Source organism: Pan troglodytes, chromosome X (genome assembly GCF_028858775.2).
Source record: "Pan troglodytes isolate AG18354 chromosome X, NHGRI_mPanTro3-v2.0_pri, whole genome shotgun sequence".
Taxonomy (NCBI): domain Eukaryota; kingdom Metazoa; phylum Chordata; class Mammalia; order Primates; family Hominidae; genus Pan; species Pan troglodytes.
Window position 1 is genome coordinate 66925079 of NC_072421.2, and position 71747 is coordinate 66996825.

Below are 71747 nucleotides of genomic sequence, written 5' to 3' on the forward strand. Positions count from 1 at the left end.
GGCTTCTGTGCGGGGGCGCGTGCTCGCGAGACACGGGGGGTGGGGGGTAGGGGGGACGCAATGTCATAAAAAGAGGTGGGAAAAGGCCATCAGCTCAAACGGGAGACCCCAACCGATGTGGCAGGGGAGAGGGAAAATGAAAGAAAAGGGCGTGCGTGGGTCTAGTCTTCCCTGAGAATAATTATTTTTTCCTTACAATTTTTTCCCTGGGAACAGTATTTTTACCTAAAAATCTTAACCATTTACCATTTGGCAAAACAACAGCAAAATATGGGAAGAAAGGCCACGGAGTGCTCCGCAAAGGGGCCGAGGAGGGAAGAAGGAAGGAGAGGGGAGGAGAGGCAGGGAGAAGTGGGAGAGGGCCGCGACCACCACTGCCCTCCCAATAGCGATGAAAGCCACTCGAGTGGGGACCGCGCCACACCAAAGGGGTTCCGGCAGCGGAGGATGTGGCCCCAGAACAGGCCGATGGAGGACATGGGCCTCACTCTGCAGTCAGGTCCCGCGTCCGCCCCACCCCTTCCCGAGGGGCGAACCTGAAAAGCAGTTCCCAGGAATCCCCCAAAATCCTCGCCCCCGTGCCCGGCCACTCGCCCCGCGCCCGGCCACTCGCGCCACCGCCAGCGCCCGGATGAATCGAGGAAACAATCAGCCTTTCACTCACCAAGTCCAGAAAGCCACACGCTTTTCAGAGAAGCAGAGCTCTCGGATCTCCGACCGCCACGACCGCCAGAGCCACTGCTCCCGGTCCCGAGCTCCTCCCCCGCCAGACAGCAGCGGGGCGGGCGGCGACTGCTGTGGCGGAAGTGATTGTGAAGTCAGCTGGAGCCCGCCCCCTTGATGTGGCGGGGGCGGCAGCTGCTCTCCACAAATCAGGGTGGGCCCGAAAGCATTATTTCATCTTAAACGATGAAATCGTCAAGGATACAGAAAAGGACAGCGAAAAATGTCACAAACACCCAGCTTTAACTAATGTTAAACATTTAGCTATATTCCCTTCTGGTTTTTTAATAAATAAAATAAAATCTGCAAATTCTTTCTGATTAAGTCCAATGTGAGAGTAATTACGTTACTACATCACATCCTATGTTACGTGTTATGGTTGTACCGAAAGTATTAAAACTGTGAAACCATATTTAGGGTTGCAGTAAGCTTAAATTTTTTTTAACCTGATGGTTAAAGCAAATTGAAGCTGTTTATGTTGAATTTGTTGCTGCTAATCACAAAACCAAGCTTCTCTGTCCAAGAGATCATAGGACACAACATAGGTTCATATTCTGTTATTGCATTGCAGTTAAAAATATTGTAGTTATGCCTTTTGGATTTATACCATTTTACTGAATTCTGAAGTCTTTAAATTGCGCTTTATAATGGAACTCTAGTATTTACAGCCAATGTAAACATTTCCCATGTTCACAACAGTAGCAAAATTTTGTTCTTACTGGAAACAAAATGCATAATAGAACAAAAATCTTAGGGGTAGCAACATAATAGAAATAAAATGTATAACTTTCAAACCATTAAAGTAATAATATGTGGAACAAAGAGAAAAACTCATTCTTAACAAAGGTCAAGAAATGTTGCTGGGGGGGGGTACAAAAAAAAAGGATGCAGAAAGAAAACAAAAATGCAGGAATCCAAATATATCAGCATGCATTATGGGTTAACATCTCCTAATAAAAACCAAACTCTTATTTTGAGCATTTTGTTTTTAAAAGCCAAGTTATATTCTATTTATGTGAGTTTCACCTAAAGCAGAAATAGGAATAAAAAATATATGAGAGTAAAATACTAGCAGAAAAAAAGGAGAGAGGGAATGAGGGAAGGAAAGAAGCAAAAAAAAAAAAGGAAGGAAAGGAAGGAGGAAACAAACTCGTAACAATATCAATATCCTAAACATCGAGAACTCAAAGTAAAAAGAACTAAAGAGAACAAAACAGGTTGCTTTATTCACTGAGAAAGATATGACAAGCTGGTGGTGTGTGCCTGTAGTCCCAACTACTTAGGAGGCTGAGGCAGGAGGATTGTGTGAGCCCAGGAGGTTGAGGCTGAAGTGAGTGAAGATCACGCCACTGCACTCCAGCCTGGACAACCAAGCAAGATGCCATCTCAAAATGATGATGATAATAATAACAATAATAGAACTTCATTGGTGAGAAATCTGAAACTATCAAATTTTTTAATGGAGATACATTTTCATCTAGCAATTCTACTTCTAGTCAATTGCTCTATTGTGTGTTCTATTGAGACACACAAGTGGAGAAAGATATGTGAATAGGAGTGTAGCAAGATAATGCAAACAACTTTAATTCTCCTCAACAAATAAATTGTTTAAATTTATTTAAACATGTTGCATGGTGGCTCATGTACAGACATGGTGGTTGACACCTGTAATCGCAGCACTTTGGGAGACCAAGGCAGGAGGATTGCTTGAGCCCAGGAGTTGAGACCAGCCTGGACAATATGGTGAAACCCCATCTCTACAAAAAAAACGTAAAAATTTCCCTGGCGCAATGGTACGTGCCTGTAGTCCCAGCTACTTGGGAGGCTGAGGTGGGAGAATCACTTGAGCCCAGGAGGTTGAGGCTGCAGTGAGCCAAGATTGCGCCACTGCGATCCAGCCTGGGCAATAGTCAGACCCTGTCTCAAAAAAAAAAAAAAAAAAGAAAGAAAGAAAGAAATGAGGCAAGTATATATGTACTGGTCTAATATAAATATATTAAGTGAAAAAAGCATGTTGCAGAACAGTGCATTTTAAAAAAAAACATATGATAGTCACAAAAATTTATGTGCCAAACAATGTAGTTTCAAAATATATAAAGCAAATACTGTTAGAAATATAAAGAGAGATCAGGAAGTCTGCAATTATAGTGGGAAACTTCACCTCATTTCTTATGGTATAGATAAATCAAATAGACTGCAAAATAAATAACGATATGAGGAAATGGGACAGTACAATATACTGAATGTATATGTATTTTTGTTTTTTTGAGACAGAGTCTTGCTCTGTCATCCAGGCTGGAGTACAGTGGTAAAATCTTGGCTCACTGCAACCTCCACCTCCCGAGTTCAAGCAATTCTCCTGCCTCAGCCTCCTGAGTTGCTGGGACTGCAGGTGTGCACCACCACACCCAGCTAGTTTTTGTATTTTTTAGTAGAAATGGGGTTTCACCATGTTGACCAGGCTGGTCTCGAATTCCTGATCTCAAGCAATCCACCTGCATCAGTATCCCAAAGTGCTGGAGTTACAAGCGTGAGCCACTGTGCCCAGCTTGTATATGTATTTTTGGACTCAAGAGAGGATACATTTTCTTTATAAAAATATTTTTAAATATGTCAACTATACAGAAAAGTAGAGTATAAAATACACATTTTAATGCACCTGTCACATGGATTGAGCAAATTTTATTTTCTCCAGATCCTCAGATCCTTCTGTTTTTGAAACAAAATAGTACAGATGAAGCCCTCACTTCATCCTATTCACTTGACCTCTCTCTTGAAAATAAGCCTTATTTGGAAGTTGATGTGCTGTCGTCTTGTTCATGTTTGTGTGTGTGTGTATGTATATATATATATATATGTGTGTGTATATATATACGTATGTATATATGTGTATATATGTATATGTGTATATAAGTGTATGTATACATATATATACAGATATATAATATATATTTACATATATATATCTGTGACCAATACACAATTTTGTTTCATGTATTTAAATTATACAGATGGTATCATTATAAATATATACTTTTGCAACTTAGATTTTCACTCTATTGTTTTTTGAAACTCAGCAATTTTGATACCTGTAGATCTGAGTCATGCATTTTAACTGCTGAATATTACTGTATCAATTATCCAATACATTACTATAACATATTATTGTACGGACTTCTTTTGCATAAGTTATCCAATTTATCTCTTTTCCTACTGTTTCTGTTTTGTGCAATTATAAGTGAGGATTCAATGAACATCCTAGTGCATGGCTCCTTGTGCCTACATAGAAGAGTTTCTTCAGGGCAGAGCTTCCCAACTGAGTTATAAGTGTTCTGATATATTGATCCCCTTAGCTCTCCAGGAAGGTAGCTTTGGCTTCAGCAGCTGCCCCTAGAGACTGTTGCCTCTAGCCAAGAGCACACTGTCTGTTTATTCCAGTGAGCTGATAGCATTTTAAATATATGTTCTGATGTGAAAAGGATTGAAATAAATTGCTCTAGTATGGAAACATTGAAGTAGAATTTCTTGGTCAAAGAGTATGTAGTAGGTATCTACTGCTGTGTAACAAATTTCCCTAAAACATAGCAGCTAAAAACAACAAACATTTATCATATCAGTTTCTATGGGTCTGGAATCCAGGCATGGCTTAGTTAGGTGCCTCTGACTCAAACTTTCTTACGAGGTTGCACCCAAGCTCTCATCTAGGGTTGCAGTCTCATTTGAAGGCTCAAGTAGGGTAAGAGGTTCACTTCCAAGCTCTTTTACATGGTTGTTGACAGGCCAAAGAAGACCCATTTCTAAGCTAACTCATGTGGCTGTTGTCAGACTTTGATTCCTTGTCATGTGGACCTATCCGTAGGCTTCCTAAGTCTCCTCACAGCATGGTAGCTGGAGAGAGAGAGAGAGAGAGAGAGAGATCCCAAGAGGAAAGATGCAGTCTTTTTATAACTTAATCTCAGAAGTGAGATCTCATCACTTTTGCCATATCCTATTCATTAAAAACAAGCCATGGAATTTGTTCATTTTATCTAAGTAATCAAATTTGTGGCCATAGAGTTGTTCATAATACTTTTTATTATCCTTTTAATGTCCATGAGGTCAGTAGCAATGGCTCCTCTCTAATTTCTGATATAAGTAATTTTGTTTACTCTCTGTTTTTCTTGGTCAGTCTGGCTACAAGCTTCTCAATCCTGTTGACCTTTTCAAAGAACCAGCTTTTGATTGTATTGCTTTTTCTCTACTATTGTTCTGTTTTCAATTTCATTGATTCCTGTTTTAATTTTTATTGCATTTTTTTTCTGCTTACTTTGGGCTGAATTTGCTGTTTTATTTTCTAGTTTCCTAAATGGAAGCTTAGATGATTTATTTAAGGTATTTCTTATTTTCTAATGTATGCATTCAATGCTACAAATTTCCCTCTAAGCACCACTTTTGCTGCATCCCACAAATTTTGGTAATTTATCTCAAAATATTTTAAAATTTATCTTGACACTTCTTCTCTAACCCATGTTTTCTTTAGAAGTATATTGTTTAATCTCCAAATATTATGTGATTTTCCAGCTACCATTCTTTTATTGATTCCTAATTCAATTTCATTGTGGTCTGAAAGCATACTTTGTATAATGTCTATTCTTTTAAATTTGTTGAGGCATGTTTCATGGCCCAGGATGTAGTCAATCTTGGTGAATGTTCAATGTGAGCTTGAAAAGAATGTGTATTCTGCTTTTGTTGGATGAAGTTGTCTATAAATGTCAATTAGATCCAGTTGATTGATGGTGCTATTCAGTTCAACTATATCTTTACTGATTTTCTGCCTGCTGGATCTGTCAATTACTGATAGAGTGGTGTTGAAGTCTCCAACTATAATTGTGGATTCATCTATTTTTTCTTGAAGTCCTATCAGTTTTTGACTCATGTATTTTGATGCTCTGTTGTTAGGCACACACACATTAAAGATTGTTGTGTCTTCTTGGAGAACTGACTCCTCTTTCATTACATAACACCCCTATTTATCCCTAATAATTTTCTTTGTTCTGAAATCTGCTGTGTCTGCAATTAACATAGCTACTCTGGCTTTCTTTTGATTACTGTTAGTATGGTATATATTTCTGAATCCCTTTACTTTTAGTTTATCTCTGTCTTTAGAAAGTTGGTTTCATGTAGATAACATATAGTTAAATCTTATTTTTAAAATCCATTCTGATAGTCTCTTTTAATTGGTGCATTTAGATCATTCACATTTAAAGTGATTATTGATATAGTTGGATTAATATTTACCATATTTGTAACTATTCCCTATTTGATGCCCTTGCTGTTTTTCTTTTTTCTTGTTTTTTTTTTTGAGATGGAATCTTGCTCTGTCACCCAGGCTGGAGTGCAGTGGTGCGATCTCAGCTCACTGCAAACTCCACCTCCCAGGTTCAAGTGGTTCTCCTGCCTTAGCCTCCTGAGTAGCTGGGATTATAGGCGCCCACCACACCTGGGTAATTTTTGTATTTTTTTAGTAGAGACAGGGTTTCACCATGTTGCCCAGGCTGGTGTTGAACTCCTGACCTCAGGTGATCCACCCACCTTGGCCTCCCAAAGTGCTGGGATTACAGGTGTGAGTCACGATGTTCAGCCCTTTTTTTTTTTTTTTTTTTTTTTGAGATAGGGTCTCACTCTGTCACTCAGACTGGGTTGCAGTGGTGCGATGTCAGCTCACTGCAGCCTTGTCTCCCAGGCTCAAGTAATCCTCCCACCTCAGCCTCCTGAGTAGCTGGGACTACAGGCACACACCACCATGCTCTGCTAACTTTTTAACTTTTTTGTAGAGATGAGGCCTCCCTATATTTCCCAGGCTGGTCTGGAACTCCTGGGCTCAAGCGATCCTCCCACCTCACCTCCCAAAGTGCTGGGATTACAGGCATGAACCACTGCACCCAGTTTCTCTGATTTTAATTAAGCATTTTATATGTTCAATTTTCTCTCCTCTCTTAGCATATTAATTTTACTTTTTATTTTTACTTTTTTAGTGATTACTCTAAAGCTTGCAATATACATTTACAACTAGTCCAAGTTCACTTTTAAATAACACTATAACTCCTCATGAATAGGGCAGGCACCTTATAACATAATATTTCCAATTCCTTCCTTCAATCTCTTATAACAGAAATGTAATAAGCATTTCTGTCATTCATTTCATTAGTATATATACTATAATCATCCAACATATTGTTACTATTATTTTTGAACAAGCTGTTATTAGATCAGTTAGTAACAAGAAAAACAAAATATTTTATTTTATTTATGCTGTCATTTATTTCTGTTTTAATGTTCTTCCTTTCTTTACGTAGATTCATATTTCTAACCAGTATTATTTTTCTTCTCTCTGAAGAACCTCTTTTAACATTTCTTGCAAGGCAGTTCCTAGAAGTGACATCATAACATGTTTGCCACATTCTATTTATTAAAGGTGAGTTACTAAGCCTAACCCACACTCAATGGGAGGAGATTACCCAAGAGCATGCATGGGGGCAGGAGGAGGACATCATGAGGCATCATGGGGGCAGGAGGAGGTTGGAGCATTTCAACCTGAATAAATATTCCCAATCTGTTTTCCAAAATGGTTGTAACAATTCACATTTTCACCTGAAGTTTATTCACATCTCTGCTTTTGGTGAGTATTTCACCAGATCCTCAGCACTCTTGATATAGGCTTTAAAATTGTTGCCAATTAAAATTGTTGCCAATCTGATGAGTATGGAACACTGGCTTTGCTTTTCCCTGAATTACTAGAGAAGTTAAGCATCCTTTTACAGTTTTTGACCATATAGATCTCTTCTTTGAAATGCTTGTTCATATCTTTTGTCCATGTTTCTACTGGGGTTGTTTTTATGGTTATTGATTTCTAGGAGTTCTTTATATATTCTGAATACCAGATGTCAGCTGTATTTGTACCGTTGCAAATATCTTCTCATAGTCAGAATTTTCTTTAAATGTAAATATGAAATTTTAAAAGCACTTAAAATAAACCATGGGAGAATGTTTTTTCATAATCCTGGAATGGAGAAGACCTTTGTAAGTTCAATGAACTATAGAAGAGAAAAAAAAAGAGAAAGAGAAAAGTTTCAACTACATCAAAAAAAATCTTCTGGCCAGCAAAAAATAAACAATTCTAAGTAAAGTAAAAGACAAATGCAGAGCCAGGCACAGTGGCTCGCCTTGACAACTTGAAGCCAGGAGTTCAAGACCAGCTTAGGCAACATAGCAAGACCCCATTTCAATTAAATATTTGCTGCTAATTGCATAAAGGACTAATTTCCCAAATACATGAAGAGCTCCTATAAATCAATAAAAGGCCAACAAACCAATTTTAACATGAGCAAAGGATACCAATATACATTTTATTAGAAAGGAAATACAAATGGCATTTCAACATTTAAGAAGACGTTCAAGCTCAATGATAAAAATAAAATGGGATCTGATTTCACCCATCAGACTGAGCAATGAGAGACAGTTTGATAAACACTGTTGTTGAAGGTGTGGAGCCACAGGCAGGCACCCTTCAACATTGCCGGTGGTAGGGTGAGGTTACTTGGTAGTTAGAGCCTCTGTAGTCAGCAAGTTGGCAATAGCTATCAAATTACTAATGCACATACTTTTTGGCCCAGAAATTCTACTTCTAGGAATTTGCTTACAGATATACTTGCACATGATTGAAATGAAATATGTGCTGTTATATTCCTTACATCACAGTATTGTTTTTAATTGCAAAAAACTAGAACGAACCTAAACGTTTATCAAGAGGGAAATGAATAGTTGTGATGGTGGAAGACCTACTGTAACACAGCTAAGATGCAGAATCTAATGCTAGTTGTATCAGAAGGGATAAATCTAGAAATGAATATTGAATGCAAAAAGTGGTTGTAAGAGGGTATGTATATTACCATAGCATTTATATATGTTTTAAAAGCACATAGAGGGCATTGTAGGTTCAAGATTGTTCTATCTTCTCAGAGAATTATTTGATCACTAATAAATGACGTAATGACGTATCTCTAATAAGACTTTTGGTATAAAGGTCAATCCTGTCAGCAATTCTACTTTCCAGTTTGTTTGTTTGTTTGTTTGTTTGTTTTGAGATGGAGTCTCGCTCTGTCGCCCAGGCAGGAGTGCAGCAGCATGATCTCGACTCACTGCAACCTCCGCCTCCTGGGTTCAGGCGATTCTCCTGCCTCAGCCTCTCAAGTAGCTGGGAATACAGGCTCATGCCACCATGCCAGGCTAATTTTTGTATTTTTAGTAGAGACACGGTTTTGCCATGTTGGCCAGGCTGGTCTTGAACTCCTGACCTCAAGTGATCTGCCTGCCTGGGCCTCCCAAAGTGCTGGAATTACAGGAGTGAGCCACCACGCCCGGCCTCCAGTTTTCTTTTGATAAGATTTTTTTCTGGTATATTTTTACTCATCTTTTAAAAATATTTTTAAGGTAATATCTTTATAATTACACACAAATATTTATGTAATTTTAGACACAGTCATAAAAGAAATCCTATGTGCATGCTTTATTAAAACTATAGTCTTTTCTGAGCTTGGGTGGCCGGAGGAGTGGTAGCAGCCAGCCAGCCCAACTTCGCGAAGGCTCTCCGCGCGCCGCGGCCCACAGGCACCCGGCACACGCCCTCCCCGCCGCCAGGATTCCCAAGAGGAAGGTCTGCTCCGCTGAAGGGGCCGCCAAGGAAGAGCCCAAGAGGAGATCTGCGCGATTGTCAGCTAAACCTCCTGCAAAAGTGGAAGTAAAGCCGAAAAAGGCTTTGCAAAGGACAAATCTTCAGACAAAAAAGTGCAAACAAAACGGAAAAGGGGAGCAAAGGGAAGACAGGCCAAAGTGGCTAACCAACAAACTAAAGAAGATTTACCTGCAGAAAACAGGGAAAGGAAAACTGAGGAGAGTCCAGCCTCTGATGAAGCAGGAGCCAAGACTGATTAGCACCATATACAATGTCTTATCAGTGGTCCCTGTCTCCCTTCTTGTACAATCCAGAGGAATATTTTTATCAACTATTTTGTAAATGCAAGTTTTTTAGTAGCTCTAGAAACATTTTTAAGAAGGAGGGAATCACACCTTATCCCATTTTTAAGTGTAAATGCTTTTTTTTTAAGAGTTGAAATCGTTTGTTGGTTGTTTATTTTTTGGTACAACCAGAAAATAGTGTGGGATATTGAATTATGGGAGTCTTTGACCGTCTCGGGTGCCAGCTTAACATTCCATAGATGGTGGGTTAGTTTTTATATCCTATAATACAAAGCATATTAAATGGCAATATGGAGTCAGTCCTGCATTTAATGTCTTGAACATTTTAAATTACTTCTAGTCCCATGTTTTTTTTTTTTAGTAGAATTGTTTCCTAAAGAAAACCATTCCTTGATCATGGCTCTCCCTGTCAGAATTGTGTGCACTCTATAACATCTTTGGTTCTGGTAGTCCTGTTTTCCTGATAACTTTGTTACTGTGCTGTGAAAGATTTAAAATTTGAATATGTGGTGTACATGCTATTCAGTTGTGAATTGGTGGGACGTATATAACAGCTTATCAACATGTGAAGGTACTGGTACTTGATAGCCTCTTAAGGAAAATTTGCTTCCAAATTTTAAGCAGGAAAGTCAGTGGAATAACTTTAAAAAAGAATTACAATACATGGCTTTTTAGATTTTTGTTACATATGTTAAGAATTGTGTACAAATCAAAATGTCTGTACTCAACCAATAAACTCTCAACCAATAAACTCTCAATTATGAAAGAAAAAAATTATAGCCCTTTCTATTTTTACTTGCCTCCCACCTTGGCCTATATCAGTACCCCCTCCACAACCTACGTCAATAAACTAGTATTTATTATTCCCTATTTTTCTTCATACCTGTGTAATCACATACAGACATATGCGTACACATATATGTATACTTCTGTGTGTATATACATACACACATATGCAATACATGCACAAGTTTTTATTTGTCCTTTTTTATTAAAATGAGATTATATACACACTTTTCCAGTTCATGTTCTTCTCACTCAATAACACTCCCTGGAAATCAATCAGTATGGCTCTAATTACTAATCTTCAATGGTTGCCTAGTGTTTCAGAGTGTGGATGTGTCACAATCTACTCAGCTATTACTATGATTTTTAGGGTTTAAAAAAGCTGTAAGTAATTATGCAATACACATCTGTTATGGTTTGAATGTCTCCTCCAAAACTCATGTTGAACTTTAATTGCCAATGTAATGGAATTGGGAGATGGGGCCTTTAAGAGGTGATTAGGTCATGAGGGCTCCACCCTCTTGAATGAATTAATGTCATTATTGTGGCAGTGAGTTAGTTACAGAGGGAATGGGTTCCTAATAAAAGGATAAGTTTGGCCTCTTCTTACTCTGTGTTCTGCATGCTCACTTCCACCTTTTGCCTTCCACCATGGGATTACCCTCACCAGATGCCAGTGCCATGCTCTTGGACTTCCCAACCTCCAGAACCATGAGCCAAATAAACTTCTGTTCTTTACAAATTACCCAGTCTGTGGTATTCTGATACAGCAGCAGAAAATGAACTAAGACATCTTTGTCCATATAGGTCCTTAAGTACCAGGGCTTCCATTCTTATGGGATGATGTCTCAGAAGTAGGATTGCTGGGTCAAATGATGTGCATCTTTTTTATTTTAATAAATGGTGCCAGACTGCTTTCCCCAAAGGCTGGAGCCTTCTCACTTCCTCGACAATGTGTGGCCCAGCAGCCTGGCTAACTTGACTTATTCTTGGCAGAGATTCCTCTCCAAGGAATTTGAAATTCAAAAGGAGACACACAGAGATTGAGAAGATTGGAGCTGAGTCATATTCATATCAATCAATTCTGAAAACAAGCCCAATATCTTGCAAATACAGTCTTAGTTTTTGCCCAAGTTAGCCAGAGTTGAATTCTGTTGCTTGCAACCAAAAGACACTAATAAACCGTAGTTATGGACTGAGACCTCAACCTGGTCACAAATCCAGCCATGATCCCAACTACGAATTCAACTCTAATCCACACCGTAGACTTAATCCTCACCCAGGTTGGAAACTGAGGGCCATTCCTGGCCCCAGACTTCACTGAACTCCTGCCAAGAACCCCTCTTCAAGGGGTGTTCCTGGCTGTCAGTGGATACATTTCAGTGGAAACATTTCAGCCAAACGTATCCATAACCTGGGACCAAAAGTTAAGGCTTCTTTGTGACAACCAATGCCCATGACTTCTGGAGACAGGGGGGAATTTCTTCTGAAGAAAAATTTGTAAAATCTAAGAGATGTTTTGGGGACATCTGGGTTGCAGGAAATAAAAGGCCAAAAGAGAACATGGTTCTGGGGTGAAGGTTTAGTTTGTGGAGGCAGATAATAGGGGTATGAGGGAGCCAAGTGTCTGGAGCTGAATGGGGCTGGGATGAATCGCCTGCTGGAGCCTACATGGGTCTCTATGAGAGAGAGATCCCATGCTCCCAAGGCAAGCTCAGAGGAGTTGTCATCAAGAGATCCAGGCAGCCTGTAGCCCAGAGTCCTCCTCCTTTGTCTCTCTCAACATTCTGGCACTGCCTCAACTAGCCCAATGGGCCCCCATGAGGCTCAGGCCCCTTTTCCCACTGTCCTGACTTCCCACAGGCCCCAAAGTCACCTGCCACCTCCTCCTTCCCTTCAATTTATTTCCCATCATCTTTTCCCCAGGTGTGTCTTCTCACTGCATGCCTCCTGCTGAATTTCAGGGATTAGGACTGTCTACCATGGGACACAGCTCCCTTCCTTCTCTTCTCCCCAGAGCCAGGAGGCTGTTGCCAAATCTGGTCCCAGCCTCGCTCCAAGGATCTCTGAAGGGAATTAGGCAGAACTTGCTGGATGTGTGGCTGGAGAGACAAGCCAAGAGTGTGGGGAGGCGACTACCATTTGTCAAACACCTATTGTTATATACCAGGTAGGGAGTTAGCACTTAGCTCCCCTATTTAATCTCCACAGCAAGCCAATGAGATAGCAATTTTTATGGTCAGATAGGGAAGCTGAGGCCCAGGGATGTTCAAAGATTTGTCCAAGGCTACTCAGCCAGAGGTGGCAGAGCTGGGATTTGGACTCAGGACTGTTGATTCCAAAGCCAGCTCCTTCTAGGACTAAAGCAAGAGGAATGTAGTGGCCTCAGTTCCTCCCTGAAAGGGAGGCCCTACCAGGTAGAGAGTTCCCTGGTGGAGGCCTAGAGCACCTTCCTGGACCCTGGGCCCACTCTGTAGGGAGGGCTAGCTGGGTAAGAGCTGTGCTAGAGGGGCAGAGAAGCAGGTTCCTCTCACCCCAACCCCTGCAGGTTCCGCTCAGGCAGTGCTGGCCTCCCTCCTCCCATAGGGTCTCCCCGCTCCCTTTATTCCTCCACAGAGAGAGAAGGGAGCCAGCAGACAGTGCTGAGAGTAGAGTAGGCAGTCAGAAGACCAGACACAGATCATTCACAGGCAAGAACTCTGGGCTGCCCCTGCTTCACTGTTTCCATCAGGGCAATGGGGCATGGGAGGGTGTATAAGACGATGGCTGAGACCGTGTCAACTCCACCAGTGTGTGTGTGGTGAGGCCTGCCTGGGCAGGCAAGTGCTGTGACCATGTCAGTGGAGATGTCTTTGCCCACAGAACATGATTCAGGGGATAGCAAGGGCAGGAGCTAGGGTAAGCCAGGAAGACACATCAATAGCTGGTACGAGAGCTCTGTTAGGCCCTGCCTGGGGTCCAAGCCCTGCCTCTGGCTGCTCCATCATGACAGAAAGGTGGAGGATAAGCAAATGAGAATCTGTGGTTAATAGAAATGGGGCCTTTTGGAAAAGAGGAACACTAGGGGAAGTGCAAGAAGGTAACAAAGGGCTGGAAACACTCTCCTGGTTGTCCTGAGAGGGAGAGGAAATTGCACCTGTAAGAAAAAGCTTGCCTTTAGATCTCCACAGAGGCAAGGGGCACTGTGTGGCTGATTAAATGGAGCTCTAGTTACAGGCCTGATACCCCTGCTTGCTGTGCAACCCTGAGCAGGTCTTTTTTTTCCTCTCTGGGTCTCAGTGTTTCCATCTGCACAGTGAGAATTTGGACCTAAATGTTCTCCAAGAGCTCTGTCAGCTCTCAAATTCCAGAATCTTCTCTAAACCTTCTCTGAGTCAAGCCCCTTGAGCATGGCTGTACCTCAGGCGCTGACAGTTGTTTTAATGTGCTGATCAGTAGTGGAAGTCACAGTAACATTGTGAGGTGGAGGTGGTGTGCATTGGGGTCATCCTAGGATCCAACGTGAACTCCTCACCACGGCCTAGAGGCTTGAGTGGATTAATGCCCTGCCCATCTTTCCAGCCTCCCCTCTCCCTCTCCAGTTTCCCCTGGCTTCCTTTCCTTGTCTGGGATGTATCAGACTCCCTCTTGCTTTGGCACCTTCACATACACTGTTCACTATACTTGGAACGCAGGATCCCCACCTCTTTGGTAATTCTCTTCCTTTTGATCTTAGCTGAAATGGCCCCTCTTCCAGGAAGTCTTCCTGGGCCCCTAGCCTAGGCCAGCTCCCAGTCTGAAACACCCTCATAGCATCATGATAATGATCATAGTAGTAGTTGCTTGTACCATATAACTATGTTTGTATCTGTCTCTCCTCCTCAATTACTATCAGCTCCCTGATAGCAGGACCCTTGTTTATCTCATTCACAGCTTTACCCCTGGTGTCCAATAACCCAGGAAACTTTTAACCAACAAATATTTCTTGAAAACAAAACCCCTAGAAGCTGCCATGTGCTGTAGACCTACTGGGGGCCAGGCACAGACATACAGCATCTCATTGGGTCCTTGGATCACGCTCTCCCTACTTATTTCTTAGGTGCAGAGATGGTGTGGCAGAGAGCTGATGGGTTTTTTCCTTCCAGAAGATCTTTGTCCTGGACCAGTTGGCTGGGGTGTGCAGAGCTGGGCCTGGCAAGCAGGTCTGCCTGTTTTGTGCCTCCTTTTTTGCTTGCCACCACTCTTCAGAGAGGAGCAGCAGCTGTGGCCGCTCCTCGTGTTCCCATAGCAACCAATGCTTACCTCCCGCTCACACTGGTTCCTAATTGCCTGATTACGCATCTTCTCCCCCGCCAGCTCGCCAGCTCGGGAGCTTCTTGAGAGCAGGGTCCATGGCAGGCTTTGCTCACCATTGCGTGGCTCCAGGCTCAGTGAGTATTAGTTAAATGAACAAAAATGAATGCATGACCATCCATGCACTTGGGTTTTTAAAAGCTTTCATCAAAAACAAGGCACCTGGCAGCCCGTAGTGGCTTGGGGGAGGGCGAATTTGAGGACTCATTGCTCCTGGCTCACCTCTGCTGAGTGGCGTGGGTGGCCAGCCCCCCTTCTCCTCTCTCCCCTGCTGCCTGGGGAAGCTCTTTAGAAAACAGGCAAGACAGCCTGCACGGTCATGGCTGCTGGCAGGAGGGGGATGCTGGAGACGGTGTGACACCCTCCCCTACCAATCCCCCCACCCCTGCTCCACCATGCACAGGCACACTCGAACTCCCTCACCACCTCCTTCTGATGGAAGCCATCTCAAATGGCCAGTTTTTGCTTTCAGAATTACCAGAAACAATTGAGCAGCCTATTCAATTCTAATGCTCTGTTCACAATCTCACCAGTCAGCCCCTTTACTCTGTTCCCATTGCCACCATGTTAATCCCACTCACCACCATCTTCCACCTGAGCTGCTCCAACAGCTACCTCCCTGCCCCCTTTCTGTCCTTTTCTCTTCCCCCTCCTGCCCTCCCTCACGCCATCTTCCATGAAACAGACAGAAGGAGTGTCCCAAACAGAAATCATCCCACGTTATTCCTAGCCAGACTCACGACAGAGGCAGGTGCATTTTTACTATTTTTGTGGCATGACAGAGTCTGTGTAAGTCACTGAAGCGCCTAGAGGGGAAGCAGGTAGAGCTACTAGTCCATTAATTTAGTCTTTAAATGTTTGTTCCCTTAAATGTTTGGCTTTGGACCACGCATGAGCTAGTGAGCCCAGAGCTCACAAGGATGGGACCAATATGAGTTTTTACCCTAATGGAAGGAACAGAAAAAAAAAAAAAAACAATATGTGATCTGCACTTTGTAGAGGGTGCTACAGGAATGTACAGGGAAGTATGTTTGTGCAGAACCAGATGAAGGAACATTTGAGCTGGGTTTCCTATCAGAAATTGTTGGTTGCAAGCAACAGAAAGCATCTCTGATTAACTTAGGAGAGAAGGGAATTTATGGGGTTGGAGGGGTAAGCTATAGGGAGCTTACAGAATCAAGGGAAAAGCTAGAGAACCAGGTATGGAAATCGACATAAGCAAAGGCACTTCTTGGGAAGGGGTTGGGAAGGTATAGGAAGCAGGAATGGTTTGATCAGGATGTTGCCAATAACATGAATGAAGTCTGTTTCCTCTATTCTTATATTGCTTATTCCAGATTCAAAGTCCAATGAGACTGTCCAGTCACCAAGCTTAGTCCCATGCTCGCCTCCTGGCTATACTGGGCTGGGGAGGGGAAGGCAACTTCCCTTTGGCTTCTATGGAAGGAGGCATGCATGAATTTATTGTTTCACCAACATTACCCACAATCAGGCAGAGACAATTCACTAAACTGGAGCCTAAGGAAAGGGGAGGAATGAAGGCTGGGAAGCCACAAACCAACAAATGTCCACTCTCTGCTTGATGGCAGCAAAAAAAAAAGAGGAAGAGGGCATTCTAGCCAGAGAGAACCGAATGGACAAAGAAAGAGCTGAAGCCTGCTGTGCTCATGGCAGGCAGGCAGCAATGTGTGACTGGGGCGTAAGAGGAGGAAGGCAAAGAGCCACAGATGAGATGGGAACAGGGAGAAGACAGATCACAGTGTGCCCTGTGGAGTGGGCCCTAGGGAGCCAGTCTCTGGGGGTGGGGGGTGACCACATTGGCATTTTAGAACCTTCACTCTGGGGGTGTCAAGAATGGATCAGAGATGGCAAAGTTGGAGATGGGGAGACCAGCAAGGAACTCTTGTAGGCAAGAGATGATGAGGCCTGAATTCCAACATTGGTGATGAAACGGAAAGAAGACAATGGATTCAAGAGCAATGCAGGACCTAGAATCCTGAAGTTTGAGGGGGTGGAGGATGGAGAGGAGTAAGAGATGACTGTGTGTCAAGAGGGAGGAGTGAGTTTGGGAGAATTTGTGCTTTCTTCATGGGCTTCAAGAAGCCCACAAAGAATGGGTGTTCTCTCAGCACTCATTCAATCAGTAGTTAATGTCAGCCTGGCCCCACTAGCATATACTCTATTGAAAAAGGTGGGGAGAGAGTGAGAACTTTGTTTTTTTGAGATAGAGTCTCATTCTGTCACCCAGGCTAGAGTGCAGTGGTGCAATCTCGGCTCACTGCAACCTCCACCTCTCGGGTTCAAGTGACTCTCGTGCCTCAGCCTTCTGAGTAGCTAGGATTACAGGCGTGCGCTGCCATGCCGAGCTATTTTTTTTTTTTTTTTTTAGTAGAGATGGGGTTTCACCATGTTGGCCAAGCTGGCCAACTTGTGACCTCAAATTACCCACCCACCTCAGCCTCCCAAAGTCCTGGGATTACAGGCATGAGCCACCCACACCCAGCCAAGAGTGAGAACTCTTAATGGGCCCTCTCATACTCTGCTGGTGGGAACATACACTGATGCAGTTACTCTGGAGAACAATCTGGAAGTATGTTTTACTGTTTTAAATATGCATACCTCAGCACGTTGATTTCTAGAAATTTGTCCTAAAGAAATAACAAGTGTGTACAGATAAACATAGGTACAAGGATGGCTCAACATTGTTTATAAAAGTAAAAAACTGGAAACTACCTCAATATGCATCAACAGGGAAACTGGCTAAATAATAAGCCAGTAGGGACAGAAAAGAGAGAAGACACTGACCACATCCCTGGCCTCTGCAGCCTGACAGGCCTCAGTGGAGGAGAAGGGTAAAGCTTTCATTTTTAGTGAAGTTTGGGTTTTGTCTGTTCCACTAGGCTGGACATGTTAATTCCTGGAGGTAATCGGAGGATTTTTTTAATTATCTGAAAGCGTCTCAAAAAGTTCTGGCTCTTCAGGAGATTTCATCCAAGAAGTAGGGGAGAAATAGGTCACAGAGAGTGTTTAGGAAGAAATAGGAGGGAGAAAATAAGTTTTCTGCTTGTGGATTTCAACCCATTTACTAAAGTTACAATAACAACCATTACCTCTGGGGAATTCTGATTGAGGGAGGCAAGACTTTTACTTAATACTTTAAAAACTTTTGCATTGTTTGAATGTTTTACAATGTGCCCAAATCACAGAAATAAAAAGATAGTAAAAACAACAAAGATACTCGCATTTGTGGAGAGAGTGGAGATGCTGACAAGCTCCCTGAACCCCTGGAGCTTCTAGAGCAGGGTTTCTCAACCTGGGCACTATTGACTTGTTGCAAGGGCTGTCCTGTGCATTGCTGGGGGTGGGAGGCAGTGAGGCAGACTGTTAGCAGTATCCCTGGCCTCTGCCCACGAGGTGCCAATAGCACACCCCCACCCTGAGTTCTGACAACCAAACTGTCTCCAGACATTGTCAAATGTCTCCTGGGGGACAAAATCACCCCCAGTTGAGACAACTGCTCTAGAGGGATTATTCAGAATACGTGGGTGTCTTCTGAGCCTCTGGGCCTGGTGACCTCATTAATCCTATCTCCTAATGGCTCCCTGCCAGCACCTTTCCATGGCTCCATTGGTCTGGGAGTCAGAAGATGTAGCTTCCAGTTTCGGTTCTGCCACTTACTAGCGATGTGATCTTGGGCCTTCCAGAGCCTCATTTCCTCATCCCTAAAATGGGATAATTAACAATGACATGGCTCAAGGACAACCAGGTTCTCCCTTTCAACTGGATCTTTCCCTACTGCTTTTCAGGTGCCCAGGTGTCTCCCACTGAAACCAAGAAACCAACCCACCTTCCAGGACCTTACTTCCTTCTGCAGCTACTTCCCTGCCTCTCTCTTCTTCTTCACAGCCAAACTTCTTCAAAGGGTCATCTCACTCTTTTGAAGGCATTTCACACTCAGTGTGTCCTAAACTGATCTCATGATCTTCCTCCCCAAACCTACTGTCTTCTCCTGTCCCTTATCATAGCAAAGGGACCCCCTTACATCTAGTTACACAAGCCTAGGAGTCATTTTCAACATCTTCCACATTACCAACCTCATAGCCAATCCTGCTCGTTTTACTTCCTAAGTTGCTTTGGCTTTCAAGATTATTTATTTCTAAACAGGAAATACATTGAAAAATCAAAATAAATATAAAACGAGATTTAGTAAGGAGTCTCACCCAACTCCATTAACTTCAGCACTCCCCCTAAAACACACACATAAACCACCTTTATTTGGGGGGTGGGTTTCCTTCCAGTGCATCTTTATGGAAAGACAAACAATAGATATTGCTTCCTTTCTTCCACAAAATACAATACTCTACATGCTGTTCTGTACCTTGCATTTTTCACCTAAAAGTATATTTTGTCAATCTTTCTGTTCAGTATTAGAAATCTTTTGCTCTGTTTTTACAAATAGTATTCTACTGGGTGGACCTAACAACATTTCTTTTACCATTCCCTTATTTACAAGTGCCAGTTATAGGAAATCTGCTATTCTAAGCAATCTCTAAACATCTTTTCAACCCATCCACTTGTTTCAGTCTCCTTTGTCTCCACTCTAGCACAAGCTACCACCATCCTCTCCTGGACTCAGCGGAATAGCTTCCTAAATACTCTACCCAAATCATCTCTTGCTCTATCTTCACATAGTGGCTGGACTGGTATTTTCAAAACATGACTTTGATCATATCCTTGCCTTGCTTAACGACCTGCTGCAGCTTTCTTGTGGTTTCAGGGTAAAGACAAAACTCCTCCTTATGGCCTGTGAAGCCTCATTGAGTCTGGCCCTGCCTCACCCACCTCTCCCTGCTCCCCTGACCCCCTCTGCCCCCTCCTTCTCCACTCCACTCCCAGTGGCCACCTTTTAGTTCTTTGCATATGTTGTTCCTTCTTTTTTTTTTTTAGACAGAGTCTTGCTCTGTTGCCCAGGCTGGAGTGCAGTGGCGCAATCTCGGCTCGCTGCAAACTCTGCCTCCCGGGTTCAGGCCATTCTCCTGCCTCAGACTCCCGAGTAGCTGGGACTACAGGTGCCCGCCACCACGCCCGGCTAATTTTTTGTATTTTTAGTAGAGACGGGGTTTCACCGTGTTAGCCAGGATGGTCTCGATCTCCTGACCTCGTGATCCACCCGCCTCAGCCTCCCAAAGTGCTGGGATTACAGGCTTGAGCCACCAAGCCCGGCCCATATGTTGTTCCTTCTGCATAAAACACTCCACTCTGCTCCACTCACCAGGTTCCTTTCTATGTGTCCTTAAGATCTCAGCTTCTTTGTCCACTCCTCAGGAAGCCTTCCCTGAGCTCCCTGCTAGGTCAAAGCCCCAAATTAAAGGATCTCATTAGCACCGCATGCTTCTCCTGCATAACCCTAGTCCCAGTTGTAAGTTCACATTCATTTGGGGGACACTTTGATAAATGTCTGGCTCCTGTTCCCATGTGGACTATGAGGTCCATGAGGGCAGAGGCCTTACCTATCTTTGCTTTCCATAAAGGCCCTGCATCTAGAAAATTGTTGACCAAATGAAAGAAAGGATGAGGCATATAAGGGCCCCAGCAGAGAACCTGACACATAGTAGGTGCTCAAGAAATGTTGCTTTCCTCTTTCTTGCATTCACTGTCTTTGCTCTGGAGCCTGTAATGGGTTGCCTTCTATGTGCGCTACTCAACAACGCTGCTCTCTAAACACTCAGCCTGTGGCCTTTGCTTGGGCTTCTCCTTTCTTGATATGACTCATTTAATGGCTGATCATTTCTTCCTCCTGAAAATCCTCTCTTGTCTTGGCTTGATGCCCTGGGATCCCTTTACCCATGGTGGCTTCCTCTCTACTTTCTCTTCCTCTGCCTACCCTGAGATGTTGGGATTCCTCAGGTTTTATCCCAAACCCCTTCCCCTCTCATTCTATACACTCTCTTTTGAGCCATCTCATCTATGCTCATAGCTTCCATCACCATGTATGTCAAACTTTGAGTCTCCCGCTCAGGTTTTTGTAATATGCCTCAGGTCCCCGTATTAAATGCCAGCCTCTGCCTCTAGAATGTAAGTAGAGCGAGACAGCAGAGATTGTGTCTATGTTTGCTTATTACAGTGTCCCCAGCCCCTGAAGCAGTACTTGGCACATAGTAGTCACCCAATAAATACATATTGTCAAATACATAAATGGCAGGGCCCATGTTATGATGGAGACAGCTGCCTTCTCCAGAGGCAGCCTTTTTCTTGGCAAGGCAGTGGGGCAGAGAAAGAGGCTAGGTGCTAAATGTCATGTCCTGGCTTTTCTCATGCTGGGCCTTAGCAGATATCTCACACCCACAATCAGGATGAAAGATGAAATTCCAAGCAGGATTTGCACCCAGGAGCCAGCAGTCTCTGAATCAGCAAACTGTCCTATGGGGTTGTTTCACCCCATTTGCAAACCATAAGGCAGCCTTTGAGAGAGAAGGCAGCTCAACACAACATGTGCTAGCATCATGTCCAGCCGAGTAGCCTTTAAGGGGAGCAAATAGCTGGCCACATCGTGTGGCAATGTTGTCAGAGGGGAGGAGGGCACTAGGCTGAGGCTGCACCTGCCAGGATATGGAGATGAGGTTCAATCCTCCTGCCCCACTGAAGAGGGGAGCCAGACCACCCTGCTCCCAAACCCAGGGCCTTTCCAACAAAGGTCAAGGGTGGAGGAAAGCCAGGTTGAGTGGGCAGAGGAATTCTGCTTATAGCCCTGACACACTGCCTGTGGCACAGCCTCCTACAACAGACTGGCCTGTAAGGCCAGGTCCTGCCCGGTCTGCATGAGAACTGACACAAAAGTACAGACCGTTCTAAGTCAGAGCTGAGGCGGCCCTTTGAACCCCAGTTCCACCCACCTCATGATTCCGTTGGAAAAGCTGAGGTTTAGGTTCAGGCAGAGACTGTCCTGTAGTTGGTAACTAGCAAGCCAGGGCGTCTGGCTTATCTCTTAGCCTTTAGCCTGCTTGGCCCTACAGACTTGATAGTTTCTTCCTGCTTACATTTTAGAGGGAAGAGACAGACCATAATTTTAAAAAGAATATGCAAGTAAAATATGTAGCATGAAAGATGGTGGCAAGGGTTATGGAAAAGAAGAAAGTAGTGGAGGGGGAATGAGGGTGCTAGGGTTTGTGATTTTAGATGGCATCATCAGGGGAGGCCTCCTTAACAAGGGAGCACTGGAGCAAAGTCTGAGGGAGGTGAGTGAGTGCACTTGCTCTCTCTACAGTGTACTGTGAGGACACCCAAGACAGAGCCCGAACCTCCAGACTGCCCCCAACAGGGCCATGGTCAGAGGGCCTCCTGGGAGGTTTGCCTATGGATTTTGGCCTGGCCACAGGGACAGGAATAAGCATATCTTCTGAAACTGAGGCTGGACACAGAACCAAAGGCCTATGACACCCTAGGTCAGGTAATATTAATAACAACAGTAATAATAATAATAATAATAATAGCACCATTTTATCTGCATTGAGCACATACCATATGCCGGGCACTGTTTCTAGCACGTTACGTGTGTTATCTATCTTATTCCATTCACACAATGACCCTATGAAAACAGTGCTGTTCTAATGCCCATTTCATAGATGAGAAAACAAAGTCTCAGAGTGGTTACAGAACTTGCCCAAGGTCACAAAGCTAATGAGCAGCAGAGTTGTGCTTTGATCCTAGGTCTTTGGACTCCAGAGCCCATGTTTCATAGACAGAAGCAGGTTTTAGCCATCTGGGCTGGAACGTTTGTCTAGAAACAGAGGGTAGATGAGATGATCTCTTGGGTTCTCTGCTGTGGTCATAAGGGCCAGGCAGCTCAGAGGCAGTTGAAAGTGATGTCTAATATGGAAGCCAACCTGGGATAGGATTGTGTCTGAGGCCTCTACAGAAGAGGTAGGCTTCATCTTCTCTGGAATGTGAGCTCCGTGAACGCAAAGCCTTTTCTGTCTGGTCTGCTGCTCTATCACCACTGCCTGACACTAGTCAGTGATCAATAAATATTGGAGTAAATGAGTGAATACAAGAATGAACCAATAATTCACTCTCACTTATCGAAGGTGGGCCCAGCCAGACACTGCCATCTTTCCAAACAACCAGGGCATCTGGACTTGTGTCTCCCTGAGAATGTGAGGCAAAGAAAGAAGGCATGGCAGAACTAGGAGCAAAGGAGATGCTGCTGGGGTCAGGAGCCAGGACAGAGCCCAGAGCTGAGGACTGGGACAGTGATGGGTGCAGAGAGGCCACCCTTTGTGAACACAGTTCTGGGTGCTTTACATATGCCTCCTCATATCATCCTTCCCACAGCTTTGGGAGATAGAGATTACTACCTCATAGAAAGATGAGGAGACTGAGGCATAGAGAGGCTAAATGACTTGCCATGGATCATACAAGCATTATGGGGTGGAGCTGGGTTTAAACTGAGATTGGCAAGGCAAGCCAATTGCTTTGTGTGGTCCCTAACTGGGGTGCAGTTAGAAACTCTCTCCCCTCTGCTGTCTACCTTCCCCCATCTCAACCTCCCAAGCTCCTTTGCTCTGCAGCTGTCCCCAGACCTCAGCCTGGGAGCTGGACCCTGCCTCTTCAGTCTCCCTAAAGAGTGGAGACTCCAATGCAACAGGTTTTCCCTCCCTCCCTCCCTCCTTCCCTCCCTCCATGTACCCTGGAGGTCTGAGGTCAGGGCAAAGCCAGGACCAGCAGTAAAGAACAGACATGGAGTGAGACAGATCCGGATTTAAGTCCTGGTTCTTCCACTTAATACCTCAGAGAGGAAGAACTACCTTGCTGAGCCTCAGTGTCCTCCTCTATACATATGGGATAATATCACCCATGTCATGGCGTTGTGGGGACTAACTGAAATCACTTAGGGGAAGGAACTGGATTCCAGGTGAGCTGGAGACAGGAAGAAGCAGTCATAATAGTCCACCACATTACAACTTACACAGCACGTTTCCATTAATTTCTAGGCTCCCCTTTTTTTCTGTATAACCATTCTATTGGGTAAAGTTATTGTCCCTCTTCTGTAAATGAGAACACTGGGGCTTGGAAGTGACGTGCTAACCAAAGGCATGCAGTCTGGAAGTCACAAAGCAGACATTCTAAGCTAGATGCATGTGACACCCGAGTGTGTGGGGAGCCCCCTTCACCTTCCAAGGCAAGCACTCCTTTACCCTCCGATATCAAGTTTGGTGGTGACAGTACTCATCTTGAAAAGTGCTGGTTCTCCTGATCCTCTCCTCCAAAGCAAGACTCAGTGGTGCACTGAGAGGATCTCCTCCAGGCCACAGCCCCACCTCACTCTGCAGTAGCAGCAATGAGGAAAGAAAAATGGTTGTCCCAGCACAGGATGGGAGAGTGAAGCATGGTCACAATGAGGGCCAGAGAACGAGCAGGAGGTAAGCAGGAACCCTGAAGTAGTGCACCTCAAACCTAGGAAAAACCATGTCTTTGGCCATCTTTAGAGGCGGCTTACCAGAGAACAAGACACTTCCCCGTCATCAGGTCATAGCAGTCATCCTCTGTGCGTGGCTCTGTCTCATATTGTGAACTTGTTCTTTGTATAGAATGGGTCTCTTTTCTGCTGTAGCCCATGAGGTTTTTCCCTTATCTTTGATGGTCTGTGAATTTCCCACAAAGTGTCTAGGTATAGACTTATTTTATGTATTTGGCTTAGTCCTTGGCCTGCCCTTTCTCCCTGAAACTCATACGTCTTTTCCTTTCTGAAAAATTCTCAGCTATTATCTCTCAATGATTGCCTCCTCACCATTATCTGTTTGGAGCTTCTGTTAGACTTAGGCCGGAGCCCCTCAATGCCAACCTTCATGCCTACTAACTGCTCTTTCAAAGTTTGTTTCTATGCTGGTGTGAATCCCTCAGCACTAGCCTACAATTCTCTAATTCTTTCCATGACTGTGCCCAGGCTAGAGCTATCCCATTCATTGAAGTTTGCTTTCTTTTTACTTCGATAACTATATTTTTGACTTCCAAAGTTTCTACTTGATTTTCTCTTTTTATCTCTCTTCCTGTTTTTGTGCAATCCTATTTTGTCCTTTTAAGGAATATCATTCCTTCATTTCTCTCTGTGTGCATCCTGGGCATGCTTATTTTCAAAATCTGTCAGCCTATTCTCTAAAACTCATCTGGAGTAAATTTATGTGCTGATTGTAGATTTTGCTGGCTCTCCCTGAGCATTAGATTTCTTTATGTGTTTTGGAATTTTGGTTTGGAGAGGGAGTGTTGGTGTTGTTTTGTTTGTGTTTGTGTCTTATTGTCTTTCTCTCTCAGTGCTTGCCCCTCCCTATCTGGTGGTTTCATGGTGGCCTCCACTGGCCCCTCCACACCCCTCAGCCCAGAATCCGATTTTATGACACTCAGGTCTCTTGCCCTATAGGACATGTTGGGGTCATTCTCCTGCTTCAGTGTAGAACCTTGGGGCTCGGTTCACTTCCTTGTCATGAGGCTGAGTCTGCCTCCACCCAGCTCCTCATGGCCCAGGCTGCCTTGTAGTCAGAACTCCCAGAAGCAGCTGGAAGCTGTCTTTTCCAGCTCGTAAGGGGAGAGCCCTGCCCCTCCTCCCCCTGGTTTCTGCCTCCCATCCCACAATGGAGCACTTGTAGTACTCACAGGAGCTGAGTCCCGGCCACTCCTGCCCACCCCCCACCACGGCGCCCGTGTTCTGACCCAGGGGCCGGCAGGCTACAGCTGTGCTGGTTGCTTTGCATTTCTGTGTGTGCTCTATATCTCATTTTTTCAGCCTGATTCTGTCTTTGGGGTTTTCTCTTTTTACAGTGTATTGATCTTCCATCACTCTGTGCTTGGTACAGAGGGGCTCTGTTGCCATCTTAACTGGAAATGTACTCTAATTGTGTACCATAACCAGAAATTATTTAACCAATCCCCCATTGTTACACTTTTATGTTGTTTGCCATTTGGGGCTAGTACAAACAAGAAGGCAATAAACATCCTTAATGCACTTGTCTAATTCCTAATGCGAAGTTGTGAGATCAAAGGGTAGCCATGTTTCCATTTGATACATATTTCATTTTGTATGTACTACCCCAACCATCACCACCACCACCAATACACCATCGCTGGCATCTGGTTTGTTGAACAGAACAAGGGAAACCCTGGAAATAAATGAGACCGTGCTGTCGTAAAGTCTAACTTAGTGTACACAGGTGAGGCATTCTTAGACAACTTCTTCCCTGTTTCCATCTCTTTTGGAGCCCCAGCTCCTTCTCATGGGTTATTTCATTTAATCTTCATGACATCCCTACAGGATAGGGAAATCTCATTTTGCAGAAGAGGAAGCCAAGGCTCAGAGAGGTAAGACGACCTCCTAAGATTTTACTGATAGGAAGAGGAGTCCACATGAAGTTGAGGAGAAAGGTGGGGTGCTCCCCAGTCCACTGAGCTGCAGAAGGGAGGCCTTCCGGTCTTCACTGATCCATATGTTTAGGAATTTGGCTGCCTCCATGAGACCATGGTACAGCGATTGTGGGCAACTCCTAATTGTCTGGGTTTAGGCACACTGGGGCAGCCTCCACTGCGTGTGGGACAAGTGCTGGCTTTGCAACTCAGGCTCAGCCCCTCTGTAGTTAAGTAATGATGAGCTCCTCCTTATCCTCTCATTTTTCAACGGGAGATAGCCGGGTATAGTGAGAGCACACAGGCTCTGGATTCAGTTAAAAACCAGCTCTGCCACTTTCCTGCTGTTTGACCTTGGCAAGCCACCTCACCTCTGTGGGTCTCAGTTTCCACATCTGTAATGTGGGGTAATAAGGCTTCTCTTGGAGAGGCATTGTTAAGATGAAAGAAAGACCGGTGTGCCTGGCACATAGTAGAGATTCAAATAAAGCCTGTTTCTGACAAGGGTGAAAGGTCACATAGCTAAGCCTGCTCAGCCAATCAGCTGGGGCCACACCCTGTCCTGACTCCACACTCAGTGTTCTTCCCAATGCAACTGTCTGGGCCTCCTTCAGCTATTTGTTTCATTGTCCTGTCCTACTATGTTCCCTCCTGCCAAAAAGAAAGAACCATCCCAAGGAGCTGAAGCTCTGGCCTCTGTGCATGCTCCCACAGCTTCTGCTGGGCTGCCTGACAGGAGCATGGGCCCTGAAAGCTTCACACGTGTCCCCGGACCCCACCACAGGTGTGAGCCTGGATGCATGACTCTGCAAGATGCTACACACCAAGAGGACTGGAAGTTTGAGATTACTGTGGAGTGGTGGCTGCTGATGGGGCCTCCGGCCTGCCCACTGCCTAGGCCTGTAGCCCTCAAACAAGTCTCCCCTGCTCTCTTGGAGGCACTGCCCGCAGCCTGTTGGAAGATCACAAAAAGCAAGAATTGGCCCTTCCTCCTCTGGCAGAGCCTGCATAGCCTCTGGGAGGCAATTAGGGCTTGGGCCTGCCTTGGGAATTCTCAAGGGTACCCAAAAACACTTCAAAGTCACAAGCCCATCTGCCTGCTTCACCCTGGGGAAAAGGGGCAAGGGGGGCATATTGCAATCACTCCCCAGATGGGAAGCTGAGGAGACCAGTCTCAGGCCCACGGTGGCCTGGGATGGAAACTCTGGCCATGTGGGGTTCTTCCTTTGCACAGTGCTGTGGCACATGAAGATATCTGGTTGTGGGCTCAGTGTGAGGGAATGGGGTACTGGTGAGCAGAGGTGAGGCAGGGATACTTGGAGTCCCAAGTGCCTGCAGCTCTCACAGCTTACAACCTGGGTCTCAAGATAGGCAGAAAGACTCTGTCACAGGGAGGTGGCACTGGAACCTCATGAGATTAGAACTCAAGACCAAGGCCCTTCCAGCCTGGTCACTGGCACACTCCTAAGGTGCTCTCTGCCCATCACTGGCGGTTAGTGCTCCTAGAGCTCTGTGCCAGGCCCACCTCTCTTCCATCCTTCACATGCCTCTGGTGTGACCTCATCCACCCCTCAGATTGCAGCTACCACCTCTGTGCTAATAAGAGTTCAGATGAAGTGAGTGCTAACTCTGTGCCAGGCACTGTTCTAAACATTGTGCTTGTGTCAGTTCATTTAATCTTCACAGCAACCTAATGAGGTTGACCCTAATACTACGCCATCATACAGATGAAGAAGACAATGAGGTCTGGGAGGCTATGGAACTTGCTAGGAAGAGGCTGATGACTCCCAAACTGCTCTCTTTCGAGCTGGTTTCTCTTCTCATCTCCTTTCTTCCTGTTACTCATGACACACCTAGGCTGGAATGTCCCACAAGCTCCTCAGACCCACCACAGCCAAAACTGCACTGACATTTCTCCTGTACCCACACCCCATCTCAAAATCCTCCTTCTCCCAGAAGCCTCATCCCCCACAGTTACTCTCCCATCTACTACATCCCTGGGTGGTATATCTTGCATTCCTTTCTCTTCCCCCTGCAACACCTCGAGGGTCTTCAGTCCTACCCACTCACATTTCTTCAATCTCCCTCCTCTTTTTCTCCTTCCTCAGTGATCCTTCCCCCTGGGGTCTTCTTCTTCTCCTTCTTCTTTAGTTTTATTTTAATTAATACATAATAATTTTGCATATTTATGGGGTGTAGTGATGTTTCCATACATGTATACATTGTGCAGTGATCAAATCAGTGTAATTCACATAACCATCATTGAAGCATTTATCATTTCTCTGTGGTGGGCACATTCAAAATCCTCTCTTCTAGATATTTTGCAAGATACACTACATGATTGTTAACTGCATGGCCTTGCTGCACAGTAGCACACCAGAACTTACTCCTCCTGTCTAATTGTAACATAGTTACAGTTGGAACAACTTCTCCACATCTCCCCTCCCCAGCCTGTGGGAGCCATTGTTCTACTCTCTACTTCTATAAGATCAACTTTTTTAGATTCGTCATCTCCCCTCCCCAGCCTGTGGGAGCCATTGTTCTATTCTCTACTTCTATAAGATCAACTTTTTTAGATTCTTCATCTCATATCTCTACTTTTGTCTTCTCCCCTCACATTTATCTTCCACACTGCCATGGGAAGGGCCCATGGCCCATCCCCTGCTCAAAATCCTTCTATGGTTTCCCATGGCCTACGGTATCAAGGCCAAATTCCTTATCCTAACATGCAGGGGCCCCCACAGTGGGAACAACTATCTGTTGAACTTCACCCTTTACTTTCCCAGCCACTCCCTCTAGCCAATCTGGCCTCCTTGCTGTCCTTCTAAGGTACCTTTCAATGCCTTGAACTCCTGTCTTTGGCGTACTCCATCCCATCCCCACACTCCTCTACACCCTTGGAATACTCTCCTTCTTCCCATCCACCTGTTCTGAATGTCCATCCCAAATGTCACCTTCTCGGTGAAGCCTTCCTGTCCTCTCCTGTTGAAAGTACTCTTGGCTGTTTTGAGACTGCAGCAGTGTAATATGGAGATCGGACAGACCATGAGATTTGGAGACAAAACTGAGCCGTGGGACATCTGAGAAGGCCCTTTAATCACTCTACCTCAGTGTCCTTCCTTATAAAATGCAGCCATGAATACCTCTCCCCTGGGTTGTGTGAGGGTGGAATAAGAGGCAGCAGGCAAACCTTGGCACACAGTGAACAGGCCTTGGGAGAGCCCATCACCTCTTCCCAGGGGCACTCCATGTCCACAACCCTCTGCGCCACAGCACACTGCCAAGGACTGTTCTACCACCCCCGATCCCTGAGATTGTTTCTTTATCTTTGCTTTCTTCCTAGCCCAGCATGCAGTAGTCCTCAGAAATCCCTGAGGGAGGAAAGTCCTGACAGGAAACCTTTCTGGGCAGCCTCAGTTTGGGGCCTGATGGTAGAGATTTTCCCCAATCTTAACGAGTGAGGCCTGCATCATTGTATTGTACAGGTCAAGGTGGGTTGTTCTGGTTCCACTAAGCACTGAGGACTCCAGGAGTAACAAGCCCCCATCCTTCGTTGGCTGGAGAGGCTGTCATGACATGGTCATCTCCCCTAAGAAAGGGAACTTGGCCTGAGAAGCACTGGGCTCTGGGAGCAAGGTATGTGAGCTCTGGTCACAGAAAACCTGTTCTTAGAGGAGACCTGGATACCTTGTTCCTGGATTTATCAACTATCAGTTTTCTTAGCTTTTCTCCCCTGGGCCATGGGTCCAAGAACCAATGGAGCATTTCTGGGTTTGAGCAATCTGTACTTCCCTCTGTTCTTCCCCCCAGCCTGATCAAAGCTCTTGGACCTTACTCTCCTGTTCCTTTAACAGCAAGTTTAGGAGCATAGTCATGGGGGCTAGAGTGCCCAGACAATCCAGCTGAGCCCAACAAGACAGAGAATAAGCATAACCTTATATGTGATTGAGAATAACCTTATATGTGATTGAGTCATCAGTCACAAATCACACTCCCTGATTCAGAGACTCTCAGAGTAGCAGTGCTAGGGCAGTTCCATATACCTTTCTCCTTGCATTGCAGCTGGGCAGACTGAGGTCCAGAGAGGGTGAGGGACTGATTCAGATCACACAGCAAGACAGCAGTGGAACCCAGACCTCCAGACTCCCAGCCCAGGGCCATTTTTCCCACACCTAGGACTCTATCTGAGAAAGTGATGGTAACTGGTAGGAGAAGCTGGGGGTGGGGGCTGCAGGAGGCAGGAACTTGAGGGGAGGAATGTGGGACTGGAAGGTGGAGGGGAAGCAAAGCCCCCAGCGCTGAGTGGCGGCCCACCCTGGAGACATCAGCCCAGCTATCACACGGCTTCCTCTGCTGAGGATTAGCACAAACATCCCCCAGCTGTGGCCCTCCCTGCTGGCCAGCTGTGCAGGCTTTGGGTGGCGCGCCCCAGATGCAGGAGGCCCCAGGCTGGAGGCTGGACTTTCTCTCTTGTGACGTTGTGTGCTCTCCCGGCATCCAGAGGGCATGGGCCAGCCTCTGGCTCATCTCTGCTGTCAGGCCCGGTGAAGGACAGTCAACACTCCTGACTGATCAAAGGCACTCCCACCCTCTGGCCCCAGGAGTGCCGGGGCCGAAGGGGAGTGGGAGAGCTCAGATGCCGTCCTGTCATGCTTTGAAGTCCCAATGCATTCTGGGGTAGAACTTGCTGTGGAGTGAGACCTCTGGAACACAAACTTAACAAAAATTCCTGACATGTGTTATGATGGAGGCAGGAGAGCCGAGTCCTGACACCCTTGGCCAGACCTTTCACCTCTCTGAGCCTTGCCCTTTCCAACTGGGCCAGGAGGGGACTGGATTCTGCAGAGTAAAGGCCAGGCCAGCTTGCCATCCCATGACTCTGTGAGTTTCTCTTTCTTCTCTCAGAGGCCAGGTAGGCAGGGTGGCCCAGAAAAGGCTTATGGGCAGGAATAGAGGTAGTCTGGCACCAAGGACAGGGTGCGTGGGATAGCTGGGTATGGGGGCTATTTATTCGTTCATTTATTCATTCATCCATCCATGGAGCACCTACTGCATTCCTTAGCCCAAGGACTTGGAAATCGGGCACCCTAACATGCTGCTCCACTACTCAAGGGGCCTATTAATAGATTCTGAACTGGCTCCTCCCCTCACCGTGCATTGCCTCTGTTCTAGAGCTAGGATGGGCACACTGGTTTGTGACTTTTAGCCATCAGGGGCCATATCCAGCAGGGGTTTTGGTTGAATCTGAGTCCAGCTAAGTTAAACCAAAAATAGATTTACTGGAAAGCTTTGGGATGGCTCACAGTCTTGTTGGGGAAGGGGGAGAACCAACCTCAGAGAAAGGGAAGGCACCCAACGAGGCAGGGAAGTATGTTACAGAACCAAGGGACAGTCAAGCTCATACACTACTTCCGGGACTGCTTCTCCTCACCTGACCCCTGCCAATGGACCCTGACATTGGGAATCATTTCTGAAATGCTTCTTTCCATGAGGAGTATCTGGCTGTCTGTCAGGGGGCTTCAGGAGGGAGCTCTTTGAGCTTCTGGCCTTCCCCCCTCCCTCCCTGAACTCTCTCCAGCTACTGCAGCCTATGCCCAAGCTGATATTGTTTTCTAACTGACCAAGCTCTTTGGCTTCTCCAAATGCCCCAGCCAGCCCTGGGCTTTCTGAACTCACTATATCTCCAAATAACTTCTTTTTCCCCTCCATGTATGTCCTTTAGGGTCACAACTAAAGGGGCCAACATAGACATCTCCCTCACTGGTCTTGATCATTTTGTGCCTGGCCCCAGCCTAATTTAAAGCCCTGTAAACTAGTACATGTCGTGACCTCAGGGTAAAGGTGAAATCCCCTGCCATCTGCTGAGGGGGTAGGGGGGGCACCTGCTGGAGGAATGGTACAGTCCAGACCCATGATTGCCCCAGGAGAATCAGCCAGAGGCAAGCCAGTCTGCTCAAAGCCCTGGAGGCTGAGAGGTCTGGTGGCAGCCTGTCAAGGAGCCAACCGTGCAGGGAGCTGGCCAGGCTGGATGTGGGAACCACACTGGAGACTTATTGGCGCAGATCCCTCTCATAGCTATGCTACAAGCCCTCTTATCAGATGCAAAGGGGATCTTCTGTTCTCCACAAGGGCAATGTCCTACCAAGGTGGGGGTAAAACTGGCCTTGGGAAATTAGAGACATTACGTGACTTGCTGAAGGTTATGTAGATGATAATGAGCAGAGCTGCAACTCCCCAGTCCTCAGTCAGCAACAAAGCACTCTAGCAAATACCACATTGTACCACCTCCCCCAGATAGCTTTCAGGAGCCCCCAGCTCCCCCGCCAGCCACCTGCCTCAGGCCTTAACTACTTCATTAGAACCACAGTGTGTCCAAGCTTGAAGAGACCTCAGAGGTCAGTAGCCGAGCCCTCCCCTCACACACACATATGCATACACAGACAAGTACACCATTACAGCTGGAAAATTGAGGCTTGGGGAGGGAAAGGAGAATGCCAAAGATTGGCAAGCAGGTTGATGGGTCTAGAAGCCAGATCCCTGGGCTCCTCTGGCAGCCATGGTTCTGTGTACAGGCCTGGCTACATTCCTGTCCTTATCTTACAACCTAGCCGCAACAGCTATTCCTACCTGTCCTCTTTTCTCCCTGTCCTCGAGCTTTGCATTCAGGGCCGAACCTACTGCTAGAGAAGTCCCCGCCTTCCACCCGAGCACCCATGGATCAGCTGGTGCCCCTACAGCTATCCTGGTGGAAGAGCCACCCCACTTCTGGCCCACTTCCTTCTCTTTTAATAGCATGTGTGAAGAAGAAGCTGTTGGTGCCAAAAAGATTCCAAGAAAATAGGTAGGCCCAGGCCAGGCAGCCCAAGCTGCTAATGCAAAGAGGCAGCTCCTACCCTTCCATCAAAGCCCTGGAATCCAGAACTGCAAAGGCCCCAGGGAGGAAGTAAAAGGAAGCTGAGTTGCTAAGTGGCCTGCCCCCATCCTCCACCCCACTGCAGATGCCTGGCTGGCTGGAGAGGAGGGCACTAGCAGAGGAATGATGATAACCATCCCTCCCATCTGGACGGCCCTTTCACACACCACTAACAGGCTTCCCTCCCCTTCTCTTGTCCCAGCCACACAAAAGGCTTGGTAATTATCCCCAGTAGCCAGATGGAGGCTCAGAGAAGACAAGAAACCTGCCTGAGGTTGCACAGCTAGTTGGTGGTGGTATTAAGCACAATTTGCAATCCAGGAATCCATGTCCCGTGCATATTCCCCTTAGCTTTCACCTGGCTTACAAACCCAGGCCTTGGACTCCTGGATCTCTGCCCCAGCCAGAGGGCAAAGGGGATAGGGCACCCAGGCTGGGAGGGACTGTAATAGAAGAGAGTTTAAGATGGGGGAGGGCACTGAGGACCAATATGACAGAAAAAAGCAAGTCTACCCCTGTCCCAAGTTTCCCTCATTGCCCTCTCGACTGAAGAACTTTCTTTAGCTTTTCTTTTAGAGCAGATCTGCTGGAAACACATTCTCCTAGTTTTTCTTCATCTGAGAATTTTACTTCTGCTTCCTTCTTGAATGATATTTTCACTGGATATTGAACTCTCTGGGTTGACAGTTCTTTTCTTCTGGAATTTAAAAAATACTGTGACACTTCCTCTGGTCTCCATGGTTTCAGGCAAGAAATCCACCATCATTCATACTCAGGTCTCTTCTGACTTCAAGGGCCTGCTCCAAAGGAGGCCATGCAGGGTAGCAGAAAGAACTCTGGAGGACTGGGAGTTGAGCCACAGCTCCACCACTTCCTATCCATGTGACATCGCATGAGTCCCTCCACCATTCCCAACCTCAGCTTTTACATTGCTGCTATAAAAGGGTGGGACTGGATTGTCACACTAAAGACCCTGACATTCCCTGGGTCTCTGAGAACTATCCAATTCCCAGGGGTGCCAAGCTCCTGGTGATGAGGAAAGAGACCCCACAGAGACACCCTCTGTCCCTGCTTTCCTTGGGGGATGTGGCTTGAGTCCTGTACTTTTTGTTCCCTCGACTGACGCCTGCCCTGGCCTTACCTGGCCCATTGAGGCAGGGAGGGTTCTTAGGATGTTTCAGGCTTCCCAACCCAGCTCTCAAATCCTGAGCAACCAGGGGAACCCTCTCTTTCCCTCTCGTCAGGGCCATTGCAGAGCACTCCTTCAGTGGGCAGGGGGGCAATCTCCAGGACCACCCAATGTCTCTCCCCATCCTACCCACCCTACAGTACAGTCTGACTGCTGGGCTCTCCCAGACACTGCCATGCTGTTTTCATGCTTCCATTTTGTTCCCTCTGCCTTGGAAATCCTTTCTCCCTTGTCTACTTGGCAAGGTCTTGCAGAAGCAATACTAGCTCTTTACTTCTCTCTGCCTCGGTTTTCTCATCTGTAAATTAGAGATGACAATAATAATAATAATACCTACCCCATAAAGTCATTGGGAAGATCAAACAAGCTACTCCCTATGAAATCCTTTGAACAGTGGTTGGCCCATAGTAAATATTCAACAGACACTAGCTTATTATTACAGTTATCATTAACACTATTATAGTGTGATGGTTAAGTGCACAGACCTTAGAATCAGACTTCCTCTGTACAAATCCCCTGTGTCAACTTAACCAACTACTTGACCTCTATGTGCTTCAGTACTCTCATCTTTAAAAGGCGGTTAATAATAGCCCCACCTCATAAGGTTGTTATGAGGATCAAATGAGACAACACTTTGCACAGAGCCTGACACATAGTAAGCCCTCAAAAAATGTTAGCTGTGATGATAAGGATGCTCATCAACAATTGAGCTTCCTTTCCTCTTGAGAAAGAGAGGCAGCAGGTACTCTTGGGGAACGTGTCCACTGGAACATGAGCTAGGGAGAGACATCCATGCACCCATGCAACTCTTAGACCACATCACGTTCCTGGTTCTGGCTTGTGAGATTCCCCACCTCTGTGACTTCATGTGGCCTGTTCTCTATGCCTAGGTTGCCCTGTCCCCAGGTCAAGTTCCAAGGCCTCACCTTTGGGAGGCCTCCCACAGTTCCTGCATGTTGACTGAATTCCAGGTTCCTGTAGGACACACCCAACAGGCCATCTGAAGCTCTATCCGATGCTCCCCAAAGTCTGCTTGCGGTGGAGTTAGTTCTGCACTACAGCCCTTGATTCTAGTCCTGGCTCTGCCCCCTGACTTTCTGTGTGACTTGGGGTCAGTGTCTTTTCCTTTCTGGGCCTCATTTTTTTCATCTATAACATGAGAAGTTTGGCTCAAATGGTCTTTAAGGTTTCTCCTAGATGGGTAAATCCTAGCATTACTCACCACTGTCATCCCAGGGCTAAGCTAGTCCAGTGCCTGATGTTAAACATTTGATAGGGACTCAGACTGAACTAAAGTGGACTGATTATAGAACCACAGACAAATGCCTCGACCCAGTCCCTCCCATACCTCCTGTACGTCCTGTCACCCAGGCTTTAGCCATCCTTGGCTGCCCAGCTCCCCAACCTCTGCAACTCAGGGCTTGAGGACAGAGCCTAGCTGCTGCCTGAAGGCTGGGCTGCTGGGGCCCCAGCAGGAATGTTCCTGGGCTTATTTTAGTCCCTTAAATTCAAAGGCTGGAGGTTCTAATTTACAACTCCCTGCCTGGAGCGGGAGCCTGGGCTGGGGTGGCCTGCCTCAGCTGCCAAGCATGAACCCCACTCTAGACCACAACCCAACCTCAGAGCTGCCTGTGGCCATTCCTGCATAGCAACAGCACAGACAACAAAGGCCCCTTAACCTTCCTCTTCTAGCGGCAACTATAGCAGTGGCTGCTGCTGCCTTGGGACTCAGCAGGATGAGGTACAGAACAGGGAATGGGCTGGCTAAGTCAAGACACTAGGAAGGCACAGATAGTTCCTGTGCCCACACTGGGCACTCACCCTTTGGGCATCTTGGCAAGGCCACAGGGGCTGCCCCCACAGAGCTAGGCCAGACAGAGAAATGTGGCCAATGGAAACTAAGGCCTGGGACCTAGAGGGCCACTGAGCTTTGAGGGAAGAGCCAGCTGTTTTCCATCTTCACTGAGGACTGAGGGAATAGAAACAGGCAGGAAAAACAGTGAGAAGAACCGCTGGTTTCAAAAGACCAGCTTTCTATCCTAGGCATACTGTGGAGAGGTGACTGGACCTCCAGCCGTCCTCCTTCAATCCACTCTCCAGGTGGTACCTCAGAGGTACCTTGCCAGCAAAGACCTGATCGGATTATTTCTTTAATTAAAACATTTCAATGGCTCCCTATCGCCTACAGGGGGAAATCCAGCCTTTCATTCAAGGAGCTAAGGCCCTTCACAATGTGGCCCCAGCCTACCTTTCTGTGCCACTCCCAAGGCCTCTCCTACCCCACACACCCTACAGTACAGCCACTCTGGCGGCTGGCTTTCCCCCAGACCTCCCATGCTCTTTCATGCCTCCATTTTATTCCCTCTGCCTGGGAAGTCCTTTCTCCCTTGGCTCCTTAGCAAACTCTTTTTTATGGTTGAAGCCTCAGCTCAAATATTCCCTATTCAGGTACAAAGGTAACAGTTTCCTCTCTTGTGTTTCCAGTGTTTCCCTCAGACTTTTATTCATTCAAGCAGCATGTATTGGATACCTACTATACAACAAGCATTGTTCTAGGAACCAGGGATACAGTGGCAAAAATGACAAGCCATAGACCCTGCCCTCATGAAACTTCATGTAGAGGAGACATACAGCAGATCAGTAAGCTGACAAATACATAAGATGATTTGAAATAGTGTTGTGTACAGGGTGTACTGGAAAATGCTGAGTGATCTGCTTAAAGGAGGGCATCTGCAGCACCTGCTGACTTCTGTGGTGCTGACATTCCCATCATGGCTCATCTCAAGCTGGCAGTGTGAAGTCATTGAATACTGAGTTGGGAAGAGCCAGTGAAAGCCAGCTCCAGCACATTGGTACATACTAAAAAGAAAAGAAAACCAGTTAATAGAATAGAGAGCAACTGAGGCACAGAGGTGGGGAGTGTTGCTAAATTCAATTAGGTGCGGGGGGGACCAGGGAAGGCCTCTTTGAAGAGGTGACATTTAGGGGATGGCCTGAATGACAAGAGGCCAGTTATGCAAAGATCTGGGGGAAGCTCTTGGCACTTTTGGTTTTTAAAAATACTTTTTCTATTGAGGCATAATTTCCATACATTAAAGTGCACTAATCTTAAGTGTACAGCTCCATGAATACTTACATTATGTATCATCCTCTGTAACCACCACCTAGGTTGAGATATAGACCATTTTCAGCACTCCAGAAGGCTCTTGTGTGCCTCTTCCCAATCAGTAATCCCTGTCCCAAGGGAAACTACTATTTTGACTTCTCTCCCTGTAGGTTGGTTCCGCATGTTTTTGAAGTTCATATCCATGGAATATAAATATAGCATGCCATAGTATGTTCTTTATGCTGTATTTCCCTCACTTAACATCACATCTGGGAGAGCCGCCCATGTTGTTACATGTTACATGTGGCCATGTTCTTTTTCACTGCTGTGTGGTATTCCATTATATGACTCTTTCCTGGTACCTTCCATGTTAATGATGTTTCCCTGTCTGTCTCCTCCTCGGGGCCTGAGACAGGGCAGTGTAACACAGCACGAGCAGCTATGAGCTCTGATGTGGGCCCGACCACTGCTGAGCTCAGGGATGTGGAGTCCTCTTCTCTGAACAGGATGTTCCCTTCTGTCTTTGTATCTGTGAAACAGATAGTGGCAAGCCTTCCTACAGATGTAGCAAAGAGTTAGCAAGATGATCCACAGCAAGCACTTAGTGGAGGCCCTGGTCTGGAGGGTCTGCTCAAGGGCACCCCAGGTGCCTTCTCCACCCTTGGCCTGTGCATTTGGCAAGCAGCAGGTATAGTTCGTGCATGCATGTGGGGGAAACACAGCACACGTATGATTGTATGTTGTGCTGTGAAATGACTGCCGAGATTGCTTTGGGGATGGTTGGGGTGAGGGACAGGTTTGAGGCACCAGAGGCACTTCCATTGCTGAGAGGGCCTGGAATGTGAGCTGCCACAGAAAGGTCTTCAGTACCCTCCCCACCAGGCTGGACCAGGATGTATAGAGGGAAAGAAAGAGGCAAGGGACTTATGACCCCTGCCACAGCGCTTGCACAGGAAGGAGTGCAGAGCATTCTTGCTGGGGTCTCTGCTCCCTCCCTGCACTCCGCTTCAATTTACAGTTGCATGAACTTAGGTTTGGAGAAGTAAGGTCAATTTCACATAGCCTAGAAAGTGTTGGAGGAGAGATTCAAACCTAGGTGTGTTTAACTGAAAGCCAGTGGGTTGAGGGCATCTTGTGAGACCTTGAGGGTGCTGACCCAGCCTCAAGGAGACAGAGTAGCTGGGCAAGCAGGCTGGGCTCTGGCCTGGAGGAAGGCCTTGGGCCTCGTGCTGCCAACTGCAGAAGGGCTGTCTGGGGAGCCCCTACCAACACATCCCACATAATGGGGCTCACCTAGGCATCACATCCTCTTTTTTCTCCCTTTACTCCCGAGAGGAGACAGTAAGCAGTGGAAGAGGAGTGCCTAAAAAGAAACACGTGTCCTCAGCATTCCAACTACAGCTCCCTGCCTGCCCACTCCCCTGCACCTCTCCCTCACTTCCCCACCAGCCCCTGCCCGTGAGCAGCCTTGTCCTTGGTGCTGCCACCTCTGGCTCTCCCCATACCTCCAATTTGTTTCCAGAGGCCTTGAAGGCCAATCTTTCTTCATGACAGAGCCTCGTCCTTCAGCCTCTCGTTATCTCTCTCTTTCCCTGGCTCCTGGGAGCCCCAGGCCAGGGAGGGAGAGTGATGGGGTGGGGACACAAGAACATGTGGCTCCCAGTCCTGACTCTGCCACAGATTCCCTGCATGCCATTGGGTCAGTCCCTTCTCTTTTCTGGCCTCTTTCCCTATCTGTGCAATGAGCCAATCTCCAAGGGCCTTGTCAGCCTTGCGTTTCTCACCAGGCAGCAGAGACTCATTGCCCTAATGGAGAGAAGCAGAATGAACTCCAGCTCGAGGTCAAGAGCAGACCTGGAGGCAGAGAGGAGGCCAACTGGACTGTGTTCAAAATGGAGGGCTGATTCAGGCATAACGGCATAGAGGCTGGGATCTGCTCACCCTGGGCCCCTTTTCCTGTGACTGCTCCCTCAATATGCGTTCAACAAGTCACTATGGAGCAGTAGCTCTGGACCAGGCAATGAGTTAGGTGCAGCAAACCCTTGGTTCCTCACTTTGGCCTTACAATTCCAGCCATAGCTTCTACTTCTCTTCCCTACAGACGTGGAGGAATTTGGGGCCTGATCATCCAAGGCCACACAGAGAATTAAAACCGAAAACTGGGCTCAAATTCTCATCTCCTAACCACCACTACCTCCCCACACCTTGTCAAAATTTTTCTCCCTAGAATCCTAGACTCACTGTCTGATCCGGAAGGCACTTTAATCATGCCTAAGAGCCTGGAGATTTATAAAGGAAGCTGTAACTGGGAAGAATCCGGCCTGCTGGGTAGCTGCTTCTCCCAGGTACCCACAAGCAAGACACATGGCTTCACTCCTCTGTGCCCCCACAGTATTTCGTTTCCCCATGTAGGCACATCAGTGGGTGCAGGTTGCCCCCTTTCATCATTTACTCACATGCTTGTCTCTGGCACTGCGCAGAGCCTGTGTCTCCTCTATCTCCGTATCTCCCAGGCCTGGGCCAGGCAGACATGGGGAAGCAATTCAGTGGGTGCCCGTGGCGTGGAATTGACCATGTTGCTCCTGAAACACAGTTCCTTTTTCTCTCTTTCTTTTTTCTTTCTTTCTTTCTTTCTTTCTTTCTTTCTTTCTTTCTTTCTTTCTTTCTTTCTTTTTCTTTCTCTCTCTCTCTTTCTTTCTTTCTTCTTTCTTTCTCTTACCCTCTCTCTCTTTCTCCCCTTCCTTCCTTCCTTCCTTGCTTCCTTCCTTTTTTGAGACAGGGTCTTGCTCTATTACCCCGAGTGGAGTGGAGTGGTGCCATCTTGGCTCATTGCATCGTTGACCTCCCGAGCTCAAGTGATCCTCCCACCTCAGCCTCCCAATTATCGGGACTACAGGCACACACCACCACAGCCAGGTAACTTTTTGTATTTTTAGTAGACAGGGTTTTACCATGTTGCCCAGGCTGGTCTTGAACTCCTGGCCTCAAGCAATCTACCTGCCTCAGCCTCCCAAAGTGCTGGGATTCCAGGCGTGAGCCACTGCACCCAGCCCCTGAAATGTAGTTTCTTCTGTGCCTGCCCTCAGTGAGTGAGCTCTGGAGACAGGTGCTCTGGATTTGTGCAGTGGTTCTGTCACTAAGCCCAACTTTCACAGTGACTTAACCTTTCTGTGCCTTGCTTTCCTACTGGTAAAATATCAGCAATTACAGTACTGATTCATGGGGTTGCTGTGATGCACCCCAAATAGTGTCTGGTACATAGTAAATGTTCAGTATTTATTACCACTATTACTACTGCTCTCAACCCTACTACTGCACTCACTACTACTACCGTTTTAACTTAAGGATGTATGAAGCTATTTCCTAGATAGGCTTCCAGAAGTCGATATTCCTCATATATGATTGCCAGCCTAAAGGCTGTGAACTAGCCTCCTCTTCTCCAATTTTCTCATGCCTAGGACTCACCTGGGGATCTCATTAAAATGCAGGTTCTGATTCAGCAGATCTAGGGTGGGGCTAGAGACCCTGCACTTCTAACGAGCTCCCAGGTAGTACTGACACTGCTGGTCCAGGGACCACACTTTCTATAGCAGCCCTTGCCAATATTAACCAAAGAGAGCTACTGTCTATTGAAAATCCAGTAAGTGGCAGACCCTGTGGAAGTGCTCCACATGCATTATCTCCTTGAATCCTTGCATCAGCCCTGAAGGGTATGTATTTTCATCCCTATTCTACAGATGAGAAAACTGAGGCTCAGATAAATCAAGTGACTTTCCCAAAGTTACATAGCTTGGAAGTGGCAGAGATAGGGTTTGAACTCAGACCAGGCTGACTCCCAACCCCCATTTTCTTCCATTCTTGCAAACAGCCTCCCTGTGGTGTGGCAGACCCCAGAGGATGTCTGTCCCCCCACAGAGAGAGGACTGCAACACAGCACCTGAAGTGATAGCAAAAATCACTCTCTGGGCACAGCTCTTTAACATATCCGAAGCACTTGCCTGCCCACCACAGGCCTGGTAAACAGGCAGGGCAAGGACCTGGATCCCTGTTGAAGCTGGTGAGGACTGAGAGCTGTTGGGGTGGGTGTGAGGGCATGCAGAGGGTAGAGGAAGGCCCTGGCCTGGATTCACCAAGGGATGGCCCATGACCCAGGAGCTATTCCTCATCTCTGTATGCTCAGGAATCCTCCAAGGTTGCAGACTCAGGGCCACTGAATGTCACTGGCCCAAAGCCCAAGATGCTGAGGTCTCAACCAAAGGACCCATTTTATGCACTGGGGGCAGGACAGCAAGCCAGCAAGAAGCCCCTGTGTTCTCACTGGCTTCTTACCATGAGGTAAGCCCTCAGCCTCAGCAGAGAGAGCCTGTTGCTTCTGGCAGCTCTGTGGTCCAGGGCTGCTGTGTCCCAGCCAAGCCTAGAGACATCCTCACACCTTCTGGCTCCCTGATTATGACCATTCCTTTTCCTGACTAGGCCCATAACAACCTGTTTTCACACAGTGCATAAGACGATAAACATGTGCTACTCTCTTGGGTCTTTCCTGGGTCTCCTAACAGGACCATGGATCTGTTGGGTATCTGAGAGACAGGTTTCTGGGGTCTGAGATTCCCCTAGAATTGTAGGTAAAACCATAGGGGGATGTGACATTTTAGAAATGGCTATTTGTAGCTTTTACTATTCATCTACTGATTTAGCAAATATTGATTGAATGCTTATTTTGTGTGGGGCACTGAGTTGGGCACTAGGAGTGCAGTGATGAGCGAAACAGAGATCCCTGCCTCCAGGAAGCTTCCAGTCCAGGGAGCAGTCAGTGAACAAGTAAGCAAACCAATAAAATCTACACATAAGGACAGATAGTGATGCTGGGTTCTGTCTAGTCCAGTGTCATTCACTACATAAATAGGCACTGCTAACATTTTTGAAGGGATGCCTGAGTGAGGGCCAGGGTGAGGGAGGGGCAGGGCCTGCCAAAGGTCAGACCCCCAAAACAGACCCTCAGGCTTCAGGGCATGCATGTGGACCATCGCATGCATGAACCGTTTAAGTGGGCATGGAGCTAATCAACAGAGCTGCAGAAGAGAATGACCACCTTGGGCCTGGCATGTTTTTTGGTGACCAAAAAAGCCACCCCCACCTCCATTCCTATACTGAGCTTATCCATTTCCAACACAGATTGCTCATGGGAGAACCTCACCCCACACCCCTCTTACCCCAAAGGCAGCTGTTCTCCCTCTAGCCTGCTGGGTGGGCTCTGGACCTTCCTCGGGCCTCACTCCTGAGAAGGTCCAGCTGGTGGGTCCAGCTGGGGATTTCAAGGACGATGGGGCCCATCTGGAGGGAGCTTGGAGTGAGCCAGAGGGGCCAGTAGGGAGGAAAAGCCCCTTGGGAACAGAAGACTGGGCTGGGAGAACTCTCTCAGAATGATGCAAAGAAGAAAAGGAAAGGCCAGGAACCTGGGCTGGCATTCATGAGAGCATTCTGAGGCCTGAAAGAACTCTGAGAGGTCACCTTCACTCATCCCACCTTCATCTAGGATGCACTTCCACTGTATCTGAATCTATGTCAGTGTGCAGTTTCTAAAGACTCCTGGCTGGCGAGTGAGCCCTCTCCCTGCCCACTGTGCCTTAGCACTCTTCTCTTTCTTCTCTGGTGGCTTCTGTGGCCCAGACACCGGGCACTGTGTGGGGAAAGGTAAAGAGTGGATCCACAGCTGAAGAAGTCCTCTCTCTGTTCTAGAGGACTTCAGTCTCATGCAGGAGACAAAGCCTAAAGAATTTTCTTGGATACAATGTGGTCAGTGCTTTCGGTCTTCTGATGAGGGAGAATTATGTCTGTGGAGGGTGGGGTGAGGGGACCAGCAGGGAGAGTAAGGAAAGGCCTCCCAGAGGAGGCATCAAGAAGAAGTGAGAGGCTCTATGGGCAGAAGGCCATCCCAAGCTTCCAGAGAGCTGCCTGCTCTGGTCAAATCCCCATTCAGATGTTCAAGTCCCATATACCATGTTTCAGCCAAATGCTTGCCCAGCCTCTCCTTTCCCACTTCCCGAAGCAGGGAGCTCATTCCCTCTCAGGACAGAGATCATTTCAGGACAGGCCTAACTCTAAGAAGTTGCTTCCTTTTTTTTTTTTTTTTCTTTTTGAGATGGAGTCTCACTCTGTTGCCCAGGCTTGAGTGCAGTGTCACAATCTCGGCTCACTACAACCTCCGCCTCCTGGGTTCAAGCAATTCTCCTGTCTCAACCTCCCAAGTAGCTGAGACTACAGAGGCATGCCACCACACCAGGCTAATTTTTGTATTTTCAGTAGAGACGGGGTTTCACCATGTTGGTCAGGCTGGTCTCAAACTCCTGACCTCAGGTGATCCACCTGCCTCAGCCTCTCAAAGTGCTGGGATTACAGGCGTAAGCCACAGTGCCCGGCCCAAAAGTTGCTTTCTCCAACTTTTGGGCTGAACTCTGTCTCTTTGTGGCTTCCATCCATTGGTCACAGTGCTGCCTCTGGGGGCCACCTAAGCTCTGTCTTCTCCCTCTGCCCTCCAACAGCTTCTTAGAGGTCTGAAGCATCACCATAGCCATAACCCCTGAGTCTTCTCCAAGCAAAACAACTCCACTTCCTTCAACTGTTCTTCATGAGACCAGGGCCCCCGCTTTCTCCACAGCATGCTTTTGCCTCCCTGGTCATGCTCCAGTGTGACTCTGGTACCCTTAATATGTGGCACACAGAGCTGACACCATATTCAGGGCAGTCTGTCACCTCCTTGTTCTTGAAACTTTACTTCTATACTGCCTACAGATGCAGCTGAAGGTTCCATGGATGTATTTGGTCAGACCATGCATATGACAGTCACCTCCTCACCTCTGCTCCTTGCCCTCTCACCTGGTTCCCCCTTGCCAGCCTACATTTGAGGACTGGATTCAAGAGCAAGACCTAACATTTCTCCCTGTCATATTTACTTTGTAAGCTTCAGCCCCTCCTTCTAGTCTGTCAGGAACGGGAATGTTTTTGAAAACAGACTCTGAAAGCCAATGAGATGTGCTCCTCCTGCCCACAGTTGGACCCAGGCTCCATATTTGATCAGTGAACAGCCACGTCCGCACATGTGCCACAAGGCATTTGTCTGCAAATTCATCCAGAGACCTTGACAGATGCCTGGAGGTCAGAAATCAGCCTCCTCTATGCTGCCATGTGGCCCCAGGAGCCTGAAGGAAATACCAAGTACATCTAGAAGTTGATGGTTGACCGATGGGAGAGGGGGCAAGATGCCAGTCACTCAGTCAGCCAACCTTTCCTGAAGATTGTTGGAGGCTCCAAGTGACATAGGGGATAATGCAGAGAACATTCAGAGACATCATCTACTGCCTGTGCGCTCTGGAAGTTTCTAGTCTCACAAAAAGGAAGACCAGGGAGGCCCTTAAGAAAATATAGCAGGCTGAATAATATCCCCCAAAGATATCAGGTCCTAATCCCTGGAACCTGTAAAAGTTACCTGATTTGGAAAAATGATCTTGGCAGATGTGATCAAGTTAAGGGTTTCTAAATGCAATCACATAAGAGGGAGGCAGAGGAGACTTAAAACAGATGGAAAAAGAAAAGAAAAGACCACGTGACCATAGAGGCAGAGATTGGAGTGAAGTGGCTACAAGCCAAGGAATGCTGGCAGCCACAGAAGCTGGAAAAGACAAGGACCAGATTCTCCCTTAGAGCCTCTGGAAGGAGCATGGCCCCATCAACACCTTGATTTTGGCCCAGTGATACTGGCTTTAGACGTCTAGCCTCCAGATCCGTGAGAGAATACATTTTTGTTTTCTTCAGCCACCAAGTTTGTGGTCATTGTTACAGAAGCCACAGGAAACCGAGATAGGTAATGAGGGAGGTCCACAGGCAGGTGAGGGGCCTGGACCACGACCAAGGTGGGCCAGGCAACTGATGGCCATAAATCTTAGTCAAGGCTTCCTGGAAGAGGCTGGAGCTGGGATCTCAAGAGTGATAGAGGAGGGGGCTTGGCAGAGGGAAGAGACAGGGCTCCCTGGGCTGTGACAATTGAGCAGATCAGGCCTGGTGTGGCCAGAGATCACTGAGACTGCAGAAGTGAAGGGGGGTGGTGTGTATGTGAAAAGGCCACATCCTGCCAAGTTGCCACTTTACGTCCTTCGCAGGGGAAAATGAGCAGAACCCTGCATCGCCAGCAGGGTGGCCCTTGGTCATCCTGCAAAAAGCCAAGATGTGGGGTCAGACAGACCTGGTTCTAGCACCACCACATACTGGTGCCTGCTGCCTCCCTGAGCCTCAGTCTCCCCATCAGCAAAATGGGGGTGATAATATTGGTATAATTTCTAAGGATACTTTCTCATTTTCCAGCTTTCCCTTGTTGTCGCATTTCTTCTTTAAGCTAGATGTTCACAGGCAAGAGGAGGGCTGCTGCTTTTAAATGAAGGGATGCCAGGGCGGCATGGAAATGCCAAGACCCCCCTCCTCGGGATGAGGCGGGGGTTGGGCAAAACAGTAGCTGGCTGTGATTCTGTGCACACTGAAGGCCAGTGCCCTCCCTGCTTGCCTCCAAGAGCTGCCCTGCCAGGGCAGGTGCCCCTTCTTCCCCAGAGGGCCTGGCTCCTCCCTCCTGACGTCTGCCAGCCCAGCTCCCAGGCAGCTTCAGGAAGGCATGGAGGAGAGTCGAGCTTGGCTATTTATAACATGGGATGTGATAAACACTTCCAAGAGATATTTCCCGATAGACCAAATTCAACAGAGATTACATAAGCAATTAGATCTTCTGAGCTCTGTGCTATCTTTTTGCACAGAGGCTGCCAAAAGCATGTGTGAGCAAGTCTTTCTTTATAGTCATACATTTATACTTTATGAGAATGTAATTGAAATGTTTCAGGTGAGCAAGCCCACCCTCCCTCCCTGCTCCACGACTCACCATCTCCCCCCAGCTGCCACAGGCTGGTTAGGGGACCTTGGGGCCTCTTCTTCTCAGCCAGCTGTATGTTCCTGGCCAAACTTCTGCCCCTGTCTGTACAAATACAGGGCTAGACAAGCTGGCGTCTTGAAGGATGTTGGGAGATTTGAGGACTCCCATGCCAGGGGCTGTGGGAAGAAGAGCACTAGGCAGGGAGCCCCAAGCCTGAACTGAAGCCTTACTGCCCCCATTGACTTGCTGAGTGGCCTCAGGCAGGACTCTTGCTCATTCTGTACCTTGTTTTTCCTTCTGTACAATGGGGAGAACAACCCCTAGACCATAGTGCTGTCATGAGAATTATGTGAGAATGTATATGTAAAGCTCCCACCCTGGTCTACGGTAGGTGCTCAAGACATTCTGAATCCTAGGTTCCCTTTCCTCTCTCTGGTCCACCATGGGCAGAGAGGACGGTTAGTAAGGAGTTTGGCTCCTGGTTCATCTGGCCTACCCTCACTGGACTCACCTTCCTCTTATGCCACTTGCTTTTCCCCAAGTGCAGACGCTGCTTTCTCACCGCACCTGATGGCTGCGGTGGGCCTTAACAGTGGGAGTTGTCTCTTGCTAAGGGTGAGAGCTGTCTACTTTCGACAAGGGTTGCGCCTCCACTTCTTCCTGGTCCAAGTGCCAAGACTCAAGCTGATCCTCAGGTGCTGGCCCTTCCCACCACAGTAGGATCTTTTGTCTGTCAAAATGTGCAGGTCCAAATCCCCCAAAGCCTTACAGCCAGCAGCCCCTGGGTCCTGGCTCTCATAAGTTTAGCTGTCATGACTTGACACACAGTGGCCCAGCAGGCCCGCCTGCCCACTTTGTCCATGGGGAACTGGACAGGATGGCTGGCTGGCAGCAGCCCAAGGTGGCTGGGGTGCTGAGAGGAGGCCTGACCCTAATTATCCTCTCCTTCCTCAGCTCTGGTTGTCCTCTTCACGAACCCTGAGCTCCTGCCACACTCAGTTGCTTACTCTGTTCTTCCCACCTCCAGGCCTTTGCCTGTGCTGGTCCCTCAGCCTCTGCTCCATCTCCATGTAATAGGTCCCTACTCATCATACAGGTCCCAGTCCAAATACTGACCTACTCTGCAAAGGCAACGATCTCCAAGATCTGCACTCCCAGGGGCTTAGTGTGTCACCCTCTCCTGGTATCAGGGTGTACTGTGGGTCTATGCTCTCTGTGGTCCCCTGTGGCTAGCCTGGAGTGCCTAGCTCAGAGGAGATGCCCTGGGGTATTTTGGGCAGTAGGATCAGGGTGGTCAGTATGGGGGACAGTGACGCAGGTGGAATCTCTTCCCCCAAGGCCAAGCAGAAATGGGCCAGCACAGCTGGGGGCTCCTTTCAGTGGAAGAAATGGAAGCGAGGGGTTGAGGGAGGGTGGAGTCTCTTAAAGCTAAGATGTGACTTTAAAGGCATTCAGCAAGCACTCAAAGAAGGTTATTGTGGGACCCCTGGAAATACTTCTGCTGTGTAAGTGGCAAGGGGTCTGTTTTAATGTGGTGGACAGAAAACTGGCCCTGGAATCAGAAGACCACCATGCAACCAGCTATGTGATCTTGGCCAAGTCACCTGTTCTGACTCTCAGTTTCTTCATTGTACAATGGGATAGGAATCCCTACCTTTCATGGCTGTTTCAAGAAGCAAATGAAGCAAATGATAGCATGTGAACACTAGTCGGGACCCAAACAAACCACCATTTCCCTTCCCCACCAGGCCCTCCAGGGAGCTCACAATGTATCTGGGGGCCTTATCCAGTAGAGCCCAAGTAGATTCCTAAGTGTTGAGGGCCTCGAAGTTGAGTAATGAGTTCTTTTTTTGTTGTTGTTTGTTTTTTGTGACAGGATCTCACTCTGTCACCCAGGCTGGAGTGCAGTGGTGTGATCTCCGCTCACTGCAACCTCCGCCTCCCAGGTTCAAGTGATTCTCCTGCCTCAGCCTCCAGAGTAGCTGGGATTACAGGTGCCTGCTACCATGCCTGGCTAATTTTTTGTATTTTTAGTAGAGACAGGGTTTCACCATGTTGGCCAGGCTGGTCTTGAACTCCTGCCCTCAGGTGATCCACCCACCTCGGCCTCCCAAAGTGCAGGAATTACAGGTGTGAGCCAGCACACTTGGCCGAGTGATGAGTTCTTAAAGGGACATCTTATGAGGACAGAGGTCACGGGAGTGAGGATAAATGACTACAGCATAGATGCAGGTAAGACAACAGGAAGAATTCTCAAATTATGAGGACTTGGAACCAAGAAACTTTTAGAAAGGAAAGATCCTGTAAGGAATTGACATCTGAGCTCAAATCTGTATGACATGAAGGACCTGGCCATGAGAAGTGGAGCAAGTGTGTTCCAGACAGAGGGAACAGCAATGCAAAGGCCCTGAGGCAGGAACCAGCTTGTAGGTTCAGGGGCACAGAAGAGATGAGTGTAATTGGAACAGAGTGAGTAAGGGGAAAGTGATCCCAGATGAGGCCAGCGGTATCAGCAGGGGCCACTCTGGAGAGCCTTGTAGGCCATGGGTAAGGACTTCACATTTTCCTCTGAGTGACATCGGAAGCCTTGGGAGGGTTGTGAGGAGGGGAGTAACATGACTGACTTAGGACTGTCACAAATCATTCAGCTTTTGTGTGACTAACAGTTGGGAAGGGACAATCCTAGAAGCAGGGAAGCTGAGAAAAGGCTGCTGATCCAGGCCAGAGGTGAGAGTGACCTGGACAAGGATGGCTGCAGTGGAGGTGTGGGGAAGAGATTGGGTCTGTGATTTATTTAGAGGTAAAGAAAGAATACTTACACTGGTCACGGTGGCTCACATCTGTAGTCTCAGCACTTTGGGAGACTGAAGTGGGTGGATTACTTAAGGTCAGGAGTTCAGACCAGCCCAGACAACATGGTGAAATCCCGTCTCTACCAAAAATACAAAAATTAGTGGGCGTGGTGGTGTGTGCCTGTAGTCCCAGCTACTCGGGAGGCTTAGGTGGGAGGACCACCTGAGCAGCAGAGGTTACAGTGAGCCGTGATGGCACCACTGCACTCCAGTCTGGGTGACAGAGTGAGGCCCTGCCTCAAGAAAAAAGAAAAAAGAGAGAACAAAGAATGCTTACTTGGCATCTATTATATGTGCATCCATCATCTCACTGAATCCTCCTGACTGCCCTGTGAAGTCAAGCTCATTTACCTCCACTGAACTGAGGAGGAAATTTAGGCTCAGACAGGCAAGTGGCCTGCCCAAAGTCACACAGCAAAGTGGCAGACTAGGACTAGGAGCCAGGTCTGTGTGATTCCAAAGCTTACATGCTTTCCATGACACTGTGACTGGGTCCTGGGCCAGGTCCTGCTTTCCCCGACATCAGCTCTCTGAAGAGGAGTTTCTTGCCACTGCTATGTTCTAAACCCGGCCTGGAGCCCTGTTCAGCCCACCTGATTCTCCTCCCTCACTCCTGAGACCAGCCTTCATGTCTTCATCTGTAAAATGCAGGGACAGCCCATTGTCACTATGGCAATGTGAGGGCTAAATGAGATGGGATGAGATAGCAAAAGCTCCCTGTCTAGGGTCTGGCACACTCCCTTCTCTCTTCCCTCTTAGCGGCAGGATTCACCTGTGGCCTAGATGCCCAGCAAGCTGCCCCCACTGCCCTGGTGCTCCCTTCCCCACCCAGTTCCCCACTGAGAAGCCAGCACCCCTAGGCAGGGCCCTGTCAGGCACACGCTCTCCCTTGTTCTTGCTGTCCATTCCTCGTGGCTCAGGCAGATGGGATGAGTCCTGTCATGCAAGAAGGATGCAGAAGCAGGAAGAAAAGCTCACCTCCTCTGGCATGATGTTTTTTATTCCCACCAAAAACAAACATAACTGACACTCATTCTGTGGGGTCCAAGCCCCTCTGGGGAAACAGAGAGGGAGCAAAATATCCATCCCATGCCTTTCCTCTCCACATCCCAACTCTTCTGCCACAAAGCCTCAAGAATACTTCAAACCAAAAGGAAGCAATGGCTTGCTCTCGGTGCAGCACTCTTACGGTACATCTGGAGAATCTCAGGCTCAGGAAAAAGGGACTTGGCCAAGAGCACACAGCTACTTAACAGTAGCACCAGAAATGAAATCCTCGTCTTCACTCCTAGAAGTGTGCCTTTGCCTCTCGTCGTGACCACACGGCAGCCCGCAGGTACCTGGCATGTGAGCCCATGTGCCCCCCACTAGCTTCCACTATTCTATGCAAGGGCCACTCAAGGGGGATTGGTGGGGGGTGTCTATGTTCAGCATCTCTTACAAGCCCCTGACCCTTGCTCCCTGTCCCCAGGACAGAGGTTCCATCCTGGGTCACCCCAGAGTAAGGACTCATTCCCCAAGCTGCGTGGATCAAGGGCCCAGGAATGGACGCCACTACTGTTCTCTTGCCTCAGCCACCCACCTCCATCCCTGGAGACTGGCTTCTCCCTGGATTACCTGGCACCCACTATGCCCCCTCTTGGCAGTCCCATCATTGACCCCAACCCAGACTCTCTCCTACTCAAGCCAGGAAGAGTGGGAGGGCACACAGAGGCCATGAGGAAACTCGTGCTGAGCCGGCCCTTGGGGACCTCATACTGGTGAGCAAGAAAGGGGCCATGGCCTCTGGGGGTGAGAGAGCCAGCGCGGGATTATGGGCTCCTCGCTCGGAAATGATTGGTCGTGACAAGCTCACTGCAGGAACAAAGCCATGTGAAATTGACCTCATCACCAGCGATCAGATCAGATTGTTTAGTGTGAGGGGAATGTGAGGGGGTGTTCAGCTAGGCAATGACCTAGTTAGGGCCTTAAAGAGGCAGAGCAGCTGCCCCACTCTGGGGAGACAGAGGCAAGAGGCCTCCCAGGGGAAGCCCCCACTGAGCTGCAGGTAGAGGAAGACCCATTCCCATGCAGGCCTTTCAGCATCTCCAGAGGGTAGCTGAGCACCTGGGCTAGGGTCTAGCCTCAGGGGACTAAGGGACAGTGATAGAGGGGGCCAGGGTAGGAAGCAAGGGCAGAGTTCCTATACTTGTCCAGGGAGATTAATGAGATAGAGCAAAAACTGGGGCAACTCGGAGGGTAGAAGTTGGGGAGATCCTAGGGGACAGGGGTTGAATTTATTTAACAATTATTTGTTTATTTACTACACCTCAGATACTATTCTGAATATTTTACATATATTAACTCAACCCTCAAAACAACCCAATGAAGTAGATACAATTATGATGCCCATTTTATAGATGGGAAAAACTGAGACTTGCGAATCTATTATGTGGCCCAGCCTGGGCTGTCTGGTTCTGGTGTCTGTGCTATTAACTGCTGTATTCTACTGCATCGCCTCTCTTTGACAGGGTTGACCAAATGTGGCAGGCCAAATAGAAACTAGGAGGAGGTTCCCAATGCCTTTGAGGCCTTTCTTTCCTATCAGGCCCTAGGGGCACCAGGAGGCCCAGAGGCTGGGGCAGGGAAGAGGGGTCCTGTCAGGAACTTCAGGAACAGGTGCCTGTTTTCTCCTTGGATCCTGTTTCCTGACACTTGCTTGAGGAACCAAGAGGGGAGGGAAAGCAAAGGCACATGTGGTCAGCTGGGCAGAGCAGGCTCCTTTCTGCCAAGTGCTGCCTTAGGGAATATGATTGCTGCTGCCTGAGAAGTATAGAGGGATGCCAGAGAGGGGGCAGGACTTCTGGTGGGCACATGGTGTTAACTCTTTCATCTCTGATATGTATGCAAAAAGCTTAGCACAGGGCCTGGCACAGAGAAGTAAGGCACTCACTAAATGTGCAACAAACAGCAAAATCCACTGGGGGTAGGGCCAGAGCAACAGCTGCAGCATGAAGGATCCTGGTTGGCTTCTGGGAATCATTCCAGGGAGACCAGAAATCTCCCCTTGAGGGCTTGAAGCATAGAGAGACCCCTGCCACCCCAAGGAGTTTGGAAGCACCTGAGGCCAGTGCCTGGGTGGAATCTGCTGGGAGTTGCAAGTGTGCCGCTGTGATGGAAGTTGAGGGGTAGATACAGAACTGGTCTGGCCAGGCTAGGCTGGGCCCCTTCCTAGTTTGGTGCAAGCTGAAGAGCCCAGGCTGGCAGGATCTCAAGACTTCGTGCCTGCTCGCTAGGAAGTATGTGGCTGAAAAGCACTCTTGCTACTCCCGGGCGCTGGGCTGAAGGAGCTGACTCAATGCTCTGTGCCTCTCTTCTTACAGGGCATCCAGTCCTGAATGTGCCCCCAGAGCAGGCCTCTCTGCTCTCTGGCTCTTGGCTGCCCAGTTCCCTGGGCACCTGAGGTCTCCTGTCAAGGGCTTTGGGTCTCAGGCAGGGACGGGCCAGCCTGCCTCCTGCCCTGGCCTTCTTTCCAGCTGCCTGCCTACTGTCCCTATGTCCTCAGGCTGGGCCAGTTTCCATTCCCCCACCTTATCTCAGACTGAGGTGAGGTGGGACATGACCTGGTGGGACATCATTTCTGACCAGTAGCCCTTCCCTGGAATATTTCTGATGCTCCTGCCAACTCCCTCCCCAATTTGGTTTAGGATAGGGATGCCCTCTCCCAGGATGCAGCACAACTACGATGGGTTGGAGGGCCTCTCATTCTCTCCTGAGAGCCCACATTGAGAGAATGCAGGCAGAAAAGGACCTTAATTCTTCGGGGAGACCTCTGAAGGACTGCCAAAGGGCAGAGGGAGCTGGAGTGACCTGGATGATCCCAAGGACCACAATTAAGACCTGCGGGTGGAAGCCACAGAAATAGTGATTTTAGTCCACTTCCAGAAAAGACCTCCTGTCAGTTTGAGCTGTTCTGCAAGGGGATGGCTGAGTCAGGGCCTATCGATACCCCCGTCCCCAGAGGTTTGGAAGTAGAGGCTGGATGGACAACCATGACGGATGCTGTAATAGGGCCATTGAAAGGAGGGTGGGACTATTCTATCCCCATGTCCTTCTCTGTGTTTTTTGTTGCAATTGCTACAGCCCCATGGGATGTTGTCCTCTGGTCAGCTCCCCTCAACAGAATACCTATGCAAGTTCTTGAAGTTAAAGACAAACAAAAAGGCCAAGAGCAAATTCAAGACATGGCTTTGGGGTGGAGGGAAAGAGAGGAGGAAAGAGACAAGGAGAAAATAAAAGTGTGGGGTGGGGGGCAGCGCAAGAGCAATGACAGAGAAAGGGAGATAGATAAATAGAAAAAGGGCCAGAGACATCAAACCAGAGGCAGGGACAAAGTTGGAGACGGAGAACTGTTTCCTGGACTTCATTCTCCTTTGTCTCCAGCCCAGTGGCGTTGAGGTTTCTGAGGAACATAGCTGACCCCTAACCCTATATGTTGCTTCAAAAGTGAAGGAGTGGCCCCCAAGGGCAGCTGTGCCAGTTGCATTGGTCAAGGCCTTGGAACATGCCTGGCCTGGGCCACCAGGCTTCTCCTCAGTTGTGCCTTTGAGCAAAGAGAGGCTTTCAATGGGGCCCCAGAGGCGCCCAGGTGGGAAAAGCCAAGAGAAGGCTCTGGGGGAGATGGTCTCTGACCTCATACATCTAAAGAGCTGCCACTGGGTAGAGAGGGCAGACTAGGGTCTGGTGGCCCCAGGGTACAGAGCTGTGATCCACAGGTGGCAGCCACACAGAGGTAGTACTCAGCTCAATCCAGGGAAGGACTTGATAGTCATCAGGGCTCTTCACAGAGGGATGGAGTAAGAGAGGCAAGAGAGGCTGGCTGACCGCCTGGTGGTGGAGTGGGAGGGCCCAGGATTGCATGGAAATGAGACTAGACAGCTTCAGAGCCTAAGAGAGGAGCTGATTCTGTGATTCCCTGTGTACTGGGTGACACATCTTTCCAGCCCAAAGGAGAGAATCCTGCGTTACTTTACATAGCCAAGCTTTCTAACAAGGCTTTTACATAAGAATGTTTCTATGTTTCTAATCTGAAGAATTTGCATGTATCTATGTTGTAATCTCTATGACTATGTAACTATCTATCTATGCATTTATAAATTTCCATAGCTCTGTATCTCTATATCTATCTATATATCTAAATGCCTCTATATCTAAGTAACTATAGGTCTATTTATGCATCTCTTTGCTCTATGTCTATCTATTCTCTATGCATCTCTCTCTCCACTTCTGAACGATCTCCAGGATGGAGATCCTGGAGGTTTAGAGCCCCCTGCTTCCTCAGCTGCCTCTGTCCATGGCCATTGCCCACCTTCATGCCAGTTGTTCAAGGCCTGCCCTCCTGGCCTCCTTTCCCACAGGACAGTGGCCGTCCCGGGCTTGGGCCAAGGGGTTACTAGGAGGATCCTGGCCAAAGTCTGGAAAGCCATCCTTGCAAGCCAGAAGCAGCTGCTCTGCCTGCATTTGGGGGTTAGGAAGACAGGAGAAGCAGGAAGAGAATTCTGGGGAAGTGTCGGGGAGGGGAAGTGTGGGGGAGGGGAGGGTGGGAGACAGGGAATGTAGGAGCAACCGAGCACTTGTTAATTTTTATTATGGGAGGCAGAACATCCAGATTAGTGGCCCAGTGTTGTCATGTAATTGCTGTGTGATCTAGGACAAAGTTCTGTCCTTTGCTGTGCTTTAGTGTTTCTGTCCACACCATGAACATCTTTAAGGATCCTTCTGGAGCTGCTGTCCTGGAGTTTGGTGACAGGGCAACAGTCATCAAACTTTTAAAATCATGAACTCTTATCACTAAAGCATTTTGAGCACACCAACTCAACATATTCACAGAAATTTGTTTATACATAATAGTGATTAAGAACACAGATTTGGGCCTGGCCTGTGTGAGTTTGCATGCTGGCTTTTTGCTTGGGCAGGTGATTCCATCTCTTTCCACATGCTATGGAAAGTGGAGCTGGTAATACTACTTACGGCCATAAGGTGTTGTGAGGATCTTGTGAGTTAATGCATGTGGTGTCTGGGACACAGTAAATGTACATGTGTTGCTATCATTATACATGCATTACTTTACTAATTGATTAGGTATATCACAAATGACATGCTGAACGTCAAAACTGTTAAAAGGTGAGGTAAAAATAAATAAAACATATATTGTGATATTTTTCTCTCATTCCCCAAATGGGTTGCCTGGTACAGTTGGAGTTGGAGGTGACTGTTGTAGAGTTTGGTTGGGACCTCTTCTCTCGCCTTCTGACTGACTCTACTAGAGGAGCTTGAGTTTGACAGTGGGCCCCCAGGAGCTGACTGGGATGCCCCTCACTACACAACCTCTCCTGGGGCTGCTGCATCTTTCCAGGAGTCCCAAAGGGAGCCCTACTTCCCTAGACCCCAAGGGCCAGCGCCATCCCAGGGACCCTCCCACACAGGCCCCCAGGCTCTGTGGCCCACACATCAGGCCTCTGATTTTTCCACAGACCAGAGCCTGGTGTCCAGGTGGAGTCCCTTCTTCTTTCCCTCAGCATAGCCAGCCTCACAGGGTAGGACACCAACCTCTGAACCACAGATGAGCAAGCCAAGCCCAGGGCTAACAGTTGGCATGAATCACTATTTATCAAATTCATAATAAGAGCTCACCACTAGTCGGGCGCGGTGACTCACGCCTGTAATCCCAGCACTTTGGGAGGCCGAGGCAGGTGGATCACAAGGTCAGGAGATCGAGACCATCCTGGCTAACATGGTGAAACCCCGTCTCCACTAAAAATACAAAAAATTAGCCGGGCGAGGTGGCGGGCACCTGTAGTCCCAGCTACTCGGGAGTCTGAGGCAGGAGAATGGTGTGAACCCCGGGAAGTGGAGCTTGCAGTGAGCCAAGATCGCTCCACTGCACTCCAGCCTGGGCGACAGAGCGAGACTCCATTTCAAAAAAAAAGAAAGAAAGAAAAAGAAAAAAGAAAAAGAAAGAAAAGAGCTCACCACTGGCCGGGTGTGGTGGCTCACAATTGTAATCCCAGCACTTTGGGGGGCCAAGGCAGGTGTATCGCTTGAGGTCAGGGGTTCAAGACCAGGTTGGCCAACATGGTGAAACCCTGTCTCTACTAAAAATACAAAAATTAACCAGGCGTGGTGGCAGGCACCTGTAATCCCAGTTACTTGGGAGGCTGAGGCAGGAGAATCACCTGAACCCGGGAGGCGGAGGTTGCAGTGAGCTGAGATCGCGCCACTGCACTCCAGCCTGGGTGACAGATCAAGACTCCGTCTCAAAAAAACAAAAACAAAAACAAACAAACAAACAAACCCTCACCATTACTGAGCGCTTTGTTAGGCACTTTCTTAAGCACTTTACCTGCGCTGTCCCAAGTGTCTCGTGAGGCAGGTGCTCTTATTCCAATGTGACTGATGCTGGAGAGCACATGGTGAATAAGCCAGGGAGCCCGAAAAGACTTCCAGCAGTGTGACTGGAGAGCAGCCTCTTAACCACCTTTTGATGCAGAATGAACGAATGAGGGAACGGGTTCTCGGGCCCCCTCCACACTATTCCAAGTCACCTGCTGTTGTCTTCCTTAAGTCGGGGCTTATCCAGACCCCTCAGCTTCCCCGCTTTTTTTTCTCCCGGTCTCCAGGTCGGCAGGTCCAAGGCTCTTCCGGCGCCCCCTCCCCGTGCCGGCAGGGCCCCCTACCTCCTCGGAGCCCCGCCCTTCCGCGGCCGACCCGCGGGTAATCCCCACCCCCATCCTGCCCCCAGAGCTGCAGCCCCTTCCAATTAGCCCAGGCTCGGAGCTTCTTGGCTGGGACCGGCTTCTCCCCTCCCGCCCCTCCCCCACCTGGCTCCCACGTGGGGAGCCCGGCTCCCAGGCCTCTGCGGCCCCATTCACAGCGCCCTCCTACATTGTCCTCGCACTGTCACTCACGCATGGTATTAGCATTTCTAAAGCCCCCTTCTCCCGCGTCGCCGCTGTGGCCCAGCCAAAAAGGGGCTCACTTTGAAACGTAAGTTTTGGGAAGGGGTGCTTCCTAGGCTGCTCAAAAGCTTATCTTTGGGTCCTTTAACTCCGGGCCTCAGTGTGTTCGCCGATGAAATGGGGAGAATTGTTCTCCCTCATCTCTAGGCTCAAAACACCTGGAGCTTCTCAGCTCCAAGAGTGGTTGAGAAACAGGGTGGCCCCCAGGGGCCCCAATCAACTGCCTGTCCCTTCCTCTGGGTTTCCTGAGCCCTGCCAGTCTGGACCCTCCATTTCCCACCCACGTGCCAGAGGACACATGGAGTTTTGTCAAAACTGGTTTTCCCTGCCCTAACCCAGGCGCCTTTGTTAAGGGCCTGGCAGGATGGGGCATGAATGGGGGTGACTTCTTTGCCCTGGCATCTGAAACCCGCCTAAACACTTGGATGGAGAGACAGCGCCACCCAGTGGCTGCCTGGGCTCTATGCCAATGTTCCCTGGGGTGGGTCCTCGCATACCTAGCTTCTGGGCTGGTAACGGAGGAGTCTCACCAGAGAAACCCTTTTCACTTGTGGAATTTCATTTACATTCGTTTAGCTGCTTCAGACCCCAGGCTAAATAAAGAGCTGGTGGTTAGAGTCCCAGCCGGCTCAGCTCAACCTCACACCCCACCCCACCCCTCCCATCCCTTGACTACCCTCACCACCCCTGCCCTGAGGCTCAGTCCATGGGGCTGGCGATGGCTCTTGCTCTAGACTTTGTTGCCAACAGCCAGGCTTTTCACCTCCCTGGGCCTCACTTTTCTCCATCTGGAAAATGGTAGAATATTCCCCAGCCACCCCCTCCTCCTGGTGGGCTGGGGAAATGGGCACTAGCTCGGGAGTTCCCTTTTTGTGGGGTGAAGGGGGGGTGTGGGTATGAGGGCCAGGCAGTCCTCCAAGTCAGTTGGCCACCTGGACCCTGAGAATAGGCTCTGGCCCCATCCGTACACCACTGCCTGGAGACCCATCAGCTGCTGACCAGCCCCTCTGAATACCAGGAAAATAGGATCCACCCCTCCCCCATGCCTGCTTTCTTTCTTTAGTTCCTACCCCCTGCTTCTAGCCTCTTCCTGCTTCCTACCCCCAACCCTGCCTGTTCAGCCGTATGCTACAGGCTGTGGGCATTTCTCTTCAAGCCTCGTAGGGAGCAAAATGAGGCAGGTGACCTCTGTCTCCAGTTAAAGTCCCCTCCATATCCAGTTCCCTTCTGGAGCCCCTTTTGAACCTGCTCTGGCCGAAGCAAGTGTAGGGACCAAGGCAAAATTTCAACTTCACCCTTGGAAGTTTCGCTGAAAAATCAACTCACAAAAGGCAGATTAATCAGAGAAAAGGCATACAAATGTATTAACATGTGCACAGGGAGAATCATGGAGTGATTACCCACGCCCGCAGTGGGGGGCAGAAGCTTAGATACCATCTTGAGGTTACACAAAGAATGGGGACTTGGATCGTGGCAAACAGGTTATGGGAAGGGGGAGAAGAGGAATTATGCTGAGGGGCAATAAATGATTACCAATGAGAATGACTGAATTGGGGAACAGAGATTAACGTGTAAACAGTTCTCTTTGGAATTTAAACGACCCTGAGAGACACGTTATTCTGTGAAAGGGTCTGTTCAGGTGTGGTTACATTTTTGGTTTTCTTTTCTGCAATAGATAATAAGATAACAGGGAAGGAAAAAAAATTGTTCCCCTTGGAGGGTCTGTCCGTGGGGACAACGTACCCCACGTTGTAGTGGGGGGGGGGAAACATCTCATCCAGTGCCTGTTGATGTCTAGAGAACTTTAATTCAAAATACTCCTTATACCAGGGAGCCATATTTTGGGGTGAAATTCCTTGTGCTCCTTCACAGGCAATGAGAAGAGAGGGAACCAACAGTCGGCCCCAGAAGTCTGGAGTACTCAGCCTACATCCTCCCGAAGCTCCTGGCCTTCTCTGGTGGAGTCTCCCTCTGCGTAGGAGAGGGCAAAAGGGCTCCAAGCTCCCTCTGGCTTGGGGAGACAGAGGAGGTGGACTGGGCCTAGAGCTTCTTTTGTCTGAAATCTGCTTAGGCCTCCAGAAATACTGGACTGATGGAGAGAGTAGGAGAGAGGAGGAGGCTCGGTGGGGGAGGAGGAAGCAGAAGATGCTCAGCTCTCTGATGAAGCGTCACCTCTAAGCAGGCTCCAACCCAGACTTTTCCCCAATCCAGCAGGAGGTAGCAGCGAAAAAGAGCTGAGAACAGGCCCAGCAACATGGATCTGCAGCATCAAGGGTAGGGCCCTGCTGGTCTTCAGCCCCTCTAGCTCTGCTCTGAAAAAAATCACAGAGGCCCTGGGACAGCTAGGTATGGGTGTGGGGTATTTAAGGGGAGGCCCCCCATCCCAAAACAGCTCTATTCAGTCTGTCATTTTTATTAGAGTTCCAAATAAGATTTTACCTAGAGAAAATATGCCACCAAAAAATAAAATTTAACAAACCCTGATTTAACCCATCCCTACATTTTACAAAGGGAGAAACTAAGGCCTAAAAAGGTAAATTAAGGTGGTCCTGGCATCCAGCATAAGGCATTGCGCCCACGAACTCCTCAATCAACACTTGTAGAAGGAGCAATTGAATGCCATGAAATTTTCAGATAAATTTAAAGCATAACTGAATTCACTTTCAATGTATATATGAACACACCACAAGACCTGCCACCTTCTCAAGCTATCTAAGTAAGTTATCATACAAGCAACAACAAAGAAACTTAAGAATTTGCTCAAATGTTGGGAATTACCTAAAATCGGAGTGAACTCTCTTAATTGAGGTGTAAGCAAAGGGATCATTTCTAAAATTGCCTAATTGTCCTTGCCTGCTGTCCAAGCCAGGATGTGTATATATATATATATTCGTGTGTAAATTTTGACTAATTTTCATCACGGGTTTAACATTAGCTTGGCTGATGTTTGACATGAAGAAGCCAAAAAGGAAAAGCTTTCTCTTGCTTTGAGGTTGAAATGTGAAAGATGTAATCCTGAACACAAAGACATATTCACACCCCAAAAGGGTGGTTTGGTACATGGGGCTCCTCATTGTCCCTGAACCCAGGCAAGGGTTCCAGTACTCCAGTTCCTTTCTCAGCCCTCCATGGATCATCATGCACCACAGAATAACTTGTGGATGCACACTGGCATGATTTTTTCATCATCCTCATGTAGATTATCCCCAGGAGGGGTTTAATTCTGGGCTACTTTCTCTAACCAACTGTTGATGGACTATCAGGAAAGTAATGTAATGTTAGGAGGGGCTTGAGTAGGACTTAATGATCAAGAGAAGCCATCTACCAAAATGGGATCGTGCATACAAAAAGCAAAGAGAAATAGTTGGTGGGCTAGGCCCTGGTTTGACTTATCCATGCTGCTGATTTGCTCCACCCTCACAGCCCACTTCCCTATACCCCTAGTATGGCTAAGTAGAAAGAGCTTTCTGCCACTGACTCTCACTAAACATGACTTCATGCAAGCCACTTTTTTCTCTGAGCCTCAGTTTCTTCATCTGCAAAAAGGGGGTTGAAAGTGAGCTATAGATCAAGAAAAGTGAACAAATAATCCACAGAATGGGTGAAAATATTTGCCAATCATATATCTAATAAGGGTTTAGTGTTCAGAATGTATAAAGGACTCTTACAACCCAAGAATAAAAAGACAACCCAAATTTTTTTAAATGCACAAGAGAAATTTGGACAAATAATTTCTCCAAAGAAGATATGCAAATTTCCATTAGCACACGAGAAGATGCTCAACATCATAGTCATTAAGGAAATGCAAATCAAAACCACAATGAGGTACCACATCACACCCACTACCACGGCTAGGATAAATTTTTTTTAACTCAGAAAATAACAAGTGTGCGTAAGGATGTAGAGAAATGGGAACTCTCCTGCATTGCTGGTGGAAATATAAAAATGATACAGCCACTGTGGAAAATAATCTGTCATTTCCTCAAAATATTAAACATAGAATGACAACACGGCCCAGCAATTTCACTTCTAGGTATATACCCAAGAGAAATGAAAGCACAAGTTCATGCTAAAACTTGTACATGAAGGTTCACAGCAGCATTGTTCATAATACTCAAAAGGTGGAAATGACCCAAAAGGCCAGCAACTGGTTAATGAATAGACAAAATGCTGTATATCCATACAATGGAATACCACTCAGCATTAAAAAGGAATGAAGTACTGATCTAGGCTATAACATGGATGAACCTTGAAAACACTATGCTAACTGAAAGAAGCCAGATACAAAAGGGCACGTATTCTATTATTCCATTTATATGAAGTGTCCAGAATAGGCAAATCCATTGAGACAGAAAACAGATCAGTGGTTGATATGGGTTGGGGGAAAAGGGGGATGGAGAGTGACTGCTAATGGATATGGGGTTTCTTTTTAGGGTGATGAAATGCTCTGGAATTAGATAGTAATAATGCTTGCACATACTAAAATCCTGGAATTGTACACTTTAAAAGGGTGAATTTTATAGTATGTGAATTATATCTCAATCTTTTTTAGAAAGAGTGAACTGTAGCAGTAATTTACAAATTTGGCAGAATCGCAACTACTCCAGAACTACCCCTCCTCCTGGGGATTCTGGGCCTGTAAGTCTGTATCTTTAACATGCCCCTGGGGTGGTTCAGATGCAGCCAGGTTTGGGAACCACTGGACCAGCTCTAACATTCTAGGTCCCTGCCTGTGTCTGTAATGAGAGGTACCTGTAAACAGTTGCACACAGCCCCTTTCTCTGTGGAAGCTGGCCCCTCTCAGGTTCTGCATGCCCTGAAACAACCAGACCTCACACCCCAAGAAGGACCTGTTGCATTAGCCACAGAAACAGACCCCTCTTGTGCTCCTGAGGCTGCAGGGGGTTTTCCGAACTCTGAGGCAGGTCTGCTGGCGTTGGCCCCCCCGGGTGTGGGGGCCCTTTCACTCCTCCCCCCCCTCCTTCCTCCAGGGTCTCCCTCAGTGGAGCCTGAGATCCATTGCCCTTTGCTCTGCACCAATGCCAGGCCTACCCAGCAGGCCATGTGGTGGAGGAATTCAAACCCCGCTAGAGGATCTGGCAGGGGAGGGGGCCACAGGGATGACCCTCAGGTGCCTGGGAAACCTCAGGCCTGGGCCAGCTTGGCTCTGGTGCCTGGACCAGACTCTGAGGACGGAGCTCTTGGAGAGGAAATCCAGGCCCCATCTTCAGCAGGAGGCGCAAGCAGATGAGTGCTTCTGGTCCCCTTCAGTGTGAATGAGGACAGGAGTGTGTGTACAGGCCTAGCAAGGCCGTAGGCTCCACTGCAAGCCAAGGTGTTAAGGCCTTACCAAGAACTCCTTATGAGCTTTGCCTTGTCTGAGGCTCAGCTCATACTCTTTCTTCACAATCGCTGCAACAATAATAACACCTCCCACTGATTGAGGACTAACTATCTGCTTGGCCCAATGAAGCATGCTTTGAGATATTTCACTTCAATTAATCCTCACAACTTTTTCCGTAGGAATTACTCTTCTCACTGTACCTGAGGAATGAGGAAGTCAAAACTCATATATTCACTCCATGAATATTTATTGAGCACTTACTATGTGTCAGGCCCTCTGCTAGGTGCTGGGAATACAGAAGTGAGTAAAGTCTAGCCCCTCTTAGAGATTACATTTGGTCTTTAAGCAGGAAAGGAGCTTTCTAGAAAGAGGTTGGGCTGAGATAGCAAGCCAGGTCCACTTGAGTCCACAAGTCCTCCTCCCCCAGGCTGCCCCACCTCTACCACATGTGTAGATCCCCTCCACACAAAGCTCCCAGAAGCCCTCCCAGGGCTGCCCTGTGGCTGAGTTGGTCCAGGAACGTGAGAGGAGCACAGTGCTCCCAAATGTTAGTTGTTCACATCCCATCAGCATGATTTTTGCCATAGTCTCACCCCTGTTTCATTATTCAGCTGCTGTTTCTCTTTAAATTGACTCATTTCTGAAAAAAAAGACCTTTCATACATACTTACCTTAGTGTCATACTAAGCAATGATATCTATGAAATCATTTGTTAGTGTGCTGGTTGCATTCCTTTCCTAATAAACCTTTAAATGAATTTATCACTATCAACATATAAATCTTTATTTATGTGCCACTTAAAATTCCCTCAACACCAGCAATATGAGCACCATACTTTGGGGAAACACTGGGATAGAAAGAAAATATGACTCCCTTAGCTGCTTGGAGGGGAACTTGCGTGGAGACCACCTTTGTTGGGAAGTGGCTTTGGTAACCCTGCTTTGGGCTAGACCCTGAGCCTCCAGAGCCCAGAAGTGCCCTGATTGAAGGCTTATTTGTTATTCTAGAGAGGCCAGGAGAGAAGCAAGAGGAAATGCAGTTGACAAGATGCTGGAAGAGCCTTCATACTGCCAAGTGACCCCCTCCTTTATAACCCCCACTCCCCCAGTCACCAGTTAGTCATTCTCCTCAAGGAAGGCTTGAGGCAAGTAGTGAAGGTTGTGGGCCTCTGGGCAGACTGAAGAAGGCAGAACCCCAGGCAGCAAACTGTCTGCATGTACAGAAATCCTGGGGAAGCCTTTGGATTATCTCAAGGTTCAGGCCAAGCTCACCCATATTTGATAAGGGCAGGGATCCACAGCCACAGTGGCTGCGTGACCCTAGACAATTGACTTCATCACACCTCAGTGTTCCCATTTTAAAAATGGGGAAATAAGAGGGCTTTCCTTTCAGAGTGGTTATGAGAATTAACAGACAAAATGTGTGAGTGGACTTCTGTAAAGGCCCATCTAAATATTATCATTTTATTATAATTACTATTCAACAAATTCAATAAACATGCTTTGGCTCCTTTGGTGCACAAGGCAGCATTCCAGGCACTTAGGCACGAGGGAGGAAAAGCGACGGGTGTGGAGGGGTACACAGAGATGAGTACAATGCAGTCCCTGCTGTCTACAAGCGGAAGCAGACAGACAAACAATTTGGGTTGAACCATATGAAATTGCCAACATTCAGCCATTTTTGGCCCACAAACCAGTACTACTTTTGACATCAGGCAAAGTGAAATAAACACAAAATAGAAACCAAGGAGGGAATGATTTTCTCTAGCTGGAAAAAGGAGGGAAGGTTTCCCTTGAGGAAGTGAGCTTTGACTGAGTCCTGAAGGATGGGTTGGACTCCAATAGGCTGAAAACCAGTGAGAAAACCCTTGCAGCCTAGGAGGAAGGGAGAGCATAGACAAAGGCATGGAGGCGGAGTCGTGCAGAGCTTGTTTGGGAAATGGGGATGGACCGTGTTGCTAAAGGCATAAGGTACCTGGGGGAATGCACTGCAGAGGAGCCCAGAGAGCCGAGCGGGACCCATTGTTGGGGGTCTTAGCTGCTGACCTTGTCTTCCCTTGGGACTTGGTGGCTGTCCATCAGCAAACAGGGGATGCCATCATTCCTGCATGCTTATTTGGGCAAGTGACCCAAAGTGGGTCGGCAGCCTTTCTATGTTACCACAAAAGGCTGAAATGGTAGTAGGAGAAATGGTAGTCAGCCAAAAGAAAGAACTTTCTGGAAGTGAACTATAAGAACCTATTCTAGAATGACCAAGGAAGGCTGAGGATTCCCTTCACCTGGAGACCTTGAAAAGCAGAAGAGATTCTCATCTGTCTGGTTCCAGAACAATTCTGCCCAGAGGCAGGGGGCTGGACCAGATGACCTATTTGGGTTCTTTCCAGTCTGCAGCCTTGATGATCTCATCTTTCCCTCTTCCTCTGGATGAGGCTTCTTCACCCCAGCTTAGACTCATGGGGATTACTCCTGTTGCTAGAGATCTCCCAGGTCCCCAAAGCCACAGTTCTTCCAGTTGGTGATTCACAGCTTTGTCAGCAAGATCATCCCAAACATCTAGCCTCCCTCATCCTTGCTGTCAACTTGAGTAAGCTCAGCCTTTCTCCTCCTAGCTTCCCTTGGAGGTAAGAAAAAGCAGGCTATTAGCCTTGTATAGCCAAGACCCTTCCTGTTCAGTCTTATCATTAGCCTTCCTCTCACCTTTGAAGAGATAGGGAGGACCTCCCACATGCAATAGATTTTAGTGTCAAAAGGCCTGGGTTTGAATTGAGACTGGCTGTATGACCTTGGGCAAGTCGTTTAAGGGCACTTACTGTGTGCTTAGTGACAACTTGTTGAATAAATCCAGTTGTATGCATTATCCCCATTTTATGGGCAAGGAAACTGAGTGAGCCTCCAAGAGGTTAAGTCTCTTGCTCACTGTCACCCAGCTAGTAAGTGGTAGAGTTAGGACTGGAACTCAGATCTCTGACAGATTCCAAAGGCTGTGCCATCTCCACTCTGTTGTGTTACCTCTTGCTTCACTAACTCAACCTCAGTTTCTGCCATCTGTAAATTGGGGCTAATATGCTCTGCCCCACAGCTATTGGGACGATTTAAAAACAAATATACTGTGTGTGAAAGTGATGTGTAAGTCAAAAAGTGCTGAGCAGACACTAGATAATTATACCTTCTGAAGCCCTGGTCAATTCTCTGGGCTTCTGCCCACACCTTTGAGAAGCAGTTTCTGAGGGCAGCAGGCAAAGTGAACCTCTCCCTTCCTTCGTACGGATCTCTTTTCCATCACAGCTGTTATCGCACCGGGCTGTCATTCTTTCCTTAGCATGCTGGCCTCCCTAATTCAACTGTGAGCATCTCCAGGGCCCAGTGCTTGCCACATAGTAGCACCCAAGGAGTGTGGCATGAATGAATAAATAATGTAGCAACTTTCCTCCACAAACCTGCTCCTTCTCTGTCCGAGTTCCTGCCATACTCCGTTCTCTGTCGATGGTCCAGACTCCTGTCCTCCCTCCCTAGACTAGAGCCCAGCTTTCTGACTGAGCTGCCTACTGCTAGCCTCCTGCCTACCAATCCTGTGGTCACACGCTAACCTCAGCCAGCTGGCATTCAGTCCTCAGCATCTGGCCCCAGCCCCATTCTCTTTGAGACCTTCCCACCCACTCTACTGCCTTCACACTGCCAGGGTACTGACCAAATGGCCAGCCTCAGTTTCTCAAACATGCTGGACATTTCCCTACTTCTCTGCCTCAGCACTCCCTCTACAGGAGTGTCCTTCTCATCCAATGCCGTCTTGTCAACGTGCATGTTCTGGCTTCTTTGTGAAGCTTTCCCTAACCATCCACCCCCTCCAAAGCTAAAGGTGATCTCATTTTCCCATGAATCTCCATTGTGCAGGGCAGATGCCCTTTAGAGGGCTCCTTCATATCTTCTATCTTCTCAGGTGTCATTCGCATCCTGCTCTGTGACCTTGGGCATGCTCCTACTCCTGTTCTGGGCTTCAGTCTCCAATCTGTACAGATGCGTCCAGTGACTCTTGCAACCCTGCCACCCTGTGATCTGGCTCCTTTGGGGGTCTGGGAGAACAAGACACCGAAGAGGAAGAGCTCCAAGTAGGCTGGCCCCAAGTGGGGCTTTCGACTCTTGACAGCACATGCTCAGCTCCCATTCCTGAAAATCAGCTTCTCAGATATTACATGCTAGTTGGCTTGCTTAATAAAGGGATAAATAAATATCTACTTAACGTGATTACTGTCAGAGGCCTGAGCTCCAGAGCCTTTCCATCATTGGGGTTTTATTGCCAGAGAAGCTAATTAGCTCTAATTAGGCAACTCCCAGGTGCTTAAGACAGGGGGATTGGGGGAGAGGAGGGGATGGGGGAGTGGAAGGCAGGTGGAGAAGGGGAAGGAAAGGTGCTTGTTTCCTTATTCACCTCTCTCAGCTGCTAACCTCCCATGACTGGGCTTGGGACACCTCAGGAACCTCAAGCTTAGTGACACCTCAGGTACCTGGTTCTTAACTCCTCACCCATCTTGGATGAAGGGAGGAAGACTCTTGAGAACCTACTATGTCCGGGTGGTGCATTAAGTATGTTCTCTGCATGACCTCATTCGATCTTCACAATAACCTTCAGAGGTAGGAAGTATTCATTGCCCATTTCATAGATGAGGAAAAGGAGATGCACAGAAGTTAAGCTCTTTGTCTGGGTTCACACCACCAGGAAGCAGAGGAGCTGGACCTGGATCTGATTCCAAGGCCAGGGCTGCTGTCTTTGGCTACTGCTGCCCCTAACAGGAAGTTTGTACTGCTCAGAGAGGGGCTTTTGGATAGTCAGTGGCTTGCCTTTGCTGTGGTGCAGCTTTTCCAGGATGGGCCCAACTGGGCACAGCCAGAGCTTGCACAGTACCTGAGTTGGTCATGTTTTGATTCAGGGACTCCTCCCCCATGAGTCAAAGCTCTGGGCTGGAAATCCTGGATGACTCAGACTCCTGCCCTCAGGGAGCTCATGTTCCAGTGGAGGTCTATGGTCATTGGAATAGCAAGTCATTGAAGTACAAAACCTATATAAAGAAATACATCTGTATTCCATCATGACATTACTCTGCTCAGACATTTTTCCTAGGTTTTGAGGCCCTAAATCAGCAAATTTGGATTTCCATGAGACTGCTTGGGGTATGGGAAGGAGTGTAAACTGTGGAGCCTCAATCTGAATCTAGGTTCTGTCATTTATTAGGTGTATGATCTTGGCCATGTCCCTCTTTATCTCTGTCTGCCATTACTCCCACCATTCTGGACCTAGCATCCCAACTCTTACCTGGAAACCCAGTTTCTTAACTGGCTTCCCTGTCTGCTTCCTGCTTCTCTGTAATCCAGTCTTCACACTGTAGCCAGAATCAGCTGGATAAACATGAGACAGCTCATGCGATAGCCCTCTCTAAGTCCTTCAAAGTCCTCACCATGGCCTGCAAAGTTGCATAATTGAACCCTTGTCTATCCTGTCTACCTCCCTGGCCTCCTTTCAGTCCACACTCTGTCACCAAACTCCACCGTGTTGGTCTCAATGTTGTTTGAAACAAACTGACCTCCTTTCTACCTCAGGGCCTTTTTTCTTGCTGTTCCTGCCACTTCAATGTTCTCACCCCAGCCACATGTGCATTGTTGGCTTCTTCTCATTCTGAAATGTCACCTCCTCAGAGACATAACAGCAATATCACTTTTGTTCTGTATTCAGCACTTCTTTTGTCTCCTTCCAAACATGACCATTGGTCATTATTTTTTATTCCTTAAAAAAAATGTGTTTATTGTCTGTTTCCTTCTACTCAAGTGAGGATAATGACTTTCTTTTCATCACCACTGTGCCACAGATAGTGTTCAGCACATAGTAGGTGCTGTGCTCAATATGGATGTGTTAGATAGACAGATGGATAGGTTGACGGTTGGAGTAGTGAATGAATCAACACTTCTTAAAGCTGTCATGAGGATTAAATGAGATAATGCGTGTTAAATGTCTGGCACAGAGCCCAGCAAAGAACATAGCTCAATAGTTAATCGTTGAATCTGCATGTGACCTGCTGCCAGACACCCAACTGCTTCCTGAGCCGGCCTCACCCTAGCCAACTAGTCCATCCCAACACTCTGCTCCCTTCAAGGCCCAGCTCCTACTGCCCTAGAAACAACCAATTCTTATCTGTAGGCAGTGGTGTGCTGGAGTTAAGAGCTGGTTATTAAATATTCAAGAACTTTACATGCAGCTTGTTAAGCTATTGGTAGCTTAAGAGTGGCCATGGTGGTAGTATTTATATCACAGAAATTGGAAGATAGTACAAGTTTGTACTATTTGCCACCTGCAAAGAGCCAGTTTCCCGGTACACCACCACTAGGCTTCACCTCTGCTGTCTCCCCACCCTAGCAAAGTACCCTACCCCATGTTCTCTGCCTGCATCCAGCCTGCCAGCCTTCAAGGTCCAGATATAGCACTGAGTCCCCCAGAAAGCTGTGTAGCCCTCTCTGATCTCACTCCAGCTGATAGCCTCAGTGTGACCAGGCTAGAGTACCTAAGCCAGCATTTCTATGTATTGACTTTTGTCATCTTTTTCTTCAAGTAAACATGAGAATCTAGTCCCCAAAGTTCTTTTAAAACTGTGAAAGTAGCAGCGTGGTCTATATATTTTTTCTTCTCTTCTTCCATGGTGCCTAGCACAGGACTGGGAACTGTAGAGGTATTCTATAAAGACTCACAGCAGCAACTTGGTAGAGTGACAGGAATCTAGGACAGGGAAACAGGAGCTTTGCATTTTGGCTCAACTCAACCACTGACTTGCAGAGGGACCTGAGGCCAGTCCCTTTCCCTTTCTGGGCCTCAGTTGACCCATCTAAACTGATATTGATGATTTCAAAACTTCCTTCAAATTTCAGGCTACAAAGGGTTTATTCATTGACTGATATGCTAAAAGTGTTTTTTTTTTTTTTTTTTTTTTTTGAGATGGAGTCTCGTTCTGTCTCCCAGGCTAGAGTGCAGTGGCGCAATCTCAGCTCACTGCAAACTGCCTCCCGTGTTCAAGTGATTCTCCTGCCTCAGCCTCCTGAGTAGCTGAGACTACATGCATGCGCCACCACACCCAGCTAATTTTTGTATTTTTAGTAGAGACGGGGTTTCACCACGTTGGCCAGGCTGGTCTCGAACTCCTGACCTCAGGAGATCCGGGGGCCTCAGACTTCCAAAGTGCTGGGATTACAGGTGTGAGCCACTGTGCCCAGCCAAGGTATTTTCAAAGAAAGTGGCCTCTCTCCCACCCCACCCACCACAATAGAAGACTTGGAAGGGCCGTTAAAGAAGCTTAAACCCACCCATGACCTCTGTTCTGCAGATAATGATAGCTAGGATTTACTAAGCATTGATTATGTGCCAGGTACTACTCTAAATACCTTATTTACATGGACTAACTAATTTAGCCTCCATAACAACAATGCTAAAATGTAGATACTATTAACAGTATCATTTTACAGATGAGGAAACTAAGGATCAAAGAAGTGAAACAACTTGCTGGAGTCACACAGTGGGGAAGTAGGCTTGAACTAGGCAGCCTGATCCTAAGCCCCACACACCTAACCACTATACTGTACTACCTTTTACAGTTTCTCAGAGGAAGTGGCTGCCTCTCAGAGGCCCAGAGGCCCCCAGGCAGACAGCTAGCTTTCCCACCATGCTTCAATAGGTCCCAATGTAGCCCGAGCTTTACCAATAGGCCTTAGAGGAAAGAGCATATATTGGTTTCTCCATGTCCTAGCTATATGACCTTGGGCAAGCCCCTCTGCCTCTCTGAGCCTCAGTTGTCTCATCTATTTCATGCTGGGGTCTGTAAGGATTGAGAGAAGAAGGAGATTAGCATGTACTGAATGCCTACGTGTGTCCGGGCACATTGCTTTAAATTACCTCCTCTGATTCTCCTGGAAGCCTAGAGGGAAAAATGATTTCTCTTGTTTTATAGAAGTGGAAACAGTCTCAGAAAGGCTTATAACTTTCTTAAAGCCACACAGTCAGGAGGGTCAGAAATGGGATTCAAACCCCTAGACTTCATGCTCTTTTTGTTCAAACAAACATTTTATCTTAGAACAGCTTCAGATTTATTTAAAAAAAAAAAAAGAGAGAATACAGAGTTCCCATATACCCCGTACCCAGTTTCCTCTGTTCTTAGCATCTTCCACTAGGATGATATATTTGTCACAATTAATGAGCCAATATTGATACATTGTTATTATTAAAGTCAGATTTTCTTCATTTTTACTTATTTTTTTTTCTGTCCTAAGATACCAAATTACATATAGTCATCATGTCTCCTTAGTCTCCTCTTGGCTGTGACAGTTTCTCAGACTTTCCTTGTTTTTGATGATCTGGACAATTTTGGGGGAGTACCAGTCAGGTATTTTAGAAAATCCTTCAACTGGGATTTGTCTGATGTTTTTCTCATGATCAGACTGGGGTTATGGGTTTTAGAGAGGAAGACCACAGAGGTGAAGTGCCATTCTCATCACATCATATCAAGGGTACTTATGATCAATATGACTTATCACTGTTGTTGACCTTGATCACCTGGAAGAGGTAGTGTTTGACAGGTTTCTCCACTGTAAAATTACTCTTTGTTTTTCTTCTTTCCATATTGTACTCTTTGGAGGGAAGTCACACATATGTGCAGCCCACTCTTAAGGAATGCAGAATGGGAAGATATGCTCCTTCTCCTTGTGGGAGCAGGATCTACATAAATTATTTGTAATTCTTCTACACGGGAGATTCACCTCTTCTCCTCCATGTATTTATTTATTTGATCATTTATTTATATCACTAGAGACTCATGGATATTTGTTTTATACTTTGGGTTATAATCCAATTCTACATTATTTATTTTGTTGCTCAAATTGTTCCAGTTTTGGCCATTGGAAGCTCTTTTAGCTGGCTCCTATATCCCTTTGACATAATCCCACCATTGTGGGTTTTATTTTTTTAGTATAATAATTCTTTTCTAGTGCCACAAGATGCTCCAGGCTCATCTTGTATATTTTCTGTTATCTGGAATCAACCACTTTTGTGAGGAGCTCTGGTTCCTTTTATTGGAGAATGGTATTAGAAACCAAGATCTGGGCACTGGGTGTGCTTGTTGCTACTGGGCCCTCATGGCTAAGAGAATAAGGAGATGTATGTGT

At 47.5% G+C, this 71747-nt stretch overlaps 1 protein-coding gene and 1 long non-coding RNA gene across 5 annotated transcripts in view; one reads left to right on the forward strand and one right to left on the reverse strand.

Moving 5' to 3' along the window:
- PJA1 (praja ring finger ubiquitin ligase 1) overlaps positions 1 to 842 on the reverse strand; it is a 4683-nt gene extending 3841 nt beyond the window's left edge. For 2 of the 4 annotated variants that reach the window (XM_016943939.3, XM_016943936.3), the window contains exon 1: positions 665 to 842. The gene's annotated coding sequence lies outside the window, so the exon portion shown is untranslated. The remainder of the gene's footprint in view (positions 1 to 664) is intronic. The other 2 variants (XM_016943937.3, XM_016943940.3) reach the window with 2 other exon arrangements.
- A 13955-nt stretch (positions 843 to 14797) lies between these two features.
- LOC101058230 (uncharacterized) lies at positions 14798 to 45266 on the forward strand. The gene is made up of 5 exons (XR_676698.3): positions 14798 to 14933; positions 36834 to 36989; positions 39683 to 39800; positions 40235 to 40371; positions 43595 to 45266. It is a non-coding gene; the product is annotated as an uncharacterized LOC101058230 (long non-coding RNA).
- Positions 45267 to 71747: the final 26481 nt, after the last annotated feature.